This window comes from Erigeron canadensis, chromosome 7, assembly GCF_010389155.1.
Source record: "Erigeron canadensis isolate Cc75 chromosome 7, C_canadensis_v1, whole genome shotgun sequence".
Taxonomy (NCBI): domain Eukaryota; kingdom Viridiplantae; phylum Streptophyta; class Magnoliopsida; order Asterales; family Asteraceae; genus Erigeron; species Erigeron canadensis.
In genome coordinates, this window is record NC_057767.1 from 26,344,603 (window position 1) to 26,415,903 (window position 71,301).

Genomic DNA, 71,301 nt, shown 5'->3' on the forward strand with positions numbered 1-71,301 from the left:
AAAATCAATTGTAAATGCCAAGATGGCCTCATATGTAACATCTCACACAATATTTTGAGTGAAAATCGTTATAAGAATTTTGTCATTTTGGCTTGGTAATTGTAACAATATGTCTGACCAAAAATTAATATAGTAAAAGGAAAATATATATATATATATATACCATCCAAGGAGTAAAATTTGATAACTCACTCTACAAGAAAAAACATAAAAGCGATAGATTATACGTTTGAACGGAATCTTGTCATGAATAACTTTCATGTCTTCCATATAGGTAACCACGATGTTAACCCATGCTGCACTTTATTGAGCCTTAGACGCAATCTTCCTCGCTTAGTTTCCTCGGGTGCGATATCATCAACAAAGGATTCCTCCATCTGAAAATAGTCTGAAACATCAATTATACATTTTTAAAAAATTTGGGATGTTCTAAGTCTCTTTTCAAACAAGTGCCTTGAATATCAAAAGAAATACTTAGCGGATTGGTAATGTATGAGTCGTTGGTGCCACCACTTAGTGGAACATCGCCGCCAATGAAAAACAAACATGGTGTGGTGTGGGTTTGAGTGGTAAAAATCTTCGTGCGTCATAAAAGTTATTTTGCATCAGTATATATACTTGTGCTTCGGGCATCAATTTTATCATGATCTAATGGTAAATCTTGTCATATTTATTTTACTTTAACATTTGTTTTATACAATAATCAAATCGATATCAAATCGTGTATATATCTATACTACCTATATAAACAAACTACTCACTCCCCCATTCAACTCTCTACCTTTGAATTACCTAATATACCCTCTACATTTAAACTACCTCCACACACCTTATCCCTGAAATTCCGAGATTACCCTTGATAAAAAAAACCTACAATTACCTAAAACCTTTATTGTTATAAAATCCTATTAACTCTAAAATTATTTCTAAAATTATTGTTATGGATAAGAAAAAATTTATAACTCACGAAATTACGAACCAATTATGTCCTTTATATATTCGTTTTAAATTTTAATCTTTGACTATTTATTTTTTTAATTGCCTTGGTTTCCTCCCCTACAACTGTAAGTGGTTATTTTTCATGATTAATGTTTGCACTTTATTATTTTTTGCACCTAATCCGCGATTTATTTTTAGAATGATATATACGGTTAGATCCTGCATTGACGCATCTCATGAAAGTAACCTGAACGCTATAAACCGTTATGGTATCTAAAGCGTTATAGACAGTCGCCGCTGCAACGCGCAGACACCACTCTAGTATATATATATATATATATATTATATTAGTATTAGTATATCAAGCTAAATAATGAGAAAAATTACCAAATGCAAAGCATGTAATTTAATATTAAGTGAAGCTAGAGTTGATTTCTATATGTTTTACATGATGAGTTTTATTTTACTGGTAACAAATCAACTTGTTGAGTAGTATAAATAAAATTGATATGAAGTAAAACAATTTTAAGGAGTAATGTTGTGGATCATTTGAGTGAATCCTGGAGACTATTTCGGAAAAAAAATAAAATTAAAATGAAATATTATGAAATGGATGTAAGTGAAATCCTGTATGAATTGTACTAACACCAAAGTCATGTTGCACATTCATTTATACACCTACTCGTTACCTATATGTATAATCTAAATATTAAATATAGCTACTTCATAAAAAACCACTAAAATAAAAATATGAATCTCATTTCTATACACATATATAAATTAATAATAAGTATACATCATATAAGCAACGCAGTTAGCATAAAATACGAAATAGGATTTCTCGTGACTATCTATCTCTTTCTCTGATTATTTGATCAAAAACACTCTCTTAAAATAAATTAAAGATAAAATTATATTTTTCTTGATATTATTCACACAAAAGAATCTCACGTTGTTGCAATCTCCGGCGGTAGTCTCCCTCCTAAGTTCGATATATGTATTGTTCCATTCATCAAGTTTTTGACTCGTACTTAAGTCAACATCTTAAGGTTCGATCATCGTACAATAAAAACTATCTAATCTCAAACGTGCCTAAAGTTGACACTATACCGAGTTAGCCTGGGTCTCTATGTCACATAGCGTCATAGCCTCTTGTTTTTGTTTCAATGCATAAGTTATAAATTACCTAAATAGTGATGCTAATTCTATATTTCTAAGACCATTCGTAATCGTTCACATTATTCACTTATACTTTTTTATGTCAAGTCAGCATCACCTACTAATAATCACCATTTTCTCTTTTTCACCTTTACCATTCACCTTCAAAGTTATACAACACGAGACCCATTAGCTTTGACATTTACCTGTAAATCTTGTGAATCCTCAGTTGATATAGATTTAAAATCTTCTTCCTCGTCATCTTGACCATCATACATGTCATCAGCTACATCACAAAACGATGATGAGCCCGAACTACTTCTAGGTTTATCTTGATAACCTGAATGCAAATCAAATATGTCTATAATGAGTTCCATAGAAGAAGTACATTATATGTTTTACAAAAATGTGACTTAATTTATAATTTACCAATCTCATTCGCTCCATGTAACTTATCCTCGCTTATATCAGAAGTACAAGTATCCTCTTTTACACATGTCAAATCAGGTTGTCCAAAAAGAGCATTTGGTTGGACAGCTACGAAATTTGAATGAAAAATGGGTCCTAAGTGATCATGTTTATCACTTGGGTCATTAGGTAAATCAAAAGGATTACTTTTTGGCAGCATAGAAGAAGAAAGACCAAAAGGATTCATTCGAGCAGTTGAGATATGAGTCGCATCATAAGCAAGATCAGAGCTCGAGTCTACCGTATTCTTTTCAACCATCATTTCCGTGTTCTTTAATGCCTTTTGCTTAGCAATTAGATTCTCAAAACATTGGTTTTTCTCAAACTCCGAAGTTCCTAAGTTTATTAGATTCCTTTGGTCATCTTCTGTCCACATCATAAGAGTATCCTCGTTTTCATCATTTCTAACTTCCACGTCTTCTTGATCAACATCATAATCATCATAATCGCAATCGTCTGTCTCATTAACCATCCCACTAGATACAAGAGAAGGGTTTGAAACATAGTTTGTACCAATATTTGACATACGTGTTTGTGTGGGAGCTTTTGATTGAATCAGTGTATGAAGCTCATCAAGCATTGGAAAAGTGTTAGCCATAGAATCACTCGAGGATGAACTATCAACGACATCGGATCCCGTGTCCCATTCTTGATCATCTACGTTTATCTGCCCTTGAGATTTAAGATTATGTAACACATCAACCGCATTTCTTGATCTACTATCCCTTTTCAACTCAACATTTTTAGTGATCAATACAATGTCACTCCTCCTATCCTTATCTCTTAACTTTCCAAGTTGATGATGATTATCAAATTTTATACTATTAACAAGATTAAAATGCTCATGATGATGATAACGGTATGGTTTTCCTTGTTGTTTTTGATTTTCGGTTACATTTGCATGTCCATAATATAACAAGGTTCCAAGAAGAACAAGGGTTGATGCAATAACAGGAGAAACATGCACCAATATAGAAAACAACAATGGAAAAGATCGGTATATCCAAAATAATATAAAAACCATAAATACCAATAATGGATGCCTTAACGTCAATCTGTAATAACTTGGTATTGCAATGCTAACATACTTTCTTCCCAATTCAACCCCCATCCTATATATATGAATTTGAATATACATACATACACATTAACCAATCTTAAAAGTGAAAAGAAATTACCTATACGAATCCTTGAAGAAGTATATATATGATGTAATATATACAAAATTTAACAATATTGTAAAAGTTATTACGTATATAATGTGGGATATATTATGAAAAATGTTATTGGTGATTTCTTTGTCGGTTTTTCCATGAGAATATAGATATAGATATAGATATATTAATATTAATATACATATAAATCTAAAGTAAAGATGGAGGAATGTGTTAGGGCACTTGTTATTTTGTTATTCGAACTTTGTTTTGTGAATTTTTTTTATTGTTATAGTTATATCGTATATAAAATATATTGCCATATCATCTAAGTCATGATAATTAATTATCATTAAAATTTATATAAATAGTCTTTGATGGTCACATCATCCAAATAAGTAGAATCTACTTAGCTAGACATAACTAAAGGAATAACAAAGTTTGAAAAATAAAAAGACATGTTTTTTTTTATATAAAAAGAATGGCAAGTGTTATATGTTAATGATTCGAACTTTAGCAGTGATATCAAAGGTCGAAAATATTCTAGAAGTTGGAACTTGCGCACTTTTGCAGAACATGAGTAATAACTCGTATGCCCACACGCTCAAGAGGTAAATGCTCGATACCACGAGGAATCAAAATTCGATTCTGGATCTCCAAGCCAACATCTCATTCGCTAGTTCCCTCAATAATAAAGATAAACTCTATGGTGTGAAGATCTATAGATCGAGAGGTATTTTAGAGTCCAAATCCCCTTTGAAAGCGGTTGTTTTTTGTCCCCGGGGTTAGGTTTCTGTTTGAAGGTTTAATTGTGCTCTTTCTTGGAAAGCAAGATTTTAGAATATATTTATAGGCCGAAATTTGAATCTGTCATTGTCTTGACGAGCGCCCCACAAGCGGGGCTCATGTAGCTTTTGTTTCTGGGAGCGGCGCTCGTGGTTAAGCACGGGCGGCGCTCCTTTGACCTAGACGTCCCATCTTAGCTTTTTGCTTCCCATTCTTCGTCTTGTGTCTTATAAAGTATCGCGTCTTCATTGTTGAGTTGTCTGACGTTTACTCTCGCTTACACGCTCTTTGAACCTACAAAAATAATTTATTCCATAAAGTATCAAAGTTTATTAGTTCTACTAATATTTCTATTAAGAACGACCAAAAGACGTGTGAGAAAAATCTAAAACAGTTCAATCATCAGTGGACATCTACTTCCACATTTTTTTTGTTCTGATATACACTCATTTTTATGCAATAAACAATTATAAAGTATTCATAGAAAGAGGTGGAAATAGGAGCACCTAAACAATATACTTGACACAATGACATAGTACTAGTGGTGTTTGGTTTTTACCCAGTTAAATCATAAATCGAACTGTTTAAAAAATCAAAAAAACAAAAAACAAAAAAAAAACTAACTCTTTTTGAATTTAGTTTTTAGAGCATCCCCAACGCTAAGTTGTGAAAAGCTTTTTTGTAACAAATTGTGTAAGAATATGTAAGAGATTTTTTCAAAAAAAAGCCTTAACTCCAATGGTAAAGAAGTTTTTGAAAGCTTAAACTTGAATAAATTACATTTCTTTAGTACAATAATAGGTTAGAAACATACCCTATAGGTTGATATGCATCAAGCTTTTTATTACCTCTCTCATTTAAAAATGATATAATTATTTAACTTTAAACTTTTGATAGTTTTTTACCATTGGAATTAAAAACTTTTTTTTGAAACAACCTCTTACATATTCTCACACATTATTTTACTTGAAAAGACCTCTTACATATTATTACACATTATTATATAAAAAAACTTTTCACAATTTATCATTGGGATGCTCCTAGTTTAGTTATGGATATATGGTAATGAATTTGGTTAATAACTTATATCACTATCATTATTATTATTATTATTTATTTTCTATTTTTTATATAGATAATTATTAATGTACTTCTTACATTTAATGTCTATTTATTAATTATATTAAGTTTTTACAGAGTTTAGAAAATTGAATGGATAAACAATGAAGAAGATCTTAAATTTAAGAATTTTAAAGAGTTTATTTATTTTAGCACTTTCTATGACTAATATATTTTGTGATGACTATATGTTAATTACTCATTCATTTTGTGTTTGAAGTTTAAATTTACTACTTTGATTAAAAAGTGAAATTTTACATCTATTTTGGTTGAACACGACTTAAATAGAAATGGTGAATTTGTGTAATTCATATTTAGTATTTTTGGTTTTAAATAAAAACTGAACCAAATCCTAATTTGGAGTATGGTATTTGTATTATGATATAGGTTTTGGTTTCAAAAAATATAGATAAAAAAACCAAAAAATTTGAACCGAATAGAATCAAATAACCAAAAACCGAACAATAAAAATCCTTTATAAATACCTCAAAGTTTACGACTATTGCAAACTTTAAACAAAACAAAACTAGTCCTAAAACATTATTGCTTCATCACACAACATGAAATGATGAAATGTATCTTATTCACTCGTGGGAACCGGACAGAGTGACTAATTTATTAAAAGTCCGGATACAAACATAAACATTATGTAAGTTGGAGTAGTTGTTGCGTTAATTAATTATAATAGTCTATTGAAACACAAACACACTCCTTCACCCAAATTCTAAATTCCAGGTAATTTTTTTTATATTCAATCATTTTTATAGATCTTTACATACATTTTTTGTACATCTATTCTATTTATGTTTCATAACCACAAAAAGATCCAATCTTTGTTTTTTTTATCTCTATGTTTTTCGTACCATTTTTTTGACTTATAAAAACCCTAATTTTTTCTTCATTTTTTATTAAATTTTTTTTTTCCAATTTTTTGTTACCCAGAAAATTAAACCCTAATATTTTTTCAAAGAAAATAAAATTTTGAGGTGATTTTAGTAATACCCGTATAGTGAATATTGAGGTCTCTCTCAGTGTTGGGGAGAGGTATGACTGTCTACATCCTGTTCTTCACTTTGCAGGATTGGGTATTGTTGTAGTTGTGGTGGTTATATATATATATATATGAGTGTTTGTATATGTATGTTTTTTTTAGTATAAAGCTTGTGTCTTTATAAATTTTTAGGTGATTATAAAATGTGGGTTTGGTTTCTTTTATTGAAATATTTTGAAATGTATTTGCTTTTTCAGGTTATGATATTGATAAGTGTGATTTAGGGTTTTCTTTGAGAAAATTTTGAGTGTTTATTTTTGAAAACTTGGAAGATTTTGATGGAACATCCATTTAGTTCGGGTGCGGATTCTGTTCCTACTGGGCCAATAAACAAGCATGCAGTTTTGACTGTTAAACCGTTGAGACGTCTTGTTCCGATATTCCCAACACAGCCTGATTCTAATGCACCACCAACTTCAAACTTTGCGTCTATACCTCCAACTGGCCCGTTCCCACCTGGTGCCGCTCCGTTTTTCCCTTTTTACGCCTCAAATGCTACTCCAAAACAAGGTACAGGAACACAACCAGGTCATGGAAGGGCTTACCCGATCCCCTCACCAGTTCCTATAAATTCTTTCAAGTCACCGGTATCAGCTGCAGGAAATGGTGATATTGGGTCGTCTAGAAGGAGTACTAGAAGTCGTACAGATTTAGATGAGGATGATTATAGTCAAAGTGATGGTTATGGGAACATGGATATTGGCAGTGATGGTGTTGGTGAGAAAAAGTCGGTAACTCGCAAAAAAACTAGAGCGGGGAATCCGAATTCTAGTTATGATGCTGACATTGACTCGATGGTTAATAGTCTGTTGAGATCTTTCAATCTCTTGGAAATCGATACTTTCCGTCAGGCCAACAGTGACAAGGAGTTTGTTGATGTTGTAGTAGTGGTTTATAATCTGCTCAGAAGAAAGATTACCCAACTTGATGATGTAACAGCCGGTGTTTCAGCACAAGCACGACGTCCGGACTTGAGGGCAGGTACTATCTGTATGACCAAAGGGGCTCGGGCGAATGTCAAGAAGAGGATTGGAGCGGTACCTGGTGTTGATGTTGGTGACATTTTCTTTTTCCGTATGGAGATGTGTTTGGTTGGAGTGCATGCTCCAAGTATGGCGGGAATAGATTATATGGGCGTCAAGGTCTCTGGAGACGAAGAGCCATTGGCTGTCAGTATTGTTTCCTCTGGAGGATATGAAGATGAAGGTGATGATGGTGAAGTGCTAATTTACAGTGGTCAAGGGGGTGTTCAGAGGAAAGATAAGCAACAAATGGATCAGCAACTAGTTAGGGGTAACCTTGCTCTCGAAAAGAGCTTACACAGGGCTAACGAGGTACGAGTCATTCGGGGTCTTAAGGATTATGCACATCCAACTGGGAAGGTATATGTCTATGATGGCTTATACAAGATACATGAGTCGTGGATTGAGAAAGCAAAGTCTGGGGTAAATATATTTAAGTACAAACTGGTTAGAGTTGCTGGACAGCCTGAAGCATTTACATTGTGGAAATCAATCCAGCAATGGAAAGATGGTGTTACTACGCGGCCTGGGGTCATCTTACCTGACCTTACTTCTGGATCCGAAAGTTTACCCGTTTCTCTTGTAAATGAAGTGGATGGTGAAAAGGGGCCTGCTTATTTTACGTATACATCAAGCCTTAAGTATGTAAAGGCATTTTCTTCAACCTCATCTTCCCCATTCTGCAACTGCACAGGTGGATGCCAACCTGGCAGCATCTGCCCTTGTGTTCAAAGTAATGGAGGCTATATGTCATATACCTCGCTTGGTGTTCTTCTGAGTCATAACTCATTGGTACATGAGTGTGGTAAATCTTGTGTTTGCCCTCTTAGTTGCAGGAATCGTATTTCCCAGGCGGGTTTAAAAGCCCGTCTAGAGGTGTTTAAAACAAAGGATAAGGGTTGGGGACTTCGGTCATGGGATCCCATACGTGCTGGAGCTTTCATTTGTGAGTATGCAGGCATAGTGATAGCGGAAAATGGAATGGACTTTGATGATAACTACATTTTTGATGCTACTCGCTCCTTTGTGCCCTTGGAACCTTTCCCTAATGATGAACCTGCCAAGTTTCCATTTCCTCTAATCATCAGTGCCAAAAACGAGGGTAATGTGGGTCGTTTTATGAACCACAGTTGCTCGCCTAATGTGTATTGGCAGCCAATTGTTCGTGAAAGTCAAGATGAATCATCTTTTCATGTTGGATTTTTTGCGATCAAACATATTCCTCCTATGCAAGAATTAACATATAACTATGGATTGGTATCAGCTGATAAAGCTGGCTCGCGGAGGAAAGAGTGTTTCTGTGGATCGTCGAGATGCATTGGCTATTTCTACTAGTGGTTGACATAAAGTTTGCAAGGATGACACATGTCAAACGGTGTCTTTTGTCGAAGGTAGCTATCTCTTTTTATCCCCCTCAAGCTAATAGCCTTTTTGGTTTGATATCGTTATTTGTTTCTACTATCGTTCTATAAACGTTAACACCTTAAAATTGGAAACGTTATACAAAGTCGCAGTTTGGTCATTTCCGGAGCTAAAAGCTTCCAGCTCATCTTTTGATCATTTTTCTTATGGATTGTTTGCTTCATTTGTTTACCATAGACTTATTCTGCTATTAGATTGTTTTCATGTGGTCATAACATGTATTGTACTGCTCTATGATTAGAAAGATTAACATAGTAATTGTTGTATAGTACAGGCCCTTGTGGTTCTCTCTTTCAAGATTTGATGGTTCTCTAAGATTCTGCAACTGTAGTGGCACTGTGAAATGTATAAGTTTGAAGGGATGATTTATTAGATCGAAAAATCCTAGTATCCTACATTCCTACTACGTAAAGTTCATGAAGTGGTTGTGAGCAATAAGTACATAATAGAACACTTAAGTAACATATTAAAAGTTAATGAGATACTAACGTCTTCAAGCTGGGGCTTAAAGATCTATCATGCCAGTTCTTTTACTATATAAGCCTCATGTAACTGTCTTAAAATAGGGGTGTCAGGATATTAGTTACGTGGTACTTGCTATCCCATTAATTTAGGGCCATAGTAGCCATGGTCGAAAATGAGTCATTGCATGTGTTTCATGGCGCACCTCGGCATCCAACCTAAGGGTGAAACTATATTGTGATTAAGCTGTTTGCTACCGAAATTTATAAATCATTAGCTCGCAATTTAACTAATTTTATAGACACAGTGCATCCTTTCACAGTTTCACAAGATAATGAATAATTAAAAACAGACTATTATCTCTCACATTAAGGAATACTTTTACATATTAACATTTCGGTGTTGAAACAAGGCAGGAAGAAAAATGTAGCATTGATGAGTAATGAAGTGTAAAGAATCTGTAGTAATTAGAGAAAACTTACTAATGAGTAATGACCTCCATGGAAACAGTAAATGTAGAGGGGAAAAAAAATATAATTTTACTTAAACGATGTGTGTGAGTACTTGAGCCGTCAAATAGAACTGCAAAATGGACTAAAATATATGTCCTGGTTCTACATGTATTGTTTTCGTTTACTATTTATTGTTTGTGTTTTTTAAAGGCCATTTACCCCTGCATGTTAATTTACTGGTGAAAAGTCTTGGATTTAACTCGTTATTTTTCTTATTGACAGAAGCAGAAGAGTTTGTAGTTTGTAGGTGAAGATGAAATGAAGTTTGCCCAGTGCAGTTCAAAATTCTTATCAAGTATTAGGACCAGGTGCATAGGTCATAATTAAACCCTGTTTATTTTGCAATGTAGTCTTTTGGTACATCAACTTTTGTATGGGGATTGGGGCATGTAGTAGCCCCTTTTTTTCTTTTGATTATTAGGTGACGTTGCTTTAGCTTGCCGATGTACAATTTTCTTATCTATAATGTGCTGTGCAACATAGATGGTGCTTTTCAAAATGAGTTTGTGTTGATTTGGGTTGTGGCGGATTGAAACTACTTCCTGAAGTTTCTGATCCTGCATAGGTTAGTCGGCCGATCTAGGGTCAGTAATTGTGTAGCTACTAATGGTGACTGCATAGGCTATTCGGCCGATCAAATAATGGGAAAAGGGATGATTCTGGGTGAGGTACCAGAAATTTTCATATCTAGCCATTATTCGTTCATGATTACCAAATGATTTTTCTTGTATAGTTTCAAACAATTTAATATTTATCATTCATGGCTGTACATTGATGTCGAAGCTTGTCTTTCAATTCATGCATACACTATCTTCTTTCAAAATAATTGTCTTACTATTTTTTGTTTGTACCAAACTAATACCAAAAAAGGTTTGGATATATGGTTTGGATACCAAACTAATTCCAAAATAATTAACTTTTAACTGAAATTAATTACATAACACATAGAAGCATTAGTAAATTAAAGAATAAAGGTCCTCATTTGAGTAAATGAAAATTAAAGATTAATAATTTACTTTTGAAACTGTCGGTGGGAACAATGGGACTAAGGAGTAAAAGTTGACCCTACACATGAAAATGGTCGTCATGACTGAATGACAATGACGAGCATAACAGATATCAAATTGAGATCTTCTCGGCGATCAAGCCAACATGACTTCACAAGTACACAAGCTGTTAACGTATCGAGATAATATCATTTTAGCTTGTATATTTATGACGATCTTGCGTTTTGCATAATCCCAATATTTAACGAACTATGTCGCTTTACTTTTATTATTGTTCGTCGAGTAAATTCATTTATTTTAGTTTATTATCTAAATCAAGTGGTATTATTTTCTTATAACAAATGCTCTTTGGGATTATCTGAAAGACTTTGTTAAAAATAGGTCACGAGTTAAAATCTATGTCTGAAGTTGGTTCTTAACGAAGGGTCAGTGAAGTTCAAAGGACCATGAGAGCAAAGTTCTTCCGTTGATTGAGCAATTTCACGAGAAACTGAAATGTTAGTGATGTTTTCATACACGACGGTACATTGACTTAAGACATTACATGAATTATAAGGCTCGTATGGTATCACTAGACTAAACCTCTTAATAATGTTCCATAAGGTTAGTTCATTGTTGAGAGTATACACTGTTCTTTTTTTTTAACGGCCTGAGAATACATTTTCTAAACTTGAAAGTTATTATTATTATTATTATTATTATTATTATTATTATTATTATTATTATTATTATTATTATTATTATTATTATTATTATTTGATGATCATTAAATTCGTTTATTTTAGTTTCTTTTAGAGATGAAGGTCTCAATACAATTGCAAATGCTTTGTGGGATCACTATGGAGGACTTTGCTAGAAATAAGTCACGATTCCAGATATGTTCCCAACTAGGGATTGTCATGGGACCGCTCCCATCCCGGTCTTGAAAATCACAAAAAATGTGGTACCGGTCCCAATCCTATATAAGGGGGGATCGGGACAGGACCGGAACGGGACTGGGAAATCCTATACGTAACTTGCGGGATTTTCCCGATCCTAACCCCGAAAACCATCAAAAATCAATACCGGTCCCGATCTCACTTGGGACTCGGTACAACTTCCCGGTACCGGGATGGGGACAGTACCGGGACGGGACTTAGAACTTGGATTTTCGTCTCATCCCTATTCTCGACTCCCTCCCTATGGTGGTACCTAAATTCTAAAAGGATGTGATGATTGAATGATGTTGGTTATTAAGGAAGGGTCAGTTGGGTTCAAAGGACCATGAAGTCTTCTCTACTGATTAAAACTCTTCGCTAGAAACTGAATGTTAATGATGGTTTCATGTGCGATGGTACACTCACCTAAGTCATTACACGAGTACTGGAAACCCTGTGTAAGATTACTTGACTATACCTCTTAGAGTCTTAGTAATGTTCTCTAAGGTTACTTCATTGTTGGGAGCACATATTCTAAACCCAAGCTTTAGAATGAGCTTCTCAAATCTTGTTTTGCTTTTTAATTAGACGGATTTTGTCTTCCGTTTGCATTTGTTGATCCAACTTATAGAGCGTCATACCATGTACACTCCAAAAACTTGTTTAGTAATACCAAAACACCATCTACTCTTCACACTTCAAATAAACAAGCAGCCATTCCAAACTTTAGATTAAGGTGTTGCTGAAACTCCAAAAGCTTGGCTCATTGTCAGTCCTTGTTACTTTTGGTCACAACTGTCTGAAAACTTATTTCTAACATTTTGAAAGAGGCTAACAACATTAGATACAGTTGTCAAAAGGGAGATGATTTGTACATGAAAAAAGTTATACTTTGCACATTGGAAAGTGGCTTTAAACAACCTGTTTACCTTTTCCAAAAAAGGTTCCTAAACTGATAATTCAAAATTCGGCATCCCTTATGGAAATTATATGAATAACACTTGAGCTACATTGTAGAAGATTAGATATTCATCCCAATTGTTTCAATTTTAGTCAATTCTTCATTGTTCATTTTGGAACCAGTTCATATACATACAACTTGCCCAGCATTGGTCTTAAGTGATTCGACCAATTCTAAACTAAAACCAAACTATACTAGTTCTTGGTTTCATGACATTTATGACGGAACTGTAAACAAAACAGGTTTTCGCAATGCGAACTTAGGTTTCTTGCTAGAGTTTCAAGAAATATGATTAAGCTAAACTATTTGAATGAGACAATTAGCTACCACCACACGATCAAACATTGCCGCTTTTACATTCGTGTGCAGCTGCATCTCCAGGAGGCGAGTTACTTGCATCTAAAGTCAATAAGTCAAACAATAGCAATTAGGACACCAAGTTTCCACCATATATAAAGAACAATTCTCAAAGTCATTGCAGGATACCAGGATTCCTATATTCTAATATTGCATTATTATGTGTTTTTGTTAATCTATATACATGTATACGAAGTAAAACCAAATAATAGAAGAAAAGAATCTATGCGATTCGTAAGCTGCATATGTAAGATAGATATACTAAAACCAGCGGGTCTTTGGTCTAATGGTATTCGAGGTAACTATTCAACTAAGAGCTTGTGGGAATAGAAGGTTTACATAGGTTTTCTGAATAAGTAGTTGTGCAATTACAAATAACACCTGAATTATATTTAAAATTCAAAAAAATTAATTAGAAAATGTCTTTAGGTGTCTGCCTAACTTGACCGACTCTTTTTGACCCGTTACCCAATCCACCCAGATAATCTGTTTTGCCGCCTCATGAGTCAGGATTAAAGGATTTAAGATGTTAAACATGTAAATCTAGGCATGAAGCATACCTTCTCCATCAGTCGGGGCACAAGGAGATTTCCGATATCGTGTTTGCTGATGAGTAGGCTACATGATACATCAAAGACAAAACAAACTGAATGTCATAACTCATAACCAAGAGCATTATTCAAGATGCCTGCACAAAAACCTTCCCTCTAAATAAGTATTATTTTTTATTGAAAATAGAAAAGAAACAAATAGAGTAAAAAGTTCTCTGCAGTACCACAACCGTAATAACATATCACCTTCATTAATATATGCACCCTACAGGTTTTGTTCAAATAGAATAAACAGAAATTCCGCAACTGAACAAGCAACAAAGGACCAGCGTATTTTATAGTAAATCTGTTTTTTTGGTCACCTTGTAGTTTTTCTGCAAGTTAGTCGTGCTGCTTAGTGAAATGCAAAACTAAACTCAAAACATCATTTGTTTTCTGAATTATCTAATAAAAATCAGAGTTCATCTAGTGATGTTACAAAAATCCGTCTTTACCACCTGACGGTCTTTACTCTAACTTATTGAATAGTACATAAATACTGGTATCCAACCGTTCAATTAGATGGACAGAAAATACGTATCATTATGGTGCTTCAGTTAAGATCTGTTACTGATACTTAGCAATTCAGGAATATAGATCCTAGGCAATAACTTACTTACAAACATAGCAGTTTCAAGCACATTATGATAAATTCATACACCTCAATTACCTGTAATTTAGGTCGGAGAGCCTCTAGTGGTCCTTTCGGCTTATCTGCACCTTGCTGTCACCAACAGCGTTTAGTTTTAGATAAATGAAAAGCAGCAGTATTACAAACAGGATTCTATAATAATATACTTGTAAAAAGCTTTGTCCAGTTTGCATTAGTTATATTACAACTTTTACAATCTTAGCCACTAACGCTCATTAAGAAGACTAACATGAAGGAAAGGATAGAAGTTGTACCTTGCCTAGAGCCCAATCAGCTGAATCAAAATAAGCCCGTTCATGATCCTGCAATTAAAAGCAATGAATCACTTTGGACAATTAAATTATCTTGGGCTATTAACTTGGAAAGGTAGATAACTATCCCAAAAAAGCATTAGCGGGTATCCACCTTTAAAAACATTAATGGTTAGGTATAAAATACGAAAGAGCTAAATTGTGAGTATCATATGACCATAGAGCTCTAATGTAGGTATCATACTATCATAAAAAGCTCTAATGTTGATATCATAAAAAATGTTTATCTTGATCCCACTTTTGAACTTTTCCGTAGGTAATATCCCAAGTTTAACATTATTAAACGTGGATACCCGCTAATAGCACAATTATGTCTAATTTCTTACTGTCAAACTGGTCTAGTACAAAAACAACTTAAATGAAAATAGATTGAGAAAGGCCCAATGTGTACTTTTAATGTCTAAATCCTCAACCGAGAATATATTTAGAAAGTAGATTACTGTTAATATGATATATCTTTTGCCATTTACACACTCACTAATTATTAATAGTGATATGAATTTTTGGGACAAAATATGTAACATGTTGACCCAGTCACCAAACCTATTTTGACCCGTTACCCAACCAGTTGAGCCCTTTATTTAGGAAAGAGGTAGACTGTAGCTAGATTCAGAACGGATACCTTGGAAATGAGTGGGGGCTTTTTTGGCACGAGACCTCCATACTTCTTTTTGATGACTTCTTCCTAAAAGAAATAAGATACCATGAAATCAATATTTATAGAATATGTATATAGCACACTATGTACAAAGATCCATCAATTCTGAAACCACCTCTTTTCCTGCAGAAGGCATGGGCGTCTCATCTTTATCTGCCATAATTGATCCTCGCACTAGCAATAGCACATGAACCGATTAAAGAAATACGAAATCTAGTCCAATAAATATTGCATACATATATTTTTACATATCAGAATATAGTGCTAAAGAAAGCACAATCTCAAGAAACTTCAGCGAAACAACCAACACAATTAATCGTTTCAAGTGATTGATAGAGAAGATCACTTGTGTTAATTTGCTCCTCATTGACCTTAAATTCTATTTTATCACTGAGGGTCCCTTTTGCTTTGGCTCATTTCATATAAATTATGATTCTAAGAATAACTTTTAAATCAAACACTTGTTACATATATATAGCAGTCTCTCAGGAAATTATACATACATTGATACATATATAATATCGTCTATCACTTGGATGACGAATGGTACTATTATTGTTTAAGAACTTTCATCATATGAATTGAACCTACATGTGATATCTATGTAGTTCTTATAATCACTCTTTTCACAAATACGAAAAAAAAAAACAGAGATTTCGAACCTTCAAGTTTTTTTATAACATCAAGATTAAAATTCATTCTTATTTCCATAATCTTTTACGTCCGACCATAATACTTATATACTCCATCTGTCCCAAAATAAGCGTGAACTACTGCACTAGCTAGCAGAAATTTTAGGATATTCACAAAAAAAAAAAAACATAGCTACAATATTTATATAACAAAAACTAGGAGCCAATCGATAAATAAAATGGCCAGGAGGTAAATCGATCAAAGCCAATTCGATAGTTCCATGCTATGAAATTAATACTCGTATATAGTTCTAATAATCATAACTATATATGTAGTATGTATATTATAACCAAAACATTTAAGTAAAAAAGCCAAAACCCAATTCAATAAGCTTTTAATTATTACCAACAAATCTGAACTATATAATTACCCCAAATATCTTATAGGTTTAGCATGAATGGCTGGTTATATATTCATGCATGCATATATATGTTTTTTACCCTAATAATAACAATAATATACATACATACTCTATAATGTATACATTAAAGATGTCATGTACGTGGTTATAAAGGAAAATCAAACCTTAAAATATAAGAACATTATGATATGATATGATGATCTATAATTTTACACAAGATTCACATTGAAAATACGTACAGATGATCCAATACATATAATTCAAAATAAATCTTTAATATGTACGTATCTAATTAATTATAATTAATACATAGAATGTATTACCGATTAATTGATTTTTTTTTTTTTTAGATGATAGGTAGTTCAGTTCAAGCCAGCTTCTTTTTCTACCTTCGATCAATGAGAGACAACATATAACAAAAGTCGTGTGTGCGTGTGGCGTGGATATGATTTTTTTTTTTTTTTGTTGAACTAATGAATGTTTCCCCCCTCAACTTTTAACTTATGACAATGAACACCCTCTAATTTATTAGAAAATCAAAATCAAGTAATTAAAGTAACCCTGGATACCGTTTCTAACAATGTATATATGAAAAACTAGCTTAAGCACCCGGGTAATATTAAGATAACTTAATATATTTATAGAAATTGTAACGTAAATGTTAAATATAAAAACTTTACTACAAAGCTAACAATGTAATACACATAAATTTATAATAGCATACCATTAAAGTTTATTTTAAAACATAAAACACAAATAAAAAAGTTCAAAATATAAAACTATACTGATAATAAATTAAAAATATGATCAAATAATAGAAAATTTTAACACATTTTGACGTGTTATTATATGTTTTGTTTGGTTTGTCTTCTAATTAGTTGAGTTATTACGTTTAAATGAGTTATCAGATGTATATCTTTTTTTCATTGGTTATGTTTTTTATGCAAGTTATTAGCTAATTATGAATGATATATAAATATGCAAATCAGATTATTGAAGGATTTTCAATTACAATAATATATTTAATTTGGTTTTTGATAATGACAGCTACATAAGTTGTAATTAAAGTACATAAAATAGTTATAATTTTATCATAAAAGTCAAAGATGAATTTTTGATATGTAAGCAGTATGGTTTTTTTGTTCTTTTTGGTGGTTGATGTAGGAGACGGAAAAGAAGCTAAAGATATAGTAAATCTATTTGGAAATTTTAAAGTAAAGCCTTAAGGCTGTGTATAAAAGTATAGAGTGTATAGTACCTACCATACCAATTTAAACACACATTATTAAATATTACTCTATTAAATTATAAACTTTAACTATAGACTGATTAGACTCAATGATTATATTTAATAAGACTCATTTTATTAATAAGCTCAATATGTCTTGAACATGACATAAGTTTAATAAGTTACGGTTGTTTTAAATTGATTAATTAGTTCTATGCAATAAGTTTAGGATTTAGTTATATGGAGATTTGTAAATTTATATGTAACAACAATCATCTTATCTTGATAATCAATATATACAAACAAAATATGATATGATTTGCATACAATTCGGTGGAAACTAACATACGGGCACTCAGTTTGTTTGTATTTTTAAATATTTATTTATGATGTCATAATTAATTAATTTAAACATAAATTAGAGAATGAGAGGATTTTAGATGTGCCAACTAAGCATTTTTTAAGCTAAATTTTAGTATTGGACTTGAGTTTTATATATAGAAAATAAAAAATGAGATGTAAACAATATTTCACAAACCCTAAGATAGAAATAGTACTGATTTAAGAAGATCCTACAAAGTAAGGATCAAACCCTTAGCTTTTATCTCCATAGCATTCCGGTGAGCAATTATAGTGTTGAGAATTGTTGTTTTCTCGTTTTGTAAAGTTTCAAATTGGAACTACGTTGAGGTTTTTGGGATAGAGAATTGTGTTGGTATTAGTGATCGGACATAATTTGCATTTGATATTAGTTGGCATGTTCAAATCCTATACCAATAAAAGTGCATCGACTCAAAAAGTGGAAGTTATTGTGTCTTGAAAATCCAACGATAATTTAAAATATATTAAACTGACATACTCAGTGAACTTAATAATTAAAAGATCATGGGTTTAAGTCTTACACATAACAAAAATATATTGGGGTTTTATATTTGGCTCGAAGGTTTTTCGTTCACTTATGATGGGTTTCCTTTCTTGAAAAGTGGAGATAAAATGGTTGGCTAGTGGTTCGTTAGAAATCTCAATTAGGCCTCTGCTTATAGATCGTCCATGCGAGCGTCTTCATGGCTTGGGACGCAGGACGTTGTTGGCATGGAGAGTCCTAGCCTTGCGTCTTCGAGCGAGAGTCCTCCCAGAGACTATGAAGGACGCATAAGAGTAGGTAGCGTGTGGGGTAGGGGTTGTATAAATTATTATTTATTATTATTATTATTATTATTATTATTATTATTATTATTATTATTATTATTATTATTATTATTATTATTATTATTATTATGGTAATAGAAAATTGTATGTATAGAACTATAGAAGTTGCAGTGTTTGGAAATTGGAACTTTGGATGGCAATGAAAGAGATAGAGATAATCAAATCCATATTTTTTTATTTATCAAACAAATTTATAATTTAGACCCTACATTATTTGATATTTATAAAAATGATATATTAGTTTGACATTTTAGAAAATATACTCGGGTATGTTAACAATGAAATGATATTTAAAATGGTATTATTAATTATGTGTTGTATTTTATTGTTAAAGAATGTAATGTGTTTGTTTAATAATAAAATGTATTTTTGTTAAATTTAAATGGTGTTTTGTTAATAAAAGAAAATATAAAAGAATTGATGATGTGGCGAAAAAGTCTTAAGGAAATTTATCTTATAGGCAGAGAGAGTCCTGAGGGGGGTCCTGAAAGGAGTCCTGCTGACGTGGCAGTCAGGACTCTCCAGGACTCCAGTCCTTATAAGAAGAGGCCTTAGTTATTCAAAAACATATGAGGTCTTAAAAGCAATTACGCGCCATAAAGGATATATACGAACAACCTCCTTGGGTCAATGAGAATGACAAAAAATTGGGGTTTCATGTTGGGACATGAAATTTTATCGTTACTAAAATGAGGCCTTAAAAACAATATCCCGACCTTAGAGGATATGCGACAACCTCCTCGTGTGAACGAATTTTTGTATATTAATGCATCTCGATGAACTATGTGTACTAACTTATTTTAGCAGCAAAATTTAGGTACTAAGTTGATAAGTTTAGCAAAAGAATAAGTTTTCAGTATGATTAGGTGACCAAGCTAATCAGACACTTATAAGAAATTTTATATCCTTCATACTTGTAATCTTTCTGTAATGTTGGTGGAGTTTCTGTACAATAACTATTGTCCGCTGCAATGCAATTCTATATGTTGTTGAAGTTCATGCTGATGTCATCAGAAGGTAGTGATGATGTCATCACAGACGGACAAGTTTGTGTGGAGATGTTCAAAGCCCACGAATTCAGTTGAAGCCCAGCCCGCAATTCATCCTATATATACAAGACTTGGTTTATAGTTTTTAATTGATGATTTGAGTTGCAATAGAAGTCGTCCATAGCATACGGGGTAGAGATATATACCTCGTACCACAAAAATATATACACATTTGGTGTAACAAGTCTTATGATTAATGATATAATACAAGTTATGCATCTGTATTTGTCTCTAATTCTTCATTCAATTCGTGTATTATATGTCCATTAATTTTCAGAAACCTCCAAGTCGAATATAAATGGATTATGCACATTTATATTCAAATTGATCGTGATTTAACCGATCCCCAAACCGTCCCAACATGTAACTTGTGTAAACCATTGCGTAGTAACATCATTGCACACAAAGAACGTAACATTTCATACTATCTCATGACAAAAGTCGCACTATCCAAAATTATTATATATATATATATATATATATAGGGTAGAGATCCTGGAAGAAGGTGTCTTAAGGAGAGAAGGGAGAGAAAGTCCTATGAACCAATCAGAACGCAACATGTGTCAAAATGAAAAATAATGCGCGGTGGCATTTTGGTAAATAAATCAAACTTTTCTGAAGTGATCAGCCTGGGTCCCGATCAGCTTGGGTCTGGGTCAGCTTGGGTTCTGATCAGCTTGGTTGGTCAGCTTGGTCAGCCTGGGTTCTGATCAGCTTGGGTCTGGGTCAGCTTGGTTGGTCAGCATAATCAGTTTGGTCAGCTTGGGTCTGGGTCAGGTTGGGGTCTGTTCAGGTTGGGTTTTGGATTGGGTTTTGGGTTCTGGGTTTTGGGTCAGCTTGGGTTCTGGATTGGGTCAGCTTGGGTTCTGGGTTGGGTCAGGTTTGGGTCAGCTTGGGTTCTGATTAGCTTGGTTGGTCAGTGATGTGTGAAAATCTAGTTAAATTAAAATCTATAAAAATACTCCTAATCGAATACCATACACGATCGGGCAGTGGACCCGTCCGTATGCAATATAGATTAGAGCAAGCAAAGGTTCGTTCCACGAAGACTACAAAGAGCTAGCGAGTTTTAAGTAACTAAAAAGAGTTTGGTTTTTAAAGACACCACGTCATCTTGATTTTATGTTGAAAAATTTAGTTGATTGAAAGAGTTAGAAATTCCGAAGAATTTATCGAAAAGAGAATTGTCTAATATCAAATAAAATTAAAAGATCATCCACTTCGACTCCATGACACACATTATTTAGGTTGCATCTATGTTAAAACCAATTCAACTTGTTGATTTTATAATGAGGTAGAATAAAGAACTCAATAGTTGCGCACTTAGCTTATTACCCTATCCGACCCATTAACCAATCTTTCGACCCCTAAGTTCCGGTTACCACCTTCACTATCAAGACCTACTAAATTGACGAATTTGTATTATTATTGTAAACAATCTTGTCTATCGATTTTACCAAACCGTTAACACTTTGAATTCCATTATCTATTGTTGTTTATTGTCTTGTTACCACAAGTCAACACCTATTAATTGTACCCATTTAACTAGAATAATGCACTCCTAAACCTAGATACCTCTAGATCATTCATACACTATCAACGAATCAATAGATAAGAACACAAGAACTCAAAACATTAAGATTACCACAAAACGTTTAACAATTAACTTGAATTCAAAAGATTATGCAACCATTATTCAATGTGTCATTTCATCTCAGTGGATTATGAAGTTATTTAGCTAGACATAATCATAAATAAATCACAAATAGTAAAAGAAAGAGTAAACATCTTGTACCAAAGTGCGAAAGAGAATGAAAAGCTAAGAAAATCGATGTTTGAATGCCTTGAATTCCTTGAGCAACCCCTAGAACTTGGAGAACGTAAAAGCTGCTAAAAAGTGCCTCAAGAAACCCTAAAATCGACTGGAAGTGAATGTGTATCGAATGGGAGGGTTTTGGTCTTGTATTTATAGAGTTTACAAAAAGTCTTCACAAACCGACCTACAGGTGCGACGCACCAAGCATCAGGTGCGGCGCACCTGACCTTGTTTCCAAAAATACCTCTGCCCGATATGCGACGCACCACAGGGTTGGTGCGCCGCACCTCCCTGTTTTCTCACATCTTCCAACTTTCTGATCAAAATATGCTCCGCACCAACCTTCCAGGTGCGACGCACCAACTCTGTTTTCAGCCAAAACTTGTCAATTTCATTCCGTCTTCACTCGTACACGTCCATGAACCATCCTAATGCACCTTTTAGTCATCCCACAGCCGTTTTTAACCATTTCACCTGTTCTAAGCCTGCAACCACTAACAATACCATCAAAGCATCGAATATACATGTAATTTGCGCATAATTAAGCTTAAAACGACTTAGAAACGATATGGGAATGTCTATATAAATGGACATATCAGTCAGCATCATCAGTTTGGTCAGATTGGGGTCAGGGTCTCATTGGGTCAGCTTGGGGTCAGTTTGGATCAGGTTGCGTTAGCTTGGGGTTGGGTCAGCTTGGGGTCAGCTTGAGGTTGGGTTGGGTCAACTTGGGGTCTGGGTTAGGTTGGGTCAGCTTAGTTAGCTTGGGTTGGGTCAGGTTGACACAATCTACACAAATGTAGATTAATCTATACAAATGTAGATTATGGGTTTTGGGTCAGGTTGGGTCAGCTTGGGGTCTGGTTCAGGTTGGGTCAGATTGGGTCGGCTTGGTTAGCTTGGGTTGGGTCAGCTTGACATAATCTACACAAATGTAGATTAATCTACATGAACGTAGATAATGGGTTTTGGATCAACTCAGGGTTAGGTTGGGTCAGCTTTGGGTCTGGGTCAGGTTGGGTTAGCTTGAGTTGGGTCAGTTTGACATAAAACTACACATAATCTACACAAATGTAGATCCCAAGCTGACCCAGATTCTAGGCTGACCAATCTGACTCACAACCCAGGCTGACCAATCTGACCGAACCAAGCTGACTAACCAAGCTGATCATAACCCAAGCTGACCCAGACCAAGACTGATCCAGAACCAGGCTGACAAAAGTTTGATTTATTTACAAAAATGCCACCGCGGTTTTTTTTTAAATCTACATGTCACGTTCTGATTGGTTCATAAGACCTTCTCTCCATTCTCTCCTTAAGACACCTAAAAAACCTATATATATATATATATATATATAGGTTTTTTAGGTCTTTCTTAGTTAACTTGTATATCATTTTTTTTTTTTGTTGTCCCTTCCAAAATGATGTAAATAGGGCATATTTGTGCAATAAGATTCGTGTTGATAAGGGTTCTCATATGGATCTTTGTCAATTACGAAATGATTATGGTGAGTTAGAGATTACTTACAAATAAAAATATGAAGGTTAATGAATTCCTTTATAATGGACGCAAAACATAGGGCTTAGACATAGAGCAAAGTAAACGACCGCTGGAGGTTTGATTTTTAAAAAGGCCCAATTTTTAAATTACATTACATATAGACATATATGTAAAAATTATATTTTATTTACTGTATATATCTTTAATAATTAGCTACTAATATCCTAATTGGGTGGTTAAGATATTAGGTAGAAACATGTTTTGGTTTTTAGGTCCATTGTTCTTAGATTGGGGCATTTTTTTAATGCTTGTCGTAGATCTAAAATCCTTTAAGGCTGGCCCTGACAAGGAATAGTTTTATTGAACCATCTCTGGTACGAGAAATATTATATTTAATATTGTTTGTTAGTTTAGGGATTTGCTAACTAGTTATGGTTCATTAAATGAAGTCAAATTTTCGTTAAATATAAAATCATGTATTTATGATTTATATAAAAATGATAATTATCAGATTGAATTAATAAGTATTAAATATATTTTTTTTGATAATTTAGGAAATACAGACTTATTTAATGCACCATAACTAAATACCAGGGACACTAGTTAGCAAATCTTTTAATATATATACATACAATCTATATACAGATAATAGTTTCATATATTTACAATGCTTTAAAAAAAAATTCAAAGATAACGTTGGACCTACTTCGTGATAATGGTTGATCAATCCTGAGCAATACCCTTGTTTTGTATATAGGGAGTGGGTATGTAATTGCCCGATCACAAGTATTGCCCGAGTCATATGTTTCGAACGGTGATCTTTTTCGACGTCTCTTATGCTCCATGAGTATGTTAGGTGGAGGTTATTTGGGTCCTATTGTCGAAGACATAAGTATACGTCAAGGTTAAAAGCCAAGAACTTCGGTTTCACTTATTAGTACACCATTTTAACAACTTACATCGACTACAATAGCTCGAAAAATGCAAAACAATAAGTTAAATAATAACTCCTTTAAACCAGAAAGCATTAAACTTCAATAAAATTATCTTTGTTGTATATAGCCAACAATAAATACATTTATAGGAGCGGATTAGTGGGGAAAAAATTTTCAAGAGTATTGGATTTCATCTTATGCATGTGTGATTCGATCTCCACATACTGCTCAATTAAATGTCATTATAATATTTTGAAAGGTAACTACTAAGTACTAACTCGACTTAAAAAAAAAAACCCTTAAATTATAAACTTTTTCATCTTTCTTTTCCATCTACCTGGGTAAATATAGTTTACTCGGTAAATAATACAGTAAAGATAAACAAAACAAAAAGTCAAAAAACAAATACTAGTAATAAGTAGTAGTAACATAGCAGCAGCAGGAGGAGGGGTAGATAGATATAGCTTGTGCCACAAGTGAAACAAACCAAACCCTAATTTTTACCTTTCATCAATCAATTACAGATCCATCTTCTTCTTTATAATAATATTACTATTTAATTAATAATTAATAAAACATCAACAACTAACGACACTGATTAATCAAACGTTGTCGTCGTCGTTTGTTAAACAGAAAGATGAACGGCGGCCCATCTGGTTTCAGTATGTCACACAATCCCCCCCTTTTTTTATTTCTCTAATTAATCAATCAATAATTCTGTTTTTTTTTTTTTTTTAATTATGTCTTGTTTTGATTTTGATGATTAGATAATGCACCGATCACACGAGCATTTGTAATTGCGTGTTGTCTGTTTACCATCTTTTTCGGGATCCAAGGCCGGTCTCATAAGCTCGGTTTATCGTATCAGGTTTTGCTTCTTATTCTGTTTTATATTCTATGCGTGTATATATATATATGTATGTATCTACTTTTAGTGAATAGTTATGTACATGTTAAACCCCGATTCGATATTACTATATGCTTGTAACTTGTATATCTAGCCAATTTTCCGATGGAGGTCCAATTAGCCGATGTAGTTTTAACAAGGAACTTTTTTATTAGTCGGGTTTTGGGATCCGTGTCACTTTAGGGGAGTGAACCCGTTGGGATTGTAGAAAATTAGTGAATATGTCCAAATGCTGTGCGTAGGTGGCACTACTTAGGAGGCGAGAATGGCAGAGTGAAATTCCCTGGCTCGGAGTCTTTTAGTTCCGGCACACATGTACATCTGAAACGTAGCTGGCTTGTCTGTAGCCCACGTTTTCGCTGTGAGTTTCAGAGTTGGCGTGTCGTGAAAATTTAAGTTTCTAGCAAGCTATTAAAATTTAGTGGTGTCGAGAAAGATTATCGTCACAAACGTGAATATTAAATTTTAGGTACAGAAACAATAGAGATATGCTTTCTTCTTTTTATACTTGATATAAGCACTCGAAGGGTTAGCTTCTAGTGCCTTTAGATAGTTTTTAGGTAATTGCTTTCTTTAAGTAGGAGTTCTTGTTAGTTTCCCTTATAATCTATGCTTCTATGGTATTACACAATTGGTTCGATAGTCATACCTTGCTTTATAGTGTTATTCTTGGTTAGACCAAACACACTTGTTCAAACTTCAAAGTGGTATGTTTTGCTTTTATCAACCATTAAATTTTGGATATTTGATGTTCAGAAACTATACCAAAGGGGAATGATCTTATACACTAGCTCAATCATCTTTTGTGAATGGGTAAACAATGTAAAAATTGTTAACATTATGATTAACGAAGCACAAAGTTGTATTCAATTTCCATCATTTTTAACCTAGTATATTTAGTACACAACAAGTAAGATGCGCGTGTTAATGTGACCACCCAAAAGTTTATATTCAGACATGGTGTACAGTTTTTAGTAGTATTTGTTGCTTGTTTTTCGTGAACGTGGTGTACATAAGATGAGTTGAGTAAGCTCTGCACTTGAGTAGAGAGACCCATATTGTAAATAAAGATATTAGGACCCTAAAATTTTACCCATCAAATATATATTGAACTTAAGCTAATATATCATGTGATATTGTGACCACCCAAAAGTTTATATTCAGACATGACATTATCATCTTAAAAGTTAAAATACAGCTACTTATGGATCTATGATGGTTTTGTATCTAACAGGACATATTGAAGAAGTTTCAGTTATGGAAACTGATTGTTTCAGTTTTTGCATTTTCATCTACGCCAGAGCTGATGTTTGGCGCTTATCTTCTTTACTACTTTCGTGTGTTTGAACGACAAATAGGTTCTAATAAATATTCCGTGAGTTTTTTCATAACCCATTAACCTTATACTTTTTGTTTTGTTTTCTTAATCCACAGTAATTAGTCACGTGCATCCTATTTGACACAAAATGAAAATGATGTCGATCATACCATGGCATTATGCATGATAATTGGAAGAGAGTTAGTATGAGCGGGAAGAACTAGTGATTAAGTTTGTGTTGAAACTTCAACTGTATTGTATATTATTATAAATTAGTCGATAACTGTTGCATTTATATGTTTATGGACTTGAAATTGTATATATTAATGTATTACATTATTCTGGGTGAAAATTCATGTCTTCAGGTATTCATCACGTTCTCTATAGTTGTGTCTTCACTGCTACAGCTATGTGCTCAAGCATTTCTTAATGGTAAGCTATCAGTATGCTTCAGTTTATTTTGAAATTACCATGTGTTCACTTCTATTTTGCTGAAGCTGATAACCTAAGTTGAAGTTTGAACTTCATTTATGCAGATCCTGCCTTAAGTCTACTCACATCTGGGCCCTATGGCCTCATATTCTCTTCATTTGTACCATTCTTTTTTGACATTCCAGTTTCGACACGGTTCCGTGTATCTAGCCTATCTTTCTCTGACAAATCTTTCGTCTATTTAGCAGGGCTTCAGGTAGATAGAAGTTTAGTCCTATAACTTACATGTTGTTGCTAGTTATATCCGGAGTCGTTAATTCCTACCTGTTTACTTATAAATCAGTAAATTTGGGTTGTGTGTTCTATCTCAAATGTGTCAGATGAGTTACATCAAAGAATTTACTAGTCAAATGAGTTTTAATACTTCATTAGTTTTTAGTGCGGACATCCTCGGATTGTTGTATTAACAGCTGTTCATAATCTTATTCAGCACATAAATCGTTTATAATATTTTTTTTTGAAGAAATCGCAAAAAGGTGCTTGCTGGTCAAACCCAACCCAGTCAAACTCAAATTGACCCATTTTGAACTTCTACCGACCTTTCCATTTTGCCACTTCTAGTATTTCCTAACTGAAATTTTCATCTATCTTTTTCCACCTTCATTTTATTTCTCTTCATTCATCATTAACTTTATTATGATGCAGCTTCTATTGTCATCCTGGAAAAGATCCTTAATACCAGGCCTATGTGGCATCATTGCTGGTTCTCTATATCGTTCAAACGTGCTACGCATCCGTAGGCTTAAGGTATATATTGTTTTTCTTTTTGTACTCACACTATTTCTGCTATTTTATGATCCATGAGCTCGTATTAGTGATTGGTTCAGAAAGTATACGTCTATTTGACGTGTATCTCATTAGAAAAAGCTAATTTTATCATTCTCACAAATAAGGACAAGGAAATACAAAAATTTTTAACCATCTAACCATCATTATTTTATTGTTAAAATCTTACAATGTTCTAAGACTAATATCTATTACTCTTGTTATTCTATAATTTCAGTTCCCTGGGTTCATAGCTTCCTTCTTTTCAAGCCTTTCTTTCCCATCTGTCGGTGGTGTATCACCTGCTCCACCGGCAAGAAATGCACCATCCTTTGTTGCTCGTCAAGCAGAGGTATTTGGCTTTTTATTATTCCTATCTTTACAGTTTACATATATGCAAGTGCTGTTATTGGGATCTTGTGTAGTCACTATATAAGTTGGTAACTGTTTTCCTCACCTTCATTTCTTTTATTGGATTGAACATGCAGTAAATGCCAAACTGCCAAAGTTAAGTTACTTACAGAGTAGTTTTTTAGTAATGTCTAATCTTATTTGAGTTCCCATGTGAGAACTGAGAACTGACAGAATGACTAAAAGTTTGGAAGTTCTTAATATACAGTTAATGGTGTAATGGTTATGAATTTATAATTATTATGTTTCTTTGCAAGACCAAGTGGGCACATCAATTTCTGAAGCTCATATTTTAAAAACTAAAGTTATATTACCTGATTTCAAAATAAATTTCTGACAGTGGTGGAATAATGAAGAGGGTAATCTTTTTGATGCCAGGTGGGGCCAAATATGATTCTAAAAATACATTATCTGTAATAAATTGATTTAGGAGGTTGTATGCATTGAGCCATTGAGCAATCACTTTGGGCGACTTATCCAATTAACCTGTTCCATTATATGGTAGTTATTTTTACCCATTTTGATGGCATATAGATGAAACATAACTTCATCAATAGGTATGTGGAGTGTAATGGCCAACTTTAATGGTTCATGTTTATTTGATTCAGGGTAATTATCATGCTCCAGTGTCATCTGGCCTAGAGCCACCTGAGGATTCTATTTCAACATTGGTTTCAATGGGGTTTGATAGGAATTCGGCAAGACAGGCTCTTGTTCATGCCAGAAACGACGTCAATGTTGCCACTAATATTCTTCTCGAGTCACAGGCTCATTAACATATTCTGCATCCATTTTTGAGCTCAATGATAGGATGGTCTGCTCGTCTAGAATACACAAGTTGTTCATGGTAATACCTTCGAGGGTTTAGTTTCTTTTTATTTACCTGTTGTTCTCTTTTATTCATAGCAATGTGTATACTCCTGATACTAGAATCTCTTAGGATCAATTGTTGGAGACTAGACCAAATGCTCTTTGAACATATCTAAAATGTATAGTTGCATTGCCTGCTAAATATATCCAACCGACTTGTTCCCGTGATTTTAATCATACTGATTGATGAGACATCGTGGAATGTGGAGGATAGGTTTGTGGAAAAACAAAGCAGCATTGGAGTTATAGAAAATAGTGGATGATTTTGGTAATTCTGATATGTGATGTTTGATACCTTTTTGCCATTTTATACGCCCAACATAGACAAAACAAAACTTTGAATATCTGAAGTTTATTTGCATATTACTGAGAGTCGCATACACTTGCAAATTGCAATCACATATAGACTGTCCCATGAACTTTCGAATTAATTTGTTTCGTTAATCCTGCCACTGACATCATCATTCGTGTATCTTTCAAGTCTTTTGGAACATAGGTCATCATGACGCATACCACCTCAACTATTGTTTTACATGTCAGTTTAAAAATTCATTAGTACTAATTACTTGGTCTCCAGCTATAGATTCTTCAATGGATCACAAATTAATATTGAAATGCTTAAATGAATGGGGAAAAAATGTGCTTTCAAAACATAACATCTACAAGTATAGTTTTTGTGGGTGAAGTTTTTAGCTAGAACATTATTTCCACAAATTCTATACACACTCGAACTGCTAGATAAATTTAATGAAGCATTAACAATGTCTTGTACATAGAGGGGTACAAAAAAACCTGGTCGGAACCCGAACCCGAAATTGGTCAACAACTGGATTTGACCAACTTGGCGGTTACAAAGCGGTTTGAGTTTTCAGTTTTTTTATGGGATTGAAACCGGGTTGAGATCGAGTCAGGTTTGGTTTTTGGTCATAAAATCCTAATAAATAACCGGTCAAAGTTTGACCCAAAACCAATTTCAAACCGGATCGGGTTCAAGTCGAGTTGAATAATAACCGGTTTTTGTATGCCACTATTTGTACATGTAGCTCCAGTGCCTTTCAAGGTTAGTTAGGTGACCGGTGACATGGGTGGCTTACACAACTATGGGCCTAAATAACTACTCATAAGGTGGGGATTATTTTACCACCCCTCCATATTTCTCCTCAATTTTGTTTTGTCCATCCACACTAGTAAGTTCCTCACCACTCCTTCCCGTCTTATTTTTTAAGAAAGACTTCAATTTATAAATAATATATAAAATAGTACTCCTTTGTTTATTATTTACATACTTATCACTTATACAATAAAAATAATTATGGAATACCAAAAGCGAAAAACAAAAATATGTTAGATAAACTAAAAACTAAAATCAAAATGTACAGTAGTTTTAAAACCAAAAAAATTTTTAGAAAAAAAAAAAAGATGTGGATAACGCATATAAAAGTTGAGAAAAGACGCAGACACTTGACCCTTTTCCATAGTCAATTGTCTTTTTCATATAACTTGCAAAACAGTAAAAATAAATAAAATAAAAAAATCACCCACTTTAACCAACCACTTTGAATTCCATTTTTAAAAACCAGTCAATTCTACATCTTTCATTCTCTCGATTAGTCTATATATATATGTATATATTCCATCGACTGATAGGTTAAAAACATACATGTGATGCATATTACATTTATTGAAGCGTATGAGGAGATAAATTAAGCATAAATGGTTAAAAAAGCATACAATAACAAGTAAATAAAACACATTTACATGTTTTAAAAAAAACCATTTCTTACAAAATACGACTTACTAATTAAGGAAACTAATATATCAAAACCTTATACGTACGATCGATGTTGTAGAATATCCATCATGGGCGGGGGCCAGAGAAGAAGGAAGCATAACAAGCCGGGCAATTGTATTGTTTGGCTTGAATCAATTTCCCAACACATTCGGAATGAAAGAAATGACTACATCGACTTAGTTTACATACAACGTCGTCCTTATCGTAAATAGCATGACAAATTAGACATATTTCTGCCAATTGACTATTCCTTCGTACCTGAAGATCTTGGAACCGAATACTTGGAAGATCAACTAGACATTCTTTGTATTGATGGTTGTGTATATAAACAGTATGGTATTGGAAGTAATATGAGAAGTAATATTTTAGAAAATTGAGCAGTTCTGTTTTTACTAAAAATGTTAATGATAATATGATACAAAAACAGCAAATGATGGCGATCGGCATTTTAGTGTCTAGTGTTGTACTTGTTGTTTATGAATTTGGGCCAAGGGGGATCGAACAAGTGGATTAAGTAGGTGAATAAGTGGCCTTTGGGTCATTACACGACTTTTTAGTATACATTTTCACGAGTTATGGGGTCCAAATATATTATATAATGATAAATACGGAGAAAATAAAAATGTAAGACGTGGACAGTATTATCTGACTAAAAGTTAAAAAAAATGATTGCTGGAATAGAGTTTCGGCTTGCAAGAAATAAATAATTGAAACTTTACCTCTATAATAATATATAACAAAATATATAGAATGGTGATTCAAAGACAAGATAGTAGTAGTTGGTGTTATTAATTTATCCTTTGTTTGTCTAAATCAGATATATTGTTTATAAAAAAAGGTGATCCTATTCCTATCTCACATAAAGACGTATATGTAATGCGTTTTATTCCTTGTGTTTTTTATATTGTTATTTATTGATGTATCCCACGAGACAATGTACCCCTAATTGTTAAAGTTTTTATTTTTTTAATTTTAAAATCACAGGTTTATATTACGTTTTTAGATTATATAAATTTTGTTACAAACTGATACTGTAAAATCTATCAACTTTATTTATTAATTAAACTTTTTTACTATATATATGCAACAATACTTTTTTTTTCAAGTCAAAATAACTCTTTTAAAATCTAATCAACCCCTTTTTAAATACTTTATTCAAATAAAAATTACTAGAAAGGTCAAACTTCAAAGTGTGTTTACGGTTTGGAAAACTACAAAATTATTTTCAGAATTAGTCAAACATTTTTTTACCAATCATTAGTAAGAAATGGAGTGTAGCCATTAGCCAATTAAAAATCATGACATGAACCTAATGCAAATTAAAAATCATTCATGTGGCAAGATAGGCACACACATGTTATATTATTACTTGTCTATTTAAATATTTGATTTGATGATTCGGGACTACTAAAGTTACAAACTTTAGCAGCTAAGACTGGACACGCATCTGCTACAAACATTGTGTACAGTCCACCGGAGCATGGTAAATCAGGAATTCAAAATTAAAGTTTAAATATGAAGATGATGAGTCTGAAATTTAGAAGATATTACTTTCTCAAAGGTACAACTTCCCCTCAAGTATAGTGGACCAGCCTGTTCATTTGTAGTACAATAGGTACAGGAACACATGTTAATAAAAATAGTAGATGTAGTTTTGAAATGGTTGAAGGTTGATATGATTTTTAATTAAACTAAATTGCATAAAAAACAATTAAAAGACCTCAACCGTTGGTATATACGAGTTCCGCCAAATATTCAATCTAGAATATTTTGTAAAACAATAATAGATGCACATGCTTGAAATCAAATCACATGCAGACAAAGAATTCGCTACCTATATCTATAATACCTTATTAAAAAAAAAAACTCATATTCCAAAATCTCAAAAAATAAATTAATATAACCAAAATATCCTTCTCTTTTATTTATTAATTTAAACATCTCCACCTAATATACTTATAATACTTTTAGTGAAATAATTTATAACATAAATCTCTCAATCCTTATATAACTACACTACCTCCTTTAACATCAATTACTTTTACATTCGACACTGTTGCCACCTCCACTACCCATCACCACCACCAATCATCACCACCACCAATCATCACCACCACCACTGCCACCACCGTCCCGCACCGCTAGCACCATCGTCGTCACATTGCACGGACATATGACTCATTCAATTAAATGAACTATTGGGCAATTTTTCACACGGCTTGTGTCAAGTTTGCTTCTTATGCAGCAAAAGGGTATTGCTTATCTCCATGAAGATTTTAAGAGGCTCCCCAATGGAGGTCACAAATCCACCTCAGACTAGTCCCTGTCAGCGCCACATCAACAAAAAACACTTCAAGGACTAATCCCCTCAAAATGAACCCAATGGACTCATCCACCTAAGACTAGTCTTGAACCCACTAATTATTTTATTCTACCAATTTATTCAAACTTTACACTTTTAACCCTCTAAAATTATAACAAACTAAAACATACACAAATAAAAAACACTTCATTAAAAATAAAAACATTACACAATCTATTAAAAAAAACACATTACAATACTTCAAATAAAGAAAACACACATTAAAATAAAACATTAACAATACTTTATTATAAAAAACACACATTAAGCCGGGAGGCGCCATACATGCTCCGTAAGATCATGGCGAAGAGCATGATGCACAATGCGATCTCGAAGCTCCTTGCCGGTACGTTGATGAAGTGCAATCCTTTCCTGGAACGTACGCTCCGGTAAGACGATTGGGTCAATGTCGTCTCCTTCCTCGAGTGAGCTTATGGCGTACCCCGCGTCTTCAACCTTCATGTTATGCAATATAACACATGCGTACATTGTTCGAGTGATCCGATTCACGCTTTTTGATCTTGCTGGTTGGGTCAGAATGTGCCATGAGTTTTGAAGCCCTCCAAAGGCACGCTCGACATCCTTCCGGGCACTTTCTTGAAACTTTTTAAATTTCTTTCGCTTCTCATCTTGAGGGCATGAATACGCCTTTACAAAAGTTGACCATTCGGGATAAATGTCGTCCGCAAGATAGTAACCCTTTTTGTAGTGGGTGCCATTAACAGTGAACGAGCTATCAGGTGCACGATCTTCAATGATTTCCCTAAATAAAGGCGACTGGTTCAGAACATTTATATCATTGTTTGAACCAGCTGTGCCGAAAAAAGCATGCTAGATCCACCTATCGTATGAAGCTACTGCTTCAAGCATGATGGTTGGATGACAATGATCACCACACGTAAATTGACCTTGCCATGCCTTGGGGCAGTTCTTCTAACGCCAGTGCATGCAATCAATGCTTCCAAGCATGCTTGGAAGGCCATGAAGCTCTTCATGTCAAGCGTACAAGCGTTGTATGTCCTCTGGTGTTGGTCTACGCAAGTATTCATCCCTGTAAAGTTCAAACACACACTTACAATAATAGTCTAGATAACACCTTGTTGTTTCTTCACCCATCTGTAGATACTCGTCAAGCGAGTCAGGATTGTAGCCATACGCCAATTGATGTATGGCGCATACACACTTTTGGATGGTGCTGAAACCAGGCTTTCCTCGGGCATCAAGCTGCTTGTCTTGCATTTTTTTAAAATGCAAAGGCACAGCACCTGGATTGCGAGATGGATATGATATTATGTCGTTGACAATGCGCATGAACATAGGTTTAGACATACGAAATCGTCGCCTAAAGCTCTTCAACGAATACTTTGGGTTTTCGTTAAAGTAAGCTGCCATTAGGCGCTCGTTAGCACCATATCGATCTCTTTCAACGACGCTACGGGGTATGTATGGTCTTGATGATTCACCTTGTTCAAGCAAATCAACACATTCGGCCATCATACCAAAAAGCTCTTCATCATCGTCTCCAGTAGGAAACAAATCGGGTCTCATGTACGTTGATAAACTTGAATGAAACTGGTTGTTCATGATGATTTATGTATACGAAAGTGTGTTTTGGTATAATATAGCTGAATATATGCAAGAGTGGTGTGACATGGTGGTTCAGATGAAGTCTATATATAGCCATTTTGAAAAACTAGCCGTTAAGGACTAAAGTTGTAACTTTTTTGAACCTGTTTTGAACCATATAACCGTTTAGGAGCTAAAGTTGCCAAAAGATGAAATTTATGTTTGTCTTCTTCCTTTGAATTTATAGTTTTTAACATTAAAAAAAAAACAAAATTAGAGGCGAGACTAGTCCCCGGAGGGACGAACGTGCTGGACGAACGACCCGAACGAGAGGGGAACGAGTCCCACCCAACGGTGTGGACTCATCCTTGTGAGCCGGACGAGCGCGAGAACGAACCATTGGGGACCTTCTAAGTGCTAGAAAATAACGTTATAATGTGAATATAATGGTCACAAATACTCAAATAGGACATTCAATTGACTCTATATTGATTTGTACTTCTATTTCTAATTCTAATGTCAAACAGTCCATATATTAGATTAGAAAATGTATGTTCTAATTTTAATGAAGGTATTTAATAAGAAATGTTTCACTCATTTTAGAAATTAACGAGATATGTCATCTGGGCATTGCCCCGAGAAACATTTCGTTCATTGTATGAGCTAACATGTAAAATTTGACATCGATCTCTTTAACATTTCTTATATAAATATCCTCGTGCATACTTGTACTTTCGAGGCTGAAAAAACCGTTTTAACCAATTGTATAAATATATAAAATTGAGGAAGTTAATAAAATAATATTCAAAAATGTATGTATATAAAAAATAAAATCAAGTAGATATATGTGTATTTGATAAGAGATGTTAAGAAAATAATCAAATTATATATATATATATATGTCATATACAAAAAGTCAAAAAAGAAAGTAATAGAAAGATAAAAAGATAATGAGTTATGTAAGTTAAAAGAATAGCAACAGCCCCTGAGTTATGAGTCACGCCTGAGTCATGAGTCACCCCCTTCAACCAACCCACTAATATAGGATGTTGTTAATTATTTGTGTTGGTATGTTATATATGATGAAACGAAAGTTGTAAATAATAAAAATAAAAAAAAATAAAAACTTTTTTTTTACAAGTGAATTTTACCTCAGACGCATATAATGTGTGCTAATCGCACAACGAAAGGGTCCCGCACTAAGCGGATCTTAAATAGCATTTTTCATCATACCACATCCTTTATTGGAAAATACCGTCGGGAAGAACCTACCAAGACTCAAACTCGAGACCTTGAAGTAAACTCCCCCGCGGCCCCGCATAGCAGGTTTAGTGAAACACCCCTGGCCACTAAGGTTTAACCAAGTAAAAAAACCTGGCACGCAAAATGCTACAGGAATTTTAAGATATATATATATATATATATAACTAGCTTAAGGACCCGGGTGACTACCCGGGTAATATTATAATAATTGCTTATAGTTATATGAGTTGTGATGTAAATACTAAACGTGTAAAACACGTCAACACTGCTTATACATATATAATAACATACCCTAAAAATTTGTTGCAATATATAAGGAAGACAAATAGAAAGTCCTCTCAAAAGCAGGAGGAAACTTTGTATGCAAATTTGATAAATATGAAATTAGTCATCTTTTTCTTACTATTTACTTATTCTAAAGAATAAAAAAATACAAATAATCTACATTTTCGTAAAGAAAAATAATTAATCCTTCTAAACATCTTCCTACAAAATCCTTTAAAAAACTTCAAATCATGATATGTGTACCTTACTAATTCTTAAATAGCATTTTTTATCATACCACATCCTTTATTGGAAACTACCGTTGGGGAGAACCTACCAAGACTCAAACTCGAGACCTTGGAGTAAACTCCCTCGCGGCCCCGCATAGCAGGTTTAGTGAAATACCCCTGGCCACTGAGGTTTAACCAAGTAAAAAAACCTGGCACGCAAAATGCTACAGGCATTTTAGGATATATATATATATATAATATACCCGGGTTGAAGCCGGGCTGATTAACTAGTAATTTGTTGGTGTCTAAATTCTAAAATATACCTTAAAAATTGACCACTTTAATAATTTTTTCTTGTTCAAAATCACGATTACTTTTAAATTCAAAATCATGATTATTGTTAATTGAAACTTCTTTTTTTTTTGAAATAAAACGAATACCTCAAATTTATACGCTTCTTTAAGTAGATTGCACTTTATATTATTCGAGAAACAGATTTCATATCAACATATCGAATAGCAAAACCTCGAAGATCCTTCGAATATTAATTATGAAATAAAATATCTTTAGCTATTTCTTTTGTTTTATCTCCAAGTTTTAAATTTTCCTTCTCATGCTTCTCTTAATTGATTAAAAACTCCGTTAAAATTATCATTTTTAACGGTTTGACACAATCACAATTGACGAATGACGAATCTCTTCGTTAAACACGTATTGGCTACCTCACCTCTCCTTCCAAGGTAATACAAATCTCACAATCGAACTTCTTCAATACATCAAATCAAATGCATCGACAATTATAAAATTACCATCAATTGTAGAAATGCTTGAGCTTCACGATCGATGTAGGATGGTATATTCAACATTATACTAGCTACAACTCGATATTTCAATGGGAAAATTATCATTGCTAACTTAAAATCGAAACGTTAAACTGTTTCTTCTTTAAAGTCTACAAGACTTCATACAATTGGAATTACGATCGAATTGACTCGAAATGAACCAAAATATCATCAATTGAGTTTGTTTTCAAGTCTGAGTTTGTTTTGTTCTTTGAAATCATGAAGATGTGGTGTAATTTATTTCTTTATATTTGTAATTTTTTGTTATCCCTACTCGAGTAACAAGCACATAGATAATAATCATCATGCAAACAAGAATGCTGCATGGTTCCTTTGTTAATGAATCATTTATTTCAAACAGCATATTTAATTAGTTGATGTTTTCCCACTAAAACTTTTATCAATATGGCTAAAATTTATATCCTAACCAAAATTTAAATTTCGTCTCCATTTTAAAACTTAAAATGATTTCAAGGCAAACTATGACGTTTACGAAGTTTCCAGCCAATTTTAGATTTTTTTTTTTAAAGAAGATTTTGGCACAAAAATTTGACGTTGCACTAAAATTTTATCTGTGTAAAATACTATTCGAAGTTCAATGACAAGATTTGATTTTACCCGAATTTTCCCACAAATTTCTCTTAACCAATTTAATTAAAAGCACAACACAAAGAAAACTAAAACCCAAATCCAAAATTAAATACCAAAATTTTTATAGTATATAGAACAAAAAATTATTTTAGAAAAAACAAGTATGCAGTGCAGCCATGCACCATGCTAATGAGGCAAGTATTTTTCTCATTGTGGTTCATCTTCACCTATTTCACGATCCATTTGCCAAAAGAGGTCTTTATGTGGAACCTTCCGGCGGCTTAAATCACTATTTCACGAAGAGTGATTCAAGATGCAAAACTCGATAAGTATCAAGTTGACAATCATATATATTAATAGTATACGTTGATTGATAAACATTATGCAAACAACACGAAGACTTGAAGAATTGGCGAATCAACCACTCCAGATCCAGAATAGCCAATAGTACCATTTGAGGGACAAAATACATACATATTTAATTTTGGTTTTGCTAGTTGAATGCAAATCCAATCAGGTTCACTTACAGGGCAAGAAAGAAATTAATATAGTACTTAATGTGTTGAATCGCTAATCATATAAAAAACACTAACCCATTTCACATAGAATTGTATCTATCACACACTCTTAAAGTTAACAAGTAAAACAAAAATCTATGACATAAACTCACCAGATGTCCACCTATCTTCATATCTCCCATATGTAAAACTATTAGACGGAAGGCCGGTTAAGTGAAGGGGGTCTGGTTCAATTCCATAATCTGTAAGTGGCCTTTTTTCAAGAACATTGTCATGCTCAACTACAAAATCAGGAATCTCAATTGATCCTTTCTTCATATCATCCCATAGATATTGCAGGCGACTAATATACTTCACCTTCCAGTATAACCTGTCAAAAGGAGAAAAGAATCGGCTTTTTTAGTTGTTTTATCTATCAAGTCCAAAAAGTAACCACAATTTGTTCTACAACCCATTGAATTACAACAGCTTGCTTCATTCTGAATATTACAAGTCATACGATCATTTCCACAATGCACTTCCTAACACCTCTGTACTGTCATATTTGTTCTACCAACTAATTCAGGATACAATTTATTTCTGTTTTTGTATTGATACTCCTAATTTCTTCTTGTAGATGCTAGGGTGTTTTGGTTTCTTGATAGCATGAAAGTGGCATGTCACTTTTCATAATTTAGGTTGTTGCATTTTGATGCATGTTTCTTTTAAGAAGCCGTATTGACAACTCTGTCAATACTCCTGAACTTCTATTTGATGGTATATAAATCTAACAACGGGTGACGGCCTTTTTACCACTTCTGTACTGTCATATTAGTATGCAACTATTTGACAATATATCTGGAATCTCTAGCTCTATGCTATAAGATATAAAAAAATAGTGCTATACAATTTGAAGATATTTTTTATTCACATTTAACAACAAATAATATGCAACTTACCCTCCGCTTAAGAGGAACCGGCCAAGAGTAGCAATAAGAAACCTGGAACGCAGACCAGGATGAACAAAGTAGATAACCTGAAGCCTGTCTTTAAAGTCTGAAGGCAGCTCCTCATAGATCCACCTCAAAATGGTGATTCCGGGGTTGTTATATTCTGTCCTCACAGTGGAGTGCATGTAGACAATGGAGAACGGTCCTTCTGGCAACTCCGTAGAAATTTTGTATATAATGTATTTCTTTAGCCAATCTCCTCCGATAACTGGGGCTGGTATTCATTGGTTACAACACAAATTATTAAAGAGTTAGCCTTAAAGATATTTGTAGCTACATAGAATGACGATATAACTGACAAAAACAAACAGGGAAAGTATAATAATCATCCATGCAAATAACATAATATGATTTTTGCATATGTAAGTATGTAACAATGATCAAAATCTATGCCCTGCAATTAAGCTAAGATATATTAACAATCAACCATCAATAACAACAGAGGAGAAAGATTGCATAACTTCAGGTTAGATGTAGTTCTAGCTGAGACCGGATGCCACTCCATCCACAACAACTACATTTTTTAGTGGGCATATCTTGTCAAAAAAATACTTTTTAATCCTCAATAAGCTATCGGGTGCCTAATACTTTTTAATCCTCAATAAGCTTTCGGATGCCTAATAAAACAACTAGATATAATTAATTAAATATCTTGGTTACTTTATCAAGTTTCTGACAGGTAAATATCATGATTTGGTGCTTATTACCCTGCACCCTGCTCATTCCAACAACTTGTACAATTCGGTGCATCTGTGTGTAACAGTACTCAATCAACCTGAATGTTTCATAAGACTCTACATCTGGTCTATTTAGAAGTGATTATATTTCTCTATTACGTAAAAATAGAACCCGTGTCGTATTTTAGTTACATCTATCTGAAAGCATAAATCCCTGATGAAGACTGGAAATACTTGGATAGCCACAAAACCCTGCTCTGACCAAACTCTGCTACTTACCATCAGCATTCACCTAAGATAGATCCATCTTAATTATGCACATTTTCACATTACCAAATTTCAGAATCCTAGGAGTGATGATATTTTAATTACATTAGTTTATGTCCAAGGTAACTGTGCTGGGTACACCTACTCAACAACTGCACATAAGCAGTCCCTCAGCAAACCCAAAATTGCAACACTTTACTCAAATTGAATAAGATTTAACCATTTTTATTATTATTCAACTTGTTATTAACTATTTTTAGCCAAGTTCATCACCAATTTCTACAATTTCATTTGAATTCCAGATATCAATCAACTGAAAGGTTTAATATCTTTTTACATGTTTTACCGATTCTTATAGCAAAGGTACTATGAAAAATAATTGGTAACAGCAACATATTTGCACATTGTTACCAGTTACAGCAATAAACCTGACTTAAACTTGGTAAAAGTATCTTGCTATCCTAAGCAAATAAGCCTGACTTAAAAGAAGCCTTAAGGTTATTGTAGCCATGGCACAAACAAAGCAATCTATCCTAAATTATGCATGCATTTTTCGTAAATAATCCAGGATATATGCAACTGCTTCATTCGAACCACGGAAGGTTAGTAGCATACTTTTCTTTAACTTTGGGCATCTTTTGGTCATTCACTTTCAACATTGATTGTTTGGGTCACTTGGCAACCTAGATTTAAATATCCTGTTACCAAGTGACAAGATGGATTCTTAGTTCAGATGCCTACTTAAGGGGGTGTTTGGTTAAGCTTATTTTCCTATTGCATTATATAAAATAAAATCGTTTTTTTTTTCTGATGTTCAGATTTATTGGGTTATTTACTTATTTAAGAGGAATAATAAAATAAGCTTTCTTTCCAAAAATCCCCATCCAAACACTAAAAGAACTTTATCATAATGCAATAAACTACTAAGCCACTTAAATACAGGACTAAGTATATTTGAATGTTTCTAACTGTATTGTATTGTATATGTATCTAACTCTATATTATGGATATTTATGGATCCTGCGACCTCTTTATCACATAAACGATTTTGTTGCACATATGACAGCCGTATAAGTTGCCACATCATCGGTCATGAGATCAACACAGGCATCCCGTAAACGATTTATAAGTGTCATTAGAGGTCAGATACATACAATATCAACAAAAATAACTGGGAGTTAGCTACACATAACACATACCGATAGTAAAGATGGATACATAAAATAGATATCCACACAAAGTTTGATATTTTAACAAAATGTAAACCCTTAAATAAGCTACCTTGTGAAAGTTCACTAGCTTTAAATATTGGATTATAATGACAAAAGTACATTAAGTATATATTAGTTATCTTAATAAATATTAGCTAAGGGTTGGCCATGTAAATAAAATAAAGGCTGGCAGTTAGAGTCCCATATGGACACGACTGTTAACATGAAGCGGTACTAGGAATAGATATACCGGTTCAATATGTATATATATGTGTATTGCTGTACATTGTAAACCATTCGAATAGCAGTTTCTTTATCCCTACTTTCTGTTCATTCGTTCTCTAATACACACACACACACACACAATTATCAATTCCCTGTGATACTATGTATAATAATAGAAACCATAAATCTGGAATGGGTAACACATGGAATTCCGATTCCCTACATTGGTATCAGAGAGAGAAGATCCCGAGAACCTGTGAACCCAGAATTCGAAGGCCTAAGTGTGTTCTACACCAAAAGTATCATTATTATCATCACTTTTGGAATCAAAGACAAAGAGAAGTCTTACAAAAACTGGATCGTTTGAATATATGCGATCAGTTTGGCAGTGAACAACCCAGGCAGATTATTGCAAAGAAATCGAAGAAGATGAGACGATCAAGGTGTTACATATGTCTCATTCGAGGACATGCCTACTGGAACTGCCCAAATAAGAACAGGAGGGCTGAATTCAAGAAGGAAAAACAAGTGAAAGTCGAGAAGAACGAAGAAGGAACAGGGATTGAAAACGCCACAACAAGCAAATATGATGACATCGTTACAGCATCAATAAATTGGCAAATAATAGGAACGGATGGCGGGGACTGGAATGATATTTGGTATGTTTCAGATGAGTACCCAAGGCACATGACATCGAATTTGGAACTTTTCTACAAATTCAAATCAGAGACACCGGGGTCAAGTGTAAATGGCAAAGACCGCCTAAACGTTCAAGGAATTGGAGAAGTAATTCTACAAACAGAAACCAGACAATTTGTGATACCAGGAGTATGCTATGTCCCTAACGCGGGTCTAAACACTCTAAGTTTGGGCCAATTGATGCAACAAGGTTTTGATGTGATCTTCAAGAATTCCAATTGCACGGTGAAGCGTTTATTTGACAATACAAGCAGTGAGGGCTGTAGCGATACAGAAAAGGATGAAGGATGCGAGGGAGAAGATGTAAGGCCTGATATGTTCGGGACGAAGGCCATGGAGGCCGTGATGAATTATTGTGACTCTTTGTATTATAAAGAGAACACAATTGAAGAACTGGTGAATGGAAACCAAGAACAAAAGGTACCTTCTAAATTTAATTTTGAAAATTTTGTTGGGTTCATGAATATGGTTGACAACTGTGAAGAATTTATGGGTTGTAAAGATGTGGTGAAAGACCACTTTGAGAAATTAGTAATATGGTTCTATAAAGAATATTTGGAAGTAACGGAAAGGCCCATGCCTGTGAAGATACATGGCATAAGGGTATGCCTTTTAGACCTTTACCTTACAGTGAAAGGAATGGGTGGAATTGCCCAAGTTACAATGAAAAATAAGTGGATTGGAGTTGCCTATGCAATGGGGTTCCCAAAGGAGTATGCAGAAGGTTTAAAGGAATGCTATGGAACGCATTTGAGTCTCTTAGAAGCCTATTATGATGTGGCTAAAGAATATTCCAGTGGTGTTGTACCAAAGGCGATGGACTGCACGGGTACAAATGGAATAAAGGCAGAGGAGTTGCCAAGAGAAGGGACTGAACCGGGCTGCAGTGGAACGAGTGCAAGGCAGGATAATGGAAGGCTAAAGGGCAGAGTTGATTTCGACAATGGCAAGGAACTGATTACTAAGTATGATAATTGCAACCATGAAGAACCCATGGAAGGAAAGGCAACCAAAGAAGAAGATGGAAGTGGCAAGGGAATATGTGTGGACAGAGACAACAATGATGGAGACTACATCATCGTTGAAAACTAAAGTCAGTGTGTGTGAAGACATATACTTTGTCATTAGGGGGAAGTATTGGATTATAATGACAAAAGTATATTAAGTATATATTAGTTATGTTAATAAATATTAGTTAAGGGTTGGCCATGTAAATAAAACAAAGGCTGGCAGTTAGAGTCCCATATGGACACGACTGTTAACATGAAGCGGTACTAGGAATAGATATACCGGTTTGATATGTATATATATGTGTATTGTTGTACATTGTAAACCATTCGAATAGCAGTTTCTTTATCCCTACTTTCTGTTCATTCGTTCTCTGATACACACACACACACACACAATTATCAATTCCCTGTGATACTATGTATAATAATAGAAACCGTAAATCTGGAATGGGTAACAGATGGAATTCCGATTCCCTACATTAAAGACAACAAAATTACATCATTAATTCATTATAAGGGGCTAAACTACGTACTCCGTCGGTCACAAAATAATTATGTATTGTCCCAAAATAATTGCCTACTTTCTAAAGAGAGCAAGATATAATTCATTGACTTTTTCATAAACGGATAACGGAAAAGGTTTTCCCTATTCGAGTTACCCACAAATACAAATCTTCAACTCATAAGTACATAAGTTACATTTTTCTAAAAGGATTAGTTTCCTGGAATGTAATAAACTTTGAACGAATGTCTATAGTAGGAAATAACTAAAGTTGTGTGTATTGTATGTAAACAACTCGAAAATAATGTTTATTGTATGTAAGAATTTCGTTTCAACCAGTTAAAATCTGACAAGTGGCACCTGTATATGGTTGCCACGTATGTTTTCTTACATACAACAAACATTTTTTCGAGTTGCTTACATACAATACACACAACTTTAGTTTTTCCCTACTATAGACATTCGGTCAAAGATAACTAACATTCCAGGAAACTAATCCCTTTTCTAAATCTATGAAGCTGGATTTTTAAAATCTTATTGGGGGAAGCTAAAAATACTACAGTAACAAAAAACTGAAAAAAATCTAACAAAATCGAAAAGTACTCAAAAAGTCAACAAAAAAACATCAACAAAGATTATAAGTTTATAACCAAAGAAAATTAGCAAGAAAACTACCTGGGAAATATTTACCGACAATCCGAAAAATTCGATTGCCGGAATTATCGGAAGCGGGTTCAAGGCGAAAGAATTGCAAGGCATCAAGAGCTGGAAACTGTTGTTGTTCATCATCAGTAATATTATTAGTAAAATATGAAACAGCAGGAAGATCAGAAGAACAATCGTGCCAATTATCTTGTTCTTCTGATTCTGGTGTCGGAGTTGTAAGTGGTCGTGGGTCTATTCCGTACCGATCGGATGGTACTACAACTACCTTAAAATCTTCCACACCACCAGACATATCTATCTTTTTGTTGTTTCTGTCCTATGAGTGAAGCAAGTGTGTGTGTGTGTGTGTGTGTGTGTGTGTGTGTGTGTGTGTGTTTTATGGGTGTGGATAACATGTAAAACAAGGTGTGATTGGGGTTTTAATTATTTTAATTAAATTATGAAATCATGTAAAACAAGAAAATTATGTCTAGATCGGATTGGATTGAAGCAAAGTCAACGGCCACTTTTCAACTACGGATTATTTATTTATTTTAACATGTTTAATGAAGTGATCTATTACTTTCTTATTGAAAACATATTTTTACTAGTAATACGATAATATATTCTATGCTGCAAAACCTGATTTTTTAAACAACTATTTTTAGGTTTTAAATAAAATAAAGCAAGTATTAAAATAAAACAATATGTTTTCCTACACTGAAAATCATCGTGTATCATGAAAATCATTATGCATTCGTGAATCTTTATGCATCAATTTAACCATGATCTAAAGATTAAAATCTTGTCCTATATGTTTTACTATTAAATTTGTTTTATAATACCCAACCCCAATATTTTTATGGAAAAAATTGGTACTTCAGTGACATCTTTGCTCATAGCACTATAGCAAACTTTAAACTCACATTTCAAACTACAAAACTTATCCTGATACAACACATAATTGTTACATCCATAAGTAAACCAAAATAGTCCGAATAATATTTCACGTCAACGTTTCTCAAAAATCGTTGATGGTAAGGGCCATGGACACTCGATTTAAGAGAAATGTTTCATTACAAGAGATTGAGAAGAGGTTATTCCGACACTACTTGATTTTCAAGTGCAACAATATGTTGCCTAAAACAAGTTGCTGCTTCGTCTCTTTTTTGTATCTGCCCAGATTTGTCAAGCACAACCGCCATCAAGTAATATGCTTCGGCTGCCAGTTCATGATACTGAAAAATAATTGAAAAGAGAGCAAGATCAGAAAAGCTCTGTTTTATCCCTTAATAATGCAATAATGCCTCTTTAAGGATATTCTAATATAATCTATATCTAATTACACCCATTATATTCATCAGTTAAAATTAGTAACTTTAACTTTGGTATACAAGATTCATTTGTAAGCTCTTATTAAAGGGGGCATTCAAGACATTTAATCATTCGTCCAAATATTTTATTATGATATGTAGCAAGCCTTGCATTTTTAAACAAAAAGGAGCTTAACTTATTAGTAATCGGGATAATGGCATTGTAGTGTAACTAACTATGACCAAAAGGTTATGTAATGTAACTAACTACTCGACTAGCTATGTAACGTAACCAACTTTGTTTTTTAGGTTATGCAATGTAAGCAACCGGCTAGGAAACAAGTTGTTGGTTACGACTTTCAATTTTATTCCTTTTTTTTATTCAAAAAATGGCCACGTGTTACAGATTAAGAATATAAATATGTTTTAATTATTTATATATACACATAGTCAGGTGAACAAATCAATGACGTTACCTCCGGCATAATGAATCCAAGACGGCAGCAAAGCATCATTCTGGCGAACAAATCAATGACGGCAGCAACCAATTCTGCCGGATCCACCATGGCAGCGGCCGAGTAGATCCACCATGGTTACCATTGATGATTTGGAATTGCTTGTTACTCTTTCTCCCATATAGATATATGTGTATATACATATTTCAGGGATAATGGCACCAGAGCAGATTCCGGCATCAACAATACCCAAGTTCTTAATAATTAATTACCCTAAAAACCATCTTTCCAAACCCCCCACCCCATGTTTCAGCCGCCGACAACTATCTCATTACACAAACCTTTTTTTGCTTAGTGGTGGCCTGAAAAAATGGCCGGAAAAGGAGACGACGATAATGATGAACAAGATGGCGTTAGAGCTGGTGGGTCATATATATATGTGTACATATTTTGAGTTATTTTGATTTGAATATACATATTTGTATTTGAATATTTGTGGCTATCTCTGGAAATTTTATAGATATAGATACGGTCTCATAGATAGATATAATAAGATGCAGTGAGTGAAGAAGATGAATGGAATGACCACGTGACCATATGCGTGTATAAATTGGATGGAAACCTTTTGTATCCGGTTGCTTACATTGCATAACCCAAAAAAACAAAGTTGGTTACACTACATAGCTAGTCAAGTAGTTGGTTACATTACATAGCTAGTCAAGTAGTTGGTTACATTACATAACCTTTTGGTCATAGTTGGTTACACTCCCATGCCATTATCCCATTAGTTATCTACTAGTCTTTTATAGGTATCTATCTCATCTTTACATTCAAACTATGATCACATATAACCCAACACTTTCCCATTTGGATTATCCGAGAAGAATGTGATATGTTTTCTAGTCCAAAGCAACTTTCTCGCCTATTAGTACTTTCATTTATATGAAATTGTAGTTTCCAATTTTGTTTGTCCATGTTAAGGGGCTTTTTAAACAATTGAACATTTTTAAATTTTTATTATATGGGTCAAAATTACCGCTAGCGAAACACGTGAACCATGCTTATGAATGAATAATGGCAACACTCGTGCTAAAACAAGGATCAACTAACCTCCAATGCTTCGAGACCTTCACATGCTTGTCTTAAGGAATCAAGAACAATATCAGGATCTTCAGAAACTGTAGTTATATAACAATAACAGGAACATTAAGATATGTGAAAATCTTTAGAATAACAATATGACTCTAAAGTGTGATAAAGACTAAACATAAAGATAGTTCTTTATTTCTAGCAATTAGAGATGTCAATTTCGATCTATTAATTTATGAATGACCTAATTCGGGATGCTTCTATATCTAATGAGTCAAAGTAGTTAAATAAAAAATATTAGATTGAAAGAAAACTGATCAAATGGGTTGAACGCTGCCCAAAATGCAATTTAAAAGTATAAAAGTTCCTAAACCATCAAGTCTTATATCTATGATTGATATAAATTAATATTCTCAATAAAATATCACACAAAAATTCAGGAAAAATAATATAATATGAATAAAAAGTGTTTGGGAATTTGAACCATGCCCAACCCACCAAAAACATTTTTTGTCTTGCAACCAAATATTCCCAGCAGGGATCATTTTGCTGCCTCTAGTAGCAATACTGCAATAGAAATAGATTGGAATACCTGAAATGGTCAAATCTGATAAGTAACACTTAGCCTCTGTAATGTAGGCCCGAGATCGGAGCTCAAGACCGCCCTGACCAAGTATCATCGGAAAAGCACCATGAATAAGGTTTAAAGCCCTTTTTGCATGCCTTGATCCAAGCAACAACCACAATTCAGCAAGTGTCAAAGTGGCAGATGCTCTTAGAAGATCCAAATTAAACGATTGGCAGAAGGACAGGCTTGCCAAAGCATAGGGAATCCCTAAAACACCGTTTCCAGACCTCTGCAAAAATCAAAATGCTACAATGAGCATAGCTATGACAAATAACCTAAAGGTTATATCAGAGGCTATTACTTTGTGAATTTCAGCAAGCAAGAGAAGAACAGTCGCATTCTCCACATGCATATTAAACTTGTAGCACTTGCAGAAGAGAGAATGAGCAACTGAAGCTGCCTGCAAAATTCAAAATGCTACAGTGTTAATTGGCTGATAAAAAGCATTAGAAGATTCTATGCACTAAAGATACATTTTAAGCAACTTTTCAAGTGTTCAACCTACTCGATTAAGTTAACTTTTATGTTTTACTCATTAGAAAAAGGGTCAAGATTACCACTCGATTTGTCATGTCGATATGACCTTTAGGTTATTTGTTCATGGAGAGAAATTACTTATCTATTACTAGGGAACAAATTAAGATGTAAAGATAAAAAAAACCTGACTAAACTGATTAGCAGCAAGCAATGTTCGAGCACGGCGGATACTTGCTTCAGTCTTGAGCTCCATGTCTACACCAGCTACAGAAGATGCCAACACTCCAAGTTCGTCACATATTTGATGGGCTAGTTTCAAGTGTCCCCTACAAGATATAATCATATAAATATATAATAGCATGACAAAAGAACAAGCTTTTGACAGCTGCCAAAGATTCACTGAAAGCAGAGAGTCCAATTTTGACCCATCTACGCATAAATGGGTCGATTCAAGTTATGACTCACAGCTAACGGGTCAAACAGGTCAGATAAGTTATTAAAATTTTGGAAGTTGCTCAAAGTGTACTTTTACTAGATAAACTATTTAATTCAAAATAAAATAAATATTATAGTGAGAATATAACTTTTCCATTCATATTTGATACACTAAGTGTTTATAATTTCTAAAAAACTGGGCAAAGATGTTTAGTGACCCCAACCAAACCAACCTGTTGTTATCCACACCAAGCCATTATGACCTTACCCAACCCAACTTGACTGCCCATTTTGCCACCTCTGATAGAGATATTACCACACCTGTGTAAAGCCCGCTCATGGAGCAGTTGCAGCTTAACTGGCAATATTCCAGATTTTGAAACGGACAAGAACTTTGCTTCTGCTATCTCAACGACTGCAAAGGCTTCTGTTTGATAGAATTAATAAATGGTATATATTAGATACCTCATATATTAATCCCAACAGTAACAAAGACAAAAAATAAAAGAAAACTAAACAAAACACAGTTAAATGGTGTAATCAAAGGATAACGAGGGAAAGATGATAAAACTCATCAAAGCCCCCACAAGAACCATTATATGAAGCTACTTAGCATAGCCCCCACAAGAATCATTCTAACTTCTTACCATTGCCTCCTATAATATCGAACCGATAAAAATATTCCCTAAAAATGGGTAGAACGATTTAAAGGTCAACCAAATATATACTGTATATTAAATTGCTTTATTAAAAAAATTTCTGGTCATTAGATAATAACAAATCTTGTGAGCATAAATACTAGATTAATAGTTTTTTAAACTCAAAAGAAGGTATCACGGATGAACCTAATTCAACACATCCCCTTTTGATGATCCTACAAGTTTACTTGTTTAGATCTTATGACCCACTACCCAACCCACCCATTTCTCCACCGATAACCTATGCTTGTCCAATCAGAGTTTAGTATTATAGTACAATTAAGTGTTTACTTGAGAGCCTTTGTCTCTTATACATTTCGATATAGCACAAGTCTGTAAGTTCTTAATGCAGAAAGAGATAAAATATGTCCATGGGGCTACCGGTGTAGGTCAACGAGAGATATACATGCCTATGAGTTGGGGAAAAAAAGAAGCAAAAAAGTACTAAAGGAGAACATTGTGTGACTTTTACATATGCAGATATGTTATGTAAGGGTGAGTGGCGTATCCAGAATTTCATCTTTTGGGTGGGCCAAAACTTGTTTATTTATGAATCTAGAACTGAAAAGTAATCAAACTATAAAGACACAATAATATATTCATATAGAAAAAGATAAACTACAATGAATTCCTTAATGTATCATTTGACAAAATCAAAATCTCATTGTAATAAAATTCCATTATTCAAAATAAATGTTCAAATAGTTGATTAAACTAAATTTGATAGCTCTGGTATTTGCATCCTAAGTTGATTCAAGTGGTAGTTCAAATGAAGTATTAAAGTACTATAATTAATGTGCACAATCAAACCAAGTTTTACAATCGCCGAATAAACAATGCTTGGCCTCAATATCCACAAATAAATTGTAAGAGCAACTTTTCAAAGAAAAATAAGATAAACAATATTTATTAATAGAAAGTGTCCATATTTAGATGAGCTCAAAGAAAATGTCCATATTTATTAGTAGAAAGATTGTCGTCGATCATCTTGGATGGGACATGGGAACTATTAACTATAGTTGAGTTAATCTAATGCTGGTATAAATAAGATAAAGTGTACTTAATATGTTATTGATACTAGATTTAATATGCATCCGGACAGAGAAGCATAAAGTGTTATTTAGGCTTTGTAGACAGTCTCGAATGGGAAGGCATGTCCTTTTTGGATGGATCTAATCGGTGAAATGATACCACTGCTATAGACGGAATGTAGAAAAGAGTTCAAGAAGTCATAAGCTTAGAAGGTAATCTCTATCCAAGCATAATTCTCACAACAAATCATTCTTTAATAATCATTTTTTAGTGGGATTAGATATTCAACAATATCTTAAGAGCTATCTAGTTGAAAAGATAGGGAAGCCTGAGGTATCTTCATGGATTAAGAGATCTAACGTGGAAATAAGTTTTGGTCACAACTTGTTCAACTGTTTGTCAAGACTAAAGCAAGAGAAAAGGAAATGCAGATACTAAGAATCTGGGTTCAACGACTGTAACTCTGGAAAATACAGAACATGCCCTTGTAGAGACTTACCCAACTTCAAGATAACTCAAATAGAGTGGACATAGGGGTTCTGGAAGGAGTGGTTATCAAACTACAGAAAAACTAAAAATTCAAACTGGTATAATGAAAGGAAGAAGGAGAATAAGCTAACGCCTGGTTGTTGCGATGGTAGCTTGTGGAGGGGGACAGGCAGAGGTCACTGTTGGCGGTTGTTGTCATCGACCCACAAGGACTACTGATTTCAGAAACCAATTAGGGCAGCAGGCCTTATTTGTTTGAGCTAAGAAAACAGGCCCACTATGGGGAACTAAGGCAGCCAGCCTTAATTAAGTTCGGCCCAGTTTTATTACAAAAACTTGGGGAGCAAGTTTAGCAGCCTATTTAATCTATCTCTTGTACATGTAATTTTGGTTGAGGGAAAATCAATAAAGAAAAACCAGTTGCCCCCGTAGATTAGTGTGAGATACCACGTTAAATCAATGTGTTCTTTTGCTTCTTTCTGTTAATTCTATATTGTGTGTGTATTAAATCAGAACCTGCAGTTTTAAACCTAACAGTCATGTATTCTAGTCCAGACTCCCAGCCCCATATTTCTTTGACAATGGGTTATGTGATTCACCTCCCCCATTCTTGGGCGTGGGACCAATGAGAGCCCCAGGGATGGGATCGAGAACCGATTTACAAGGTGTAGAAAATCAAATGCAACAGCACATAATGCGCAAAAAGATTACTCTAGCATAGTTGATCAAAATATACGTAAAGTATGCTAGAAGTTAGTACCTTTATACCCTTTGTACATAGCCAAATATTGGATGAGTTTTCCATATGCTAATGCAAGATCAGCTGAACTGTCAGTTGTAAGCAAAATTTATTTTGGTATAAGGGTCTTCCATTATGAAACTTACGTACTAAGACTAATGACATAACAATAACACAGCTTCCACCACTGGAAAGAAATCTATTAAACAAGTAGCAGGACTTGATTGTTACCTTGAAAAGTCAGCAAAGCAGGTAGCAAAAAGTACCGCATTTGACCGAGCAAGAAAGGCACTAAGAAACAAAACTTGATCAGGAAACATCATAAATTGTACTTGGTAGTCACTAGAGGTATCAAAACAGTTTTAACATAGAAACATGATTTAAGGCTTTTAGTAGGGTATCAGATTAGGTTGACCTAACCATTTTTTGTCCAAAAACTTGAACACTATAAAAAATAATGCCAGTTATGATTACAAAAACTAATTTGCATCAAAAATGTGTCTACATTTTTGGATAAAACTCATTAGAAAGTTTTACGCATTTAAAAAAAAAATACTCTAACGACATTTGGCATGTTCAACCTGTTTCAATTTTAAGCATCAAAATTTATGTTATTCATGTGATATGTTGATGATAAAACATAACCCAAATCGACGCACTCATAAATAAATGAATTGACATAGCCACCTCTATAGATGACAATAATAAGAGTACCTTCCAAATAGTTCCCAAGATGTTACACGCACTAAATAGGATGAACCCACAACCTGAAGCACAGATCCAGGAACAGAACTTGATTGTAACCATGAATAAAATTTGTCACAATTGCTCTCGGATCCATTTTCTTGAGGAAAAACCAACAATGTTGTGGGTTTTCTTTGATTCTTAAGCCACGTGGTACTCAAAGCACCATCAACTGTCCTTACTGAGCTGTCATTATCAAATTGGTGTATCAATTGAGAGGTTGCCCAAAGTTTCTGAAGAATTAAGAAATAAAGATATCAACAATAGTTTAACCAAGATTTCTGCAAAACTTTAATCCACAACTTAAGATCACCATACCTTGCAAACATTAGCTGGACAAGTTTTGAGCTGGGTCGAAGCTTTGGGACCAAAAGATAGCAATGGTCTCTGAACATGCTGCAATGTCAATAAAAAAATTATGAACATGCCGACAGCATATAAGAATCTAGTAAAGGTGATCACATCCTGAATGGTTTCATTCAAGTTATATTTCAACCCTAACTAGTAAAATACTAAAATTTAGAAAACAAAAGCTCAAACTAAAACGTGTAAAGTGCATCGGAAGTTCCCTGAAAGCACTTTTGATGCGTAAAACCTCCTAAATCATTTACAAAAAACATTTTAATATTACAAAAACAATACAGATTTTGTGATCACATTAAAAGTGTTTTTTCCTTTCCTCCACAGAACCAAAAAAAAAAAACATGACTGTTAGAAACTTAAGTGTTACTATTCAGTGACCATGTCCATTCACATGTAAATCATGTGGAGAATCAAGCGGGAAGAAAAAAAATGAAAACAAGTTGAAGCACAGATTTGGATCTGTACATAAGTGAACAGAACAAATAACATGTGCAAGAAGAAATTTTAATAATATTGGTTTTATATGAACTTCCACATATTCACAAGTGGAAGGACTAACTCACATGAGAACATACACGTAATTGTTTACTTCTCACGATTTTCACGTTATGTGTGTGTACATATAAAGAAACACACAAAAATGTTTTCGGTCATCCAGCTCCGACCTGTACAAAAAAACTACCTGGTTCAACCATTACCCACCCCACCTGTTTTTCATGGTTTTACGTATTACTTACCGTCAAATCAAATTTTTACTTACTGTCAAATCAAATTTAGCCATTGCCAAATGATTGGAAGCCACTAGATGTTTTAACTTTAATGACTCTGCTCGTTTTAGAGATCTTCTAAGCAGCAGAAATAACTGCTGTTGAATGGACAGTGATGTGCCTATGCTGGAAACATGTGAATCTGATGCCCCCATTATTCCAGTCATGTTTGAGATACCAACTTCAGATAGCAGGTTACAAATGGCAGTTAATGTGTACGCAAGACAGGTATCATCACTGTCCTGCAAATGGTAGGGTAACAAATAATAAATACATAAAAAAATATACGTGTAATATATAGAAAAGAACATTGCAGAAAGATTCGGTTACCAAATAATACTGAACAAATATTAACACTGACCTGCTGACAGACACGGACAGCTTCGGTCAAAACCTGAACAAGCATATGAGATCACCAAATTATGACAGGTTAAAAACAATTCTATAGCGAACCAATAATCTATAAAAAAAAAAAAAAAAAAAAAAAAAAAAAAAAAAGAAAAAACCATAGGTGGAAAATTTGACACTTATAAATGGGCCGTTTTGGGTTGTAATTTATCCCAATCCGGTAATATCTAAACAATAGAGCCAAGGAGTCGGGCCAAATAGGTTGTAACTAAGTAACTTGTTAGTCATCCAAAGTCTAGTTCTAAAGTATACAATCATCTAAGTTGGTTTACTCAGAGATTTAGAGTACTAGTGTAATAATATCCTTTTGTAATCCTAATTAACACATTGTTTAGGAAAAAATTTAACCCACGCCCTGGCCCAGCCTGGTTCAAAAAGTACTAATAGGGAACCTCTAATAGAAACCATCATCACCACATACCTCCAGAGCGAGTTTAGGGTGACCAAAATGAAAATGTGCCATTCCAAGAGATAGTAAAGCGAGTTCATATCTTCCCATGCCCGAGTAGCCCAATGACGTGGAAACATAATCAGAACCCTCCATCCCTGCACTACATTGTGCGTAATTGCGTATCCATTCGTTCAATTAATATAATTGAGATTTAGAATGATTTACCTACAAGCTTACATTCAAAACTTATCAGAAAACATTAAAAGGTGAGCATAAATACCTATAATCGAAATAACGATGAAGATTCTCCAAGGCAGCAGGGTAATCATCATGATAGAGGCTATTCAAGTAGCGCAAAAAGTGAACCTAAAAACATTAAAGTATCTTATTAATTATTGAAAGAGTCTTACTGAAGCATGTTAGTTTCAACTAGAGTTTGTAACCACGCAAAGCATGGTGTGGATAGGATCTCAACTTTTCTGGATTTAAAAAAATCAATTTTTAGCAAAGACACGCTTCTGAGGGTGAGCGCTCGGCTTCTCCAACCGCTCACTTCAAACAGTGGTCAGTGATGGGGTAAGAGATGTCTCTAACTTTAAATATAATTATCCAATGAAATATTTATTTTTTCTCCTAACAAATTAATTAATGTTCAGATTCTTGCATATTAGGCAGCTTAATAACTTTGGTGTTCTTAAGATTTCAAATGTTAAGACAAATCCCAAATGCTTTATATATTAGCATAGAAGTATAGACAAACAAAAACCGGATTACAAAGTCACATACACGATGCAACTCCGGGGCCACTTTCTGAAGAAGTTTTAAGACAGGTTCAAATGCACTCATAGGGAAAGAGCTTCCAAGCCTGTAAAATATAATTAACAAATCAAGATACTCCAAAGTGATTGTAGAGCTCTGATGATACATCTATAAACTAGAATATATTAAATAGCTTACTTTTCAATCATCTCCGCTTGCTCTGACAAGTATCCCTGTATCTGCCAGTTTGTACGTTGAAAAGTCACATCCGAGGATTCAACACTTGGTGATTGTGGTTGTATTTGACTTCTGTGATTGTGTTTGGCTTTTTGACCAGGGGAAACCATGATATCTGCACTTAAAAGTTACAAATGTTTATTGCTTTAGGATCTTTAGTCCGTTTATAAGCCTCTATATTATATTTACTGTATATGATTATAACTTCTTGCCTTCGACTAAACTAAAGAGTGCTTTTGATGAATGGTTATGAAAAGGAACCCTTTCAGCAGATCTTTTTCTAGATTCAAGTTCTTCTGTAAAGTTTTGGAGTACAATGTTTTCCAGATCCATGTTCTCATATTCTAATGGTGCCTCGTCATCATTACCAGGATCATGCAAATGGGACATTTCATATGGAGCAAATGCTTCTTTACAATATGTCTTTATATTTGTTAAAAGATGGCACATACCCTGCATGTAAAGGATGGCCATAAACATTTGTAGGGTGTGGGATTTAGAAAATTAATTTTATAACCACCTGGAGGGAAAAGGATACCTCAAAGTCCAATATATTGAAAGCAAGCAAGCATCGACGAAGATACATTCCAAGGTTACTATTAGGATCCAAATTAATTTGGTCATCATCAACAACGCTTGTTTCAGGTCCGGTTAGTATGCCTGTCATCGATATCGATATACATATATATGCACAATTAAGGCCTTATCAAGTGGATTTAATATGTTCTTGTTTAACTTAGTAGTTAATGCACATAACATGCATTTTAAAAATAAGATTAAAATGATAAACAACGAGTCCATATTGCCATAAGTGGAAAGTCAAACATCAAAATCAAAAGAACTAAATGAATATATTATATAATATGAAGCACAGTAGCACACACTGCATAAAAATAGTTCATATAAGTACTGTGCTGCGCATAAATGAAGCGCAATATTAGAATAAGAGAATAAGAACAATAAATGTAAATAAACATGTATTGACAGAACAGGATTAGACGAACATAATACGAAAAGTAAAACATACACACATCAAAGCCAAAAGAACCGGAAGACTATCAGTAGAAACTACACAATGCAACAAAGAAAGACACGTAAATAAACTTAACGCACATAGGTACTACGCAATGCCACAAAGAAAGCAGCGTAAATGTTTACAGTAGCCTATCAGAATGTAAGTTACAGAGAAAAGTCGCTCACCTCGTAAATCACTGAAAAGGGTAAAAAGGTCCTCCGGTGATGATAACGAGGATAGCCTACCAGTTACATGATCACTTAACCAATTATCTAGTAATCCACCAAATTCCTTCAGATACTTCAAGAATTCATCCAATGTTGGTTCCAAGATATCATCACATGACTTCAAGATACACGCAAAAAAGCAAACATATTCAGGATTAGAAGCAGGTCATATGGAAAATACATGATCATGATTATAATTATATACCAAAAACATAATTCCAAAAGTCACAAACTACATGAGCCTTTTAGCTTTTGATTCTCTCCACTATCCAACGAGTCGATCCATTTGAATTTTCCTTGGTTAATAAAATATTTACATCCTTTAATTATTGTCTATGTTTTTAAAATATTATTAAAAAATCAACCACTGTACATTTCTATTCGTAAAATTCTTCTCATTGTTTTGAACTTCATGCAATAGCTTCTAAGCTTATTGAGCTTTTTAGAAACATATACTCTATTTAAAGTGCTCAGACGACGAATAGCGTTTATGTTGATAGTGAAACAAGTTGCTTTCAATAAGCAATTTCATATGATTCGTTATTTCAACCAAACTATTCTCGATGAATTCAAAATTACAAGTTTAGTATTAGGAGTTAAACTAACCGTTTTCAATATGTGGTTTGTATTTCCCTCGAGCATGTAACCTAAAATATAAGCATCATTCACCTAGCCTTACAAATAAGTGTCTTTCTCTTTCATTCCTTCAAATTACCTAAAACTCTATAAATTAATACCTATGGAAGCACCTAAACTTATTTATCAAAAGTATTACTATTAATTTATCAGGACCTTCAAAAAACGGCAATAAGCTACACGCACTCGAAACGACTAACCTATTCGTCTTTTTACACAATAAGGCGATAATCAGTTAGAGAATCAATCAAAAATCACAATCAGTCCCAAAGTCATTGCACATTAATATCTACTTAGGTCTATATAAAATGAAATATATATATAATAGAAAAGTATAATACCTTAGTAAGGGCGATCAGGAAGAGGCCCAGGCGATTATGCTGGGAAATGGAAGCGAAAGGAAAGGGGACGGAAAACTGGCCGGAAGGAGCATAGACTTGAATAAGGATACAGATTGATACTTTGTGTGGTGTCACTATAAATCCACTTTTCCCTATCCCTGACATTTTTTTTATTAACTTTATTACTATTATTATTTATTATGGATATGGATTTCGGATCCAAATTTGAAATATGAAGATTAGTGGGAGTGAGTGCGAGGGAAATACTGTGTTCTTCTGGAACTAAAACGTTGTCGTTTCTAGGGATGAGGGAGGCCGGGAGGGTGCGTGAAAAATACACTTTTTGTTTTCCAAAAATACGAGAAAACGCTATTAAAAGATGGTTAAACTAGATTATTTTCCCACGAGATAAATATAATTATATTTATATAATAACATAATTAGTAGCTATAAACAAAAGATGTTAAAATCAATGATATTATTATCCATTAAATATTTTGTATCGAAAATGGTTATTGGAATTTGTGTGTTGTAAATTTGTATAATGATGGTGCGAAGTTAATATAAATATCACTTGCTGAAAGTTGATGTTATTATTATTTGAAAATGGATTTAATTGTATATAATTTGAAAATTATGTTTCTTATGTCTTTATTCGTGTCAATTTAGATGTTTCAGTTGTCTAGTATTTATAATAAAAAAAGACAAATAATATTTTAATATATTAAAATAAAGGTTCTCTAATAACTTATCGATCATTCACAACTCTCAGTTTTCTAATTTTGGCTTTAATTTACACTTTTTTTAATCAAAAATTTACATTTTTTAACCATTAACTTTAAAACAATAAAATAAAAAATAATAACTGATATATATCCAATAGAACAATATTGAATATATACTCAATATAATAATAGCTAATATATATCTTCATATGTATATCTAAATTGATTTACACTTTTTTTGTTTTTGTCACCAATTTACACTTTAACCCAATTTAAAAATAATTAATTTAAACCTTTTGGTTTTCCATCACCAATTTACATTTTAACCTAATTTAAAAACAATTAGGATAAACTATAAATCCAGCATAGCCATCAATTTGGTTTATATATTAAGATATATACTCAATATTTGTATTCGTAAAAAAAAATTAGAAAGAAAACAGATTTAACTTCTTGCTATATGATATTAATATATTGAATATTGGTAATATAGAAATAAAACAAAATAGTCAACAAAGATATATGCAGAAACATACAAACACTCCAAAAAGATTCTACAAAAACACTCTAACCAAATAATCATTATAACTTATATCCTTTCGTATATGCAGTAACGATTGTCTGCATAAACAAAAGAAGGTATAAACCTTCAATATCTTATCTAACTGTAATTAAAATAATTGAAATATTATTATGAAAATCATTGTTATTATTACTAATTGTAATCAAACTGTATCATTTCGAATACACAAAGTATATATATTTTTATATGGGGTAGAGATCCATAGAGAATGTGAAAGAGATAGAAGATTTATGTTTGATTTTTTTTAGTTTTGATTTTTTTTTAATATTTTTTTATTTTTTTTAATATACCTATTCAAAAAAAAGAAAAAAACAACTTACACATGTGTAGAGATGTGTAAGGTATAAAAATCTACACGTGTAGGGATTTTTTTATATTTTATATTTTTTTTGTAATGAGTTTTCACTAAAAAAAATTTTAAAAAGTTGAAATATGAAAAATAAAGAGTAAAAAAAATTAAAAATCAACATTTACTCTTTTCTCTCCTTAATCAACCTTCTCATTTGATCTCTCTTATTTATATATTTGTTCCAAGAATGTATTAAACTTTATTTAAAAAAATATTCATAAACGATCTAATTGTCTGAAATTTTTAGTTCATGTTGTTAAAAAATTTCAATTATAATTATAAGGATTATTATATGGGTTGATTTGCCTTTCAATGTCTCTAATCTTTAATCTCTAAATATATATAAAAGAGATACTTTAATCCATAAATGAAAAAAGTATGGACTTTTAGATAACGTTCAACTTTTGATTAGATCCATTAGATTAAATGATGATGTCATATAGCTTATTTAAATTTTTTAAGATTACATTTTATTTTAATAAATTTAAATTGTTATAATTTCTTTATTTAAGTTTGTAGAAATCAATATTTAATTTTTTTAATTATATAATTATGGAAACTAATATTTACATCATTTTTTTTTCTTTAAAGTTAATTTTTAGTTTTTTTACAATAAAATTATCTTTTTAATGTAATACGTTTTTATTAAGCTATATATTTTTTTATAGGAATTTTATCATATAACGAATAAAATTTAGTTATAAAGATTTTTGTATAAGATTTTTATCATATAACATTTTTATTAATGATTTGAAAATCAGACTGGATCTCTAACCGACCTTCTTAATAAAGAACTAAAAAACAAATATGGAGTCTATAGTAAGATTTTTGTATAAGATTTTATCATATAACATTTTTGTATAAGATTTTTATCATATAACATTTTATATTTTTTGTAATGGTCTGATTTTCAAATCTAACCGGATGTCAAACCGACCTTCTTAATAAAGAACTAAAAAACAAATATGGAGTCTATAGTAAGTTATCACAATATATATCAGAAAAATAATTGTATGAAAATTGCAATGATATTATGCATAATTTTAAGTTATAATAACAACACAACATGCGATATATAGATTGATAATTAAATTGCTTAGTAATTTTAGTGTATAACTAAATAATTTGAGCAAAATGTTAGAGCACAAGTACATTAACAAATCAGACATATCCGGATGAATAAAAAACATCCAAATAAACGAAAATCTTACTTAGCGAAACCTTTAATAAATGATGTATCTATTTTTCAACTGTCTGGTCATTATTAACCGGAATCTAAACGACCACTAATGTAATTCATGTTTTTTAGTGGTTTATTATTACCTGGTTAAATATTTGTCAACTTATGATATTATAAAAATTTTAACATGTCAATAATTATATATATTTCTTGCGTATTACGCGGGTAATAACCTAGTATTAATTATCTATAATACATTATAAAGTAAACTGGATTCCTCCCTTAACTTAATTAAGAACCTGATAAGACAAAAATGCCCTTAAATAATCTTCCTTGCTAAGCACCCTCTCACGTGATATACCAACTATGTCCTTCAACCATTTTCGTCTCTAGCAAAGTAAAACCCTATCAACGCCACCACCAGATTGTTTTCCTCACCACCGCCGCATTGCGTGGGTTCCATGCTCGTAAATAAATAAACAATCCATTATCCCTTATTGAAAATTTATTTTAGCTAAAAACTAAGTACATTGTATGACTTACTATACGGATGGATTTGCCTTTCAACAAATTAAAAACCGAAAGTAATTCCCCTATCTCATAACTATACGTTTTATAAAACAGTAGTTATCCTGACGTTTTAAAGGCGTCCACTTCACTTCAAAACTATTCTTAAACATTGTCACATAAGATTTTTTCTATGTGGCATCTCCATGTTTTTCCTCACAATATTTATTTTTTATCATCATTTATATATACCAATCAAAACTATTATAAAATATCAAAATAATAATAGTCTAATGTGCATATTTTCGATCAAAGTAACAATCTATGAAATATTAAAATAGTAATATTAAATCAATTTTTTTTATATCATGGGTATTATATCAATTGCATATGTATGCAAATCCAAAATTTTGGCAACAAAATTTTAACTGTTACTCCAGTACATTTATAATATTATTAATATATTAATATATTAATTTAGATCTTCAAACTAATAATATAAGAATATCAGTAAATAATGTAATATCTAATATCTAAAACTATACATAAAATTATACCTTCTAAATCTTTTTGAAAAGGCAGATTTTCCTCCTTTAATAGTTTCGTATGAAATTTGCAAATTTCGTTTTTATTTATCTTTAATTCTTCTCCTATACGTTATTCATCATCAACAACATCCATTAGGTTGATTTTTCCCAACATCTTTTATGTTTATCATTATATCTCATTTCAATTTTGTGTTAACTATTTTACTTGTGAATATAAGTTTAGCTTTCTGGATGTCTTTTATTTGGTTAGTTTTATCTCATTATGAACAATTTCTTTCTTATGCTTAAAAAACAAGTTATAATTGTTAAAAGTTATTATTAATACATATATAACTAAACAACACGAATAACATTTTTAAATAACCGCACATCGTGCGGGTAAAAGACCTAGTTTAGAAATAAAATATTAATTTTAGCTAAATCTAGTTAAACTCATCATCAATGACAGTATTTTTTCGTGAGAGATAATTCAAATATTATAATCAAATATTTGCACATGTACAATTATTAATATAAAACTTACGGTTTATAGTTTAAGGGGTTTTTTTTTAATCACATAAAGTAAAAGTATTAATGTTGTCATTTAACAAAGATATAATAATTAAATTTGATCTAATGGTTTAAAATCAAAGATGGAATTCTTTCAAGGGTTCCTATCTATTTAGAAAAGAACTTAGGACTTTGTTATATATATATTGGTAAATTAGTAGATACTCCGTAAAAAACATCATTTTTCATTTTACTATATGAATTCAAAAAACATTATTTTATCATTTTTCATTTACACTTTTCATCTTCACAGTCACCCTCCACTTTATAGTCGCTCTCTCCTTTTAGGTCATTTTGGCGAGTTCTTTCAACATGATTCTCTGCATCATCATAATATACTCTACTTCTTAACTTGTATCAGTTTGGGGAGTTCGCTAAGAGAATCGCCCTCCCAGTTCGAAGTTTTTCCTAGAAGCTTCAACCTTGTTGAATGACAACAATTGTGACTATAAATAGACTCATGACTATGGCAGGATAGTACGCTCTCCTCTCTCGCGACCTCTACTCTAATCAAAAGACTAAAGGCCCTTACTAAAGATTCTAGTTTTCTAAAATGAAAAAACACTATCAAATTTGAACGTGTTTTCAAAATTTTCAATTATCTATATTATATTATAAAAAGAATAACCCTTTTTATTTTTGGTAATGTTGAAAATATTACATATTTTCACTTGGCACCCCTTAAAATACTTTAAAATACACTACCTCCTTAACATTAATGATTAAATTACACTATCAATCCTTTATGTTTTAAAATATGTCCGTTAACCCTTTACATTAATTATATACACAACTCCACGTCGCTCCATCCTCAACCGTCGCCCAACCATCACACCATCGCCGCCATGACTACCGTTGCATCGCGCGGGTACCGTGTAAATAGAATACTCCTTTGTCTTTTTAAAAACTAAGAATGAAACTAGAATAACATTTTCCATAATTAAATGTCGCTTTAAATTTTTTTCCTACAAACGGACTAGAAATGCGATAACAAAAAGTTGTCTTATGAAGTTGAAATTTTATTTGTATTCTTCGTTTATATTATTATCTATTGTTTATGTGAATTTTTAGTTATTTTTATTTATTTTAAATATTATAATTGATATTGCATTAAATTTGATTAGAATGTTAAAGTCAAAAGTAAAATTTCAAAAGTAACTTTAGAGCAAATTATATTTTTTATCACTTTTTTCACTTTTTATTCTTTAAATAGATTAATTACAATTTTAACGTTACAGTCAATAAAAAATTTCAATTATGGTAGCTAGTGACATTATCCTTTTTGTTTCACACATGCTTTCCAAAGTGATCGTGCAGCCGCATGAGAATAAACATATACTAGAATGTTTACAATCACAAACTGGCATTGAGAATGTACTTTTGGAACCTTATCAATGAAGTGATAATTATTTAGAGTTGTTGTATACAACATTAGAGCACCTACAAAACTCTAAGTTATCTACGTTCTTTCAAGCTGACTATAAGAACCAAGCTGACTTCCACCCATGAGCCTGATTTTCTAACCTTAATCTTTGATCATCTTCGACTTTAAACTATTTGACGGGGCCTGAAAAGAGCCATCTACCAAAATGTACAACTGAAGATGTTCAAGCTGACTCAGCTTTGATCAGCCCAAGCTGACCTAGCTCCAAAAACAGAGAATTAACTATTTCTTTATATTGTTTGTCATCTTCAAATATCCCTGGTATCAGCTTGACTCCAACATTATCATATTTGACAAAGTATAATAGGATGTATATAACTATATTCATGTTCATTATACGCATTTAACTTTTAAATTTTTAACATTGTATGTACCCGGTCAGTTTAAAGTTTACAAAGTGATAACCTAACACTTGATATGATAACGTAGGGATACCTTCAAGTTGTTGTTAACAACTTAAGGGGCTAAGTTGGAAAATATTTGACCTTTGGATGAAAATCAAATGTCATATTTGAAACTTGACCTTTAATTTAAATCCAAAGGTCAAGAGTCATGTTTAGTAAATTTGAGTAAATTTTCTAGCCACATATATCCTGATATACAAAATGAAGTTATAAACATCCGTATACAATTTTTTACACAACCCTAAATATAATTTTTTTGTTTATATAAAACTTGATAAAAATTATACTTATGAAAACACTTTTAAAATACAATCAATTTGTATAACTTTCATTAAGTATTATCAAACATAAACAAATTTAGTTAAGGTCAAAAATGGAAATTTAGACTTTGAAAATACAAAACATAACAATTTTAATGGGACGGAAAGAGTATTATATTTTTGGGTTAAGTGCAAAAATCGTCCCCATGGTTTGTCAGTTTTACAGTTTTCATTTCACCGTTAACTTTTTGATCAAAATCATCCCTATGGTTTGCACTTTGTTCGTTCTTTTGTTAATTCGCCATACGTGCAAGTCACATGACGGACATTTTTGTTATTTCACTCTATATTTTTCTCACTTCTTTAAAATCAAACATGTGGTTTTTCTTTTTTGCAATTTTCATCCCTGCCCATTAATTTTTTTTTATTTAGACATTTAATTAAACACATTGCACGTGAGGGGATATAATAAGAGTAAGGACGAAGTGAAAACCACGGGAATAATTTTGGTCAAAAAACTAATAGTGGAATAAAAATTGCAAAATTAACAAACCACATGGACAATTTTTACACTTAGCTCAATATTTTTCTTTAATGATAATATTATTCGTATTACAAAACAATCAACTATTGGGGTGATAGCCCAGTGGTTAAGGAAATTTCTACTTTGTGGTTTAATTTTAGAGGTATTGGGTTCAAATCCTGCCACATGCAAATGTGGTGAGGGGGTCTTATAATGATATACCCATCTACACATGGGAGAGGAAACCCTTTAAAACATTGTCAGGATTCGAACCCGACGTACATACATCAAAATTAGGGATTGAGATCCTCTAAAGTTGAAAGCAACTTTATAGGTGAAATTGATGATCTTGACCTTTAAATTTAAATCAAGGGGTAAGATTTAAAGGTTACTTTTAAATCTTGACCTTTGAATTTAATCTAAAGGTCAACAATCTCTCAACTTTACCTATAAAGTTACTTTCAACTTTAGAGGATCTCAATCCGTTAGGGATTTTAACCACTTAAGTGTTAGACATTTATCTGGTCTGCCTATAAAAAAAAAACCAAACCAAAACAATCATTTATTCTATACAGTGACGGCCCTGAGAAATCAAGTGCCCAGTCCGAGCCGATAAAAAAAGTGCCCCAACTCTAAGGAATCCAACTATATAAGCAAATCTTTTTTTTTTTATATATAATTGAGACATTATAACATTAACAAAATATATACATTATAATATTATACTTTTACATATATTGTTTTACTATAATAGTTGTTTTATTTTATCTAAAACCTTTACATAAATAAAATAATATATAAAATTTCTAAAATTTTTGTGCCTCTCAAAATTATGCCTTAAACGGATGTCTTGTTTGCACCCATCCTGGCCTTCCATGATTCTATATATTAGATTTTTTTAGACAAAGCCATTTATTCGATTAGAAATTACAAAGGAATGAAGGATAGATATTTTCTCTGACAGTCTATATAAACAAGTGTCTTTATTGGATTCCGAGATCATTGACCAACTACACGGGCTAGAAAGTGGCAAACATGTTCATAAAAAAAAATGTTCATAAAGAAACAAAAAACCCTTCAGCCAGAAACAAACATACGGCAAACAGCACACGATATTATTCCAATTAATCCATTTTATCATATCATATTATCATATTATGTCATGTACCACCCCCAAAGAGAAAAATGTTACACCTTTCAAAATGATCATAAATCGAACAAACAACAAAAAATATCTTCATTTTTGTTGTTCCATCATACGTGTAAAGTCCTCAAAACACACAAACCCATCACCATTTTTATCAACGTTACTAATCATACTTCTGCACTCTTCTAACGTGCAATCTCCATCTCCTAACGATTTAAACACTTCAAATAATTCATCGGCTGTGATCCGACCGTCCTTATCCGTGTCGAAAAACTCGAAAACGTCTTTAAGTTCGGTATCGCAAGATGGCGGTCCGAATGCGGCGCTAATCGCCCCGAACTCCTCGAGAGTTATTATTCCGTCACCGTCTCTATCGATTTCGCTTAACATAATTGTTAATTCGTCATGGATTTGGGGTTCTGATCCTCCAATTCGGTTTAGAATCGCTTCAAGCTCGGCTTTTGTTATCTTTCCATCGTCGTCCTTGTCTATAAATCTGTTTGACCAATTAATTAAGGAGAGTTAATAATTATTAAACATTTATAATAAGATTCATAAAAGAAAAAAAAACATTTTTTTTGGATAAAAGACCGTCACCTTTAGTTATGATAAATATTAAAAATGATAAAAACAGACTAGCTGAATATTAGATGTCTAGATTGGCTTTACAAACCCATGCACTAAGTGCAACATCCAAACAAGATCTTGCTGAATATGAGTTGGCATGGGTAAAAAAAATCTATGTAGAGTAACACTATGATATAATCTATCTACCAATAAACTAAAACGGGATTGACATGTTAATGAAATGACACGTAAAATAATCCTTAATCGACGCGTGTCCTTTTATTTAATTTATTTTTTTAAATTAACTTTTTTAGTTGTATATAATTTCAATTTTCTTATTAGACTTAGAATTAAAGCTCTAACATTGTTATTAATAAATTGTCACTTTTTCTTTCATTTTAATTATAATAAGTTATTAACATAAGACTTCAAAAATTTGATTTTATGATCCGACATCAAAGGCTTTTGCCATCATCCAGATCCACTATGCTTATAAGTTCCGATTTTGACGTGGTTCTAAAAATTTAAGGTAAATCCAAAATTCTAACTAAACAGATATCGTATATATCTTTACCGTTTATTATAATTTAGCTTCGATCATCGATTTACTTTAATAACAATTTATTTCATACTCACAAACGATGTATGAGACATGTTCAAATTTTCTTATGACTCAATTTATATAGCTACGAAACATCTTACCGATATTAGGAATAGTAAAATAATAACAAACTATCTAAAGTGACATAATGATATACTACTAGACTTGTTGATCTATATACAACTTTTGAACATACATGCATAACGTCAAAGGTTATTTGCATAAAATAATAACAAACAAAGCATTAATTTAGAAATCAAGCATTAAACTTATCTAAAATCGAGAGCAACTTTTGATTTTTCTCTATTATTGCTACAGACATGTTTTAAAATCATATCCTAATGATTTTCTATTTTTTCTAGTTTGAATAATTTTTATACTTGATTTTTAAATTTAGAGATCCATAAAAGCTTGTTGCTATTTTTTTTGCATAAAAAGCTGTATGAAACGTAAAACTTATTGTAAACGTTTTCGTGTATATTTATATATATTTGTTAATAGATAGATGTAACTAAAAATTTAGACATATGTATGTATGTATAGCTAACTAGCTAAAGGCTTATGAAAATGGACAATATAATATAATAATATATATATACCTAAAAGCTTGCATCATTTCAAACTGAACATCAGTGGAAATCTCAGACCATTCATCAGAGGATATTTCATGTGTATGCAAATTAGCATGTTGCAAAACACTTGTGGGAGTAGCCACACCATCAGATTTATTTTTTAATTTAGATTTTGATTGGAGATGACTTGATGTAGTGTCAGATGATGATGATGCAGAAGAAGATGTTGTGGCATAAGAACCAAAAGAAGATGGATCATTATTATTATTATGTCTAGAAACAGACCTATTTTTTTTAGATTTAAACAGATTTTTTGGGTTATAAGTGATCAGTTTCATAATTAATTGGAATTATTGACAAATGGGGGTTGTTGTGTGAAGAGACAGAAAGAAGGAAGGAAAGGAAAGTGTGGGATTTGGCAAGAAACAGGAAGGAAAGTGGAGGAGGTTAAATGGAGGAGTGGAAAGAGTGTGGAGAGTGAGCTTCCAGGAAGTTTCCTTGGGGACAATAACAATGACTATTTATACATTGGGTCCTATTGATAATGATAATATATATAGTCTACATATATGGTTGGGTTTGTGTTTTTTCTAATACATATATATATTCTGATGTATGAGGTTTTGTTTACTTGTGATAACAGATGCCGACTTGTGTTTTACGCAACATAAGTCATCATAAAATATTAAGTTTTTATAAAAAAAAAAGTGATATTCGTAGTAGAACAATTGATGTATTTATCATAAATGTATTATACTGACTTGTATAATATGCTATAAAAGTTGTACAGTGTGGCAAATTAATCACTATTTGTGGTATTAATATTATTTCCCTTTTATATTATACTATACAACTCGGTAAAACGCTTGTGCGGTTTATATATTAGACTACCCACGTCATGGGTATCTGATGATGTACCCTCTCAGCGGTACGCAGGACTTGCCACACGAAGGAGCAGTAACACGTTACGACACGAAGGCTGTTCGTAACGAAGGCTTCCGCGGTAAGGTAAAAAGGATAAGAATTATTCCCCTATAATTTCGGGATTTGATCTTATCACTTGCAGCCAATAATTACGAAAATAATATTCCTGGCCTAAGACTTAAGGCAACCCTAAAGAGGCTTAACTTTCTCTCCAAGATAAATTCTCCTATAAAAGGAGATTCATAAGACCTCACGAAGGCATCATTCATTCATTCTTACTCATTCATAAACTCTATCAAACAGATCAGAGCACATCTAAAGCATAATAGCACGATCTTAATCGGCTAACAATCAAATCATAATTGATTGGCGTAAAGAGATTCACTCTACCTTTGGGGAATCACCAAAAACACCCATCATCCCCCTTTCTAAACCTAATTTTGGTTTGGTGTACAAACAGTATCCATAGAATAATATGAAAGATGTTTATGAAGAGAATATTATTGTGAGTGATAAGATGGAAGATATTTATCATTGCTCATTGGGTGTTTGTTGGTAAAGATGATGAAGGACGAAGAAAGAAAATAAACTTGTGTTTGTTTGTACGAGAAGAAATTATTGTTGTTTTGTAATTATGTGATTGTTTGTAAAAAAGATGAATATGTTATCGTTGTTGGAAAAAAAATGTTTATAGGAAAGATAAGTTGAAATTTGACATGAAATGCTGATTAGACGTGGGAAGGAAAAATTGTAACCATTATAACACTCCTTTCTATATTTATAAAGGGTTATATGGCGATCAATATTTTTAAAAATAAAAGATTGATAATATAATTTAATCATTAATGTTAAGGGTAATTTATGTGAAAGTATTTTAAAAGGTACTAGATGAAATTGTTATATATTTTTCAAACAATTTGAAAATAGTTTTTTTTATAAAACAAGTATAAGTGATTCCTAGTTCCTTATGTCTCATGAGTCATGAACTCATGATTATTGACTTGTTGCAGTGCTAAAAAAAGAAAGTGAAAAGCCATGATCAACTCACGTTCCGCATGTTAGGTTTTACTCAGTCGACCTACAACTTTTTTGTCCATATTGGTTACTACCTGTGGTTGAGATTGAACCTACAAGATTTTCAATTAATCCCATCCCAAATTGCATCAACTAAACGTAGTCATTAACTAGAATTGAAGATTACCTATGCCAATACTTCCATTCCAAATTAAAGAAACACGGAAATAAACAAAAACGCACAAATATAGAGTGTTGTTGAAAGAGAAGAACAATCTCTTCAAGTAAAGTCTCATATATGTCTCATATATAAGGGGTATCATTTCATGCTAAGAGTACCTAAATGCCAATACTTCCATTCCAAATTAAAGAAACGCGGAAATAAACATAGACACACAAATATAGAGTTGTTGAAGAGAAGAACAATCCCTTCAAGTAAAGTCTCATATATCCTACGTTGGAAATTTTATGTAAATATATTATTTCATGTGTTAAAATAATATAAATATAAAATATTCAAGTGAATAGATATGTTAAGATGAAATTGAAAGTGTGTTTAACTAATGTGGGTTTGTCCATATTGGTAGAAGTATAAACATTAAGTGTACTTATAAGAAGAAACTAAGTGTTGGAGAAATCCTAATTCCTTATAAAGGGTGCGAAGAACCCGACACCCCCGCGCCTGGGGTTGGGGTCGTGGGCGATGAGGTGTAATGTGATGTTTTAGTGGCGCACTTTGTACTTGTGGCGTTTTAGTGTCCCCGGACTCCGCGAGCCACTTGTGTATAAGGTTTTGTTTACTTGTGATACATATGCTGACTTGTGTCTCGGCTAGAAAATGACTTATAGGTACAAGTAATTATGTGTCTCGTCTAGAAATGACTTATATATTTGAGTTGAAACTAGTTTTAAAACCTCACCAATGGCAAAATAAAAATATAGTTACAAGTGGTTTAATATCTTTTACTTTGATCATTATTAAATAATACCATATTCGAAATGTTTAACATGTATAATATAAGTAAATATGACTTTTTATTTTGTTTAAAGTTAATGGTGCATCTAAAAATGCACCATTCATTCATTAACATCTTAGTTTATGTGATTTTTTTAACACTTGAGCTTCATTGAAAAATTATAATTATCCTTGTTTAGCGCATTTAATTTCAATAGGCTTTGAATATGTGTGAGAATTCAAGACCTCCTTGTAGAGATTTCGCCAAGAATAATTCAAGACCCCCTGATTTAGGTACAAGTGGTTTAATATCTTTTACTTACTTGGACCGCTATTAAATAATGTCACATTCGAAATGTTTAACATGTATAATATAAGTAAAAATGCCTTTTGATTTTGTTTATAGTTAATGGTGCATCTAAGAACACACCATTAATTCATTAGCATCTTAA

The 71,301-nt window shown here is 32.8% G+C and overlaps 7 protein-coding genes across 7 annotated transcripts; 2 read left to right on the forward strand and 5 right to left on the reverse strand.

Moving 5' to 3' along the window:
- The first annotated feature begins 6,273 nt into the window (after window positions 1-6,273).
- LOC122607380 (histone-lysine N-methyltransferase, H3 lysine-9 specific SUVH1-like) lies at window positions 6,274-10,592 on the forward strand. Its single transcript, XM_043780342.1, has 3 exons — window positions 6,274-6,359; window positions 6,873-9,088; window positions 10,316-10,592. Exon 2 carries the CDS (start codon window positions 6,954-6,956, stop codon window positions 9,030-9,032), a length of 2,079 nt encoding a protein of 692 aa, XP_043636277.1. The 5' UTR covers window positions 6,274-6,359; window positions 6,873-6,953; the 3' UTR covers window positions 9,033-9,088; window positions 10,316-10,592.
- Window positions 10,593-13,315: 2,723 nt separating this feature from the next.
- Window positions 13,316-15,706, reverse strand: LOC122609178. The gene is made up of 6 exons (XM_043782237.1): window positions 15,662-15,706; window positions 15,511-15,573; window positions 14,832-14,879; window positions 14,596-14,649; window positions 13,896-13,953; window positions 13,316-13,377 (listed from the first exon to the last, which is right to left on the reverse strand). Exons 1-6 carry the CDS (start codon window positions 15,704-15,706, stop codon window positions 13,316-13,318), a joined length of 330 nt encoding a protein of 109 aa, XP_043638172.1.
- A 9,093-nt stretch (window positions 15,707-24,799) lies between these two features.
- LOC122607428 (rhomboid-like protein 20) lies at window positions 24,800-29,275 on the forward strand. Its single transcript, XM_043780399.1, has 8 exons — window positions 24,800-25,000; window positions 25,106-25,206; window positions 26,480-26,620; window positions 26,929-26,995; window positions 27,100-27,251; window positions 27,701-27,802; window positions 28,059-28,172; window positions 28,840-29,275. Exons 1-8 carry the CDS (start codon window positions 24,976-24,978, stop codon window positions 29,005-29,007), a joined length of 870 nt encoding a protein of 289 aa, XP_043636334.1. The 5' UTR covers window positions 24,800-24,975; the 3' UTR covers window positions 29,008-29,275.
- Window positions 29,276-33,519: 4,244 nt separating this feature from the next.
- On the reverse strand, window positions 33,520-34,803 carry LOC122609179. Its single transcript, XM_043782238.1, has 3 exons — window positions 34,368-34,803; window positions 34,164-34,306; window positions 33,520-34,032 (listed from the first exon to the last, which is right to left on the reverse strand). The coding sequence occupies exons 1-3, from the start codon at window positions 34,801-34,803 to the stop codon at window positions 33,520-33,522; spliced, it is 1,092 nt and encodes a 363-aa protein (XP_043638173.1).
- Window positions 34,804-38,464: 3,661 nt separating this feature from the next.
- LOC122607328 (ganglioside-induced differentiation-associated-protein 2) lies at window positions 38,465-45,143 on the reverse strand. The gene is made up of 3 exons (XM_043780282.1): window positions 44,785-45,143; window positions 39,468-39,732; window positions 38,465-38,899 (listed from the first exon to the last, which is right to left on the reverse strand). Exons 1-3 carry the CDS (start codon window positions 45,065-45,067, stop codon window positions 38,665-38,667), a joined length of 783 nt encoding a protein of 260 aa, XP_043636217.1. The 5' UTR covers window positions 45,068-45,143; the 3' UTR covers window positions 38,465-38,664.
- Window positions 45,144-45,785: 642 nt separating this feature from the next.
- Window positions 45,786-58,304, reverse strand: LOC122607611 (anaphase-promoting complex subunit 5). Its single transcript, XM_043780625.1, has 20 exons — window positions 57,998-58,304; window positions 56,979-57,138; window positions 56,317-56,438; window positions 55,991-56,231; window positions 55,740-55,893; window positions 55,569-55,647; window positions 55,063-55,148; window positions 54,813-54,942; window positions 54,345-54,377; window positions 53,977-54,225; window positions 53,172-53,249; window positions 52,824-53,086; window positions 52,341-52,400; window positions 52,131-52,198; window positions 49,473-49,578; window positions 48,901-49,042; window positions 48,541-48,639; window positions 48,204-48,468; window positions 47,633-47,700; window positions 45,786-45,992 (listed from the first exon to the last, which is right to left on the reverse strand). Exons 1-20 carry the CDS (start codon window positions 58,160-58,162, stop codon window positions 45,852-45,854), a joined length of 2,709 nt encoding a protein of 902 aa, XP_043636560.1. The 5' UTR covers window positions 58,163-58,304; the 3' UTR covers window positions 45,786-45,851.
- Window positions 58,305-66,163: 7,859 nt separating this feature from the next.
- On the reverse strand, window positions 66,164-68,377 carry LOC122607134 (squidulin). Its single transcript, XM_043780054.1, has 2 exons — window positions 67,984-68,377; window positions 66,164-66,712 (listed from the first exon to the last, which is right to left on the reverse strand). Exons 1-2 carry the CDS (start codon window positions 68,292-68,294, stop codon window positions 66,307-66,309), a joined length of 717 nt encoding a protein of 238 aa, XP_043635989.1. The 5' UTR covers window positions 68,295-68,377; the 3' UTR covers window positions 66,164-66,306.
- Window positions 68,378-71,301: the final 2,924 nt, after the last annotated feature.

Bases quoted from the DNA above. Each gene is read 5' to 3' on its own strand.
- LOC122607380 (XM_043780342.1), top strand. From the start codon at position 6,954: ATGGAACATCCATTTAGTTCGGGTGCGGATTCTGTTCCTACTGGGCCA.
- LOC122609178 (XM_043782237.1), bottom strand. From the start codon at position 15,706: ATGGCAGATAAAGATGAGACGCCCATGCCTTCTGCAGGAAAAGAG. The intron at 13,954-14,595 runs GTAATTGAGGTG...TGTATCATGTAG, and splicing joins CTCTCCGACCTAAATTACAG to CCTACTCATCAGCAAACACG. The intron at 13,378-13,895 runs GTATGCTTCATG...TATTGACTTTAG, and splicing joins TGCCCCGACTGATGGAGAAG to ATGCAAGTAACTCGCCTCCT.
- LOC122607428 (XM_043780399.1), top strand. From the start codon at position 24,976: ATGAACGGCGGCCCATCTGGTTTCA. The intron at 25,001-25,105 runs GTATGTCACACA...TTTGATGATTAG, and splicing joins CGGCGGCCCATCTGGTTTCA to ATAATGCACCGATCACACGA. The intron at 28,173-28,839 runs GTATTTGGCTTT...TATTTGATTCAG, and splicing joins TTGTTGCTCGTCAAGCAGAG to GGTAATTATCATGCTCCAGT.
- LOC122609179 (XM_043782238.1), bottom strand. From the start codon at position 34,803: ATGAGACCCGATTTGTTTCCTACTGGAGACGATGATGAAGAGCTTTTT. The intron at 34,307-34,367 runs GTGAAGAAACAA...TGAACTTTACAG, and splicing joins TGACGAGTATCTACAGATGG to GGATGAATACTTGCGTAGAC. The intron at 34,033-34,163 runs GTCAATTTACGT...GTTCTGAACCAG, and splicing joins CTGCCCCAAGGCATGGCAAG to TCGCCTTTATTTAGGGAAAT.
- LOC122607328 (XM_043780282.1), bottom strand. From the start codon at position 45,067: ATGTCTGGTGGTGTGGAAGATTTTAAGGTAGTTGTAGTACCATCCGAT. The intron at 39,733-44,784 runs GTAGTTTTCTTG...AATGAATACCAG, and splicing joins TGTCGGTAAATATTTCCCAG to CCCCAGTTATCGGAGGAGAT. The intron at 38,900-39,467 runs GTAAGTTGCATA...TCCTTTTGACAG, and splicing joins CGGTTCCTCTTAAGCGGAGG to GTTATACTGGAAGGTGAAGT.
- LOC122607611 (XM_043780625.1), bottom strand. From the start codon at position 58,162: ATGTCAGGGATAGGGAAAAGTGGATTTATAGTGACACCACACAAAGTA. The intron at 55,149-55,568 runs GTATGTGACTTT...TAATGTTTTTAG, and splicing joins TGGCCCCGGAGTTGCATCGT to GTTCACTTTTTGCGCTACTT. The intron at 52,401-52,823 runs GTACTCTTATTA...TTTGTTTCTTAG, and splicing joins TCTTGGGAACTATTTGGAAG to TGCCTTTCTTGCTCGGTCAA.
- LOC122607134 (XM_043780054.1), bottom strand. From the start codon at position 68,294: ATGAAACTGATCACTTATAACCCAAAAAATCTGTTTAAATCTAAAAAA. The intron at 66,713-67,983 runs GTATATATATAT...TTGGTCAAACAG, and splicing joins GAAATGATGCAAGCTTTTAG to ATTTATAGACAAGGACGACG.